This window comes from Monodon monoceros, unplaced genomic scaffold (assembly GCF_005190385.1).
Source record: "Monodon monoceros isolate NGI ecotype Baffin Bay Population unplaced genomic scaffold, NGI_Narwhal_1 Super_Scaffold_22, whole genome shotgun sequence".
Taxonomy (NCBI): domain Eukaryota; kingdom Metazoa; phylum Chordata; class Mammalia; order Artiodactyla; family Monodontidae; genus Monodon; species Monodon monoceros.
The window spans coordinates 48,012,085-48,078,389 of NW_021703779.1; the positions used below are offsets into that span (position 1 = coordinate 48,012,085).

At 37.5% G+C, this 66,305-nt stretch overlaps 1 protein-coding gene across 5 annotated transcripts; it reads left to right on the top strand.

Moving 5' to 3' along the window:
• Positions 1-7,883: 7,883 nt before the first annotated feature.
• On the top strand, positions 7,884-58,708 carry RRAGB (Ras related GTP binding B). 5 transcript variants are annotated; one of them, XR_003796401.1, is made up of 12 exons: positions 8,100-8,540; positions 9,364-9,397; positions 12,135-12,234; positions 16,590-16,673; positions 18,592-18,658; positions 44,122-44,344; positions 47,271-47,366; positions 49,528-49,650; positions 49,987-50,065; positions 56,000-56,091; positions 57,151-57,266; positions 58,172-58,279. XR_003796401.1 is itself a non-coding variant. In XM_029240883.1 (11 exons), the coding sequence occupies exons 1-11, from the start codon at positions 8,449-8,451 to the stop codon at positions 58,267-58,269; spliced, it is 1,125 nt and encodes a 374-aa protein (XP_029096716.1). In that variant the 5' UTR covers positions 7,884-8,448; the 3' UTR covers positions 58,270-58,708. The 5 variants fall into 5 exon arrangements, 4 of the variants coding, with proteins under 4 accessions (XP_029096716.1, XP_029096718.1, XP_029096719.1 ...); XM_029240883.1 differs by lacking the exon at positions 49,987-50,065 and having other exon boundaries at positions 7,884-8,540; positions 58,172-58,708; XM_029240885.1 differs by lacking the exons at positions 8,100-8,540; positions 49,987-50,065 and adding an exon at positions 7,900-8,057 and having other exon boundaries at positions 58,172-58,694.
• The last annotated feature ends 7,597 nt before the right edge of the window (positions 58,709-66,305 follow it).

The following is a 66,305-nucleotide window of genomic DNA, read 5'->3' on the forward strand; positions in this document are numbered from 1 at the left end:
GCCTCCAGCAAATTGTCAATTACAATTCAGGTTTATCTACCCTGGTGGCAATTCCCACAGAGGTCTCTGTGTGTTTCTGCTCTGGAGAGTTATCATTCTCTGTATCCATCCATCTCTCTCTACAATTTTAATGGAAGCAGTTTGCCCTGTGACTTCATTGTCTCTGATGAATCCAAGAAGTCTTGTTGGTTTTTCAGTTTGCTCAACTTTTTACTTGTTGCTAGTATTGTGTAGCAACTCATAAGCTCCTTACATGCTGGGCAGGAAACCAGAAGTCCCTCCATTAGACTTTCATTCATCAAATACTTAAGTCTAGTTAACTGAAAGATTATTTCCTGATATTTCAAGCAAAGGAGTGGGAATGCAGAAGAAAGAGCTGCTCACAGGATGTAGGAATAAGCTCATGGGACTCTGGGCAGTAACAGCGAGCTATGGGAACAGAAGAAGAAGGGAAGGGTGGAGGAGAAGAAAGGCTGGGATGTTATGAGGGACACTCTGGAATTGGAGACCCATGGGTATGGTTGAGGATAAGGTGACTAGAATGAATTTAGGGAATAAAAGGAAACACATCTTATTAGATCTTAGGGGCTCTATATTACTTTTTCTTGCTGAGATGGATGGTTAAAAAAATATGGGGTGGTATCTGGACAGATGGAATACTGATATGTTTGTGTATCAGTGTGTATGAGTATAGTGAAGTTGAGGTGTTAGATATAAGCATCTGACAGGCAGTGGTACCTGAGATAAAGGGATGTTTGTATCTCTAGTGTCTAACACAGTTCCTGGCACTGTTCAATAAATATTTGTTACACAAATGCATGAATAAGTCCACAGAGCTTAATCAACACCTTTGGAAAAGAACCTATAATAAAAAGTTTAAAAATGAACTTGACATAAATAAAAAGTAACCTTCATCTCCTATCTATGTAAGACTCTTTAATGAAAATGTAAAAATAAGCACCAATGATACTTGGGTGAAAACCAGAATCTTAACTTCTAGACCATATAGGAGTGCATTGTATCAACAGTCTTATTTATTCTCTGGAATCAACTCTTAATTTGCTTTAGTTCCTCAATCTTTTTCAAATCCCTTTCTTCCACTCCCATCCTCTTACCTCCATTCCTCCTCTTTCCTCTTCTCCTTTCTTCTCTCTTCCTTCCCTTTTGCCATCTCCCGACTTCTTCCCCTTTTCTTCTTCATCCCTTCTCCATTTCTTCACCTTTTACACATGGAACTTGAGGGAGGTAGTGAGAATGGGCAAAAGTGTGATGGTTTAGAGAAGGAAATGGAGACTAGCAACAGGGAGACAGTGACTTTCTATAAAAGAGTGGTTTAAGGGAGCAATGTGGCTGGTGAACCCTGGTGTTAGTAGGGGTTGAAGGATATATTGAAAGCTGCCTTTACATAACAAGCACATATTATTACATTGAATGCTATTTGAAGGGTGAGATGACTGATGAAGATTATTCCACCCACTCCAAACTCCTTTGAAACTGCTAATGTAGGAAAATCACTTATGAGGCTATTGCAATTATCCAGGGCAGATATTATAACAGCTGTAACAAAAACAGCAACAGTAAGTATAGGGAGGAGCATAGAGATTGTAGAAAATGGACTGATGAGAACTGCAGAAGTCTCAGCACATAACTCTGTCCAAACCCCTGCACCAAGAGACTTGCCAAGCCCCTAGGATGACCCCCAATTCCCCATTGACCCAACCCCTACCCCATTAAAAAGCCTGCTTGAGAAATCTCAGCACTGAAGGAGAATTTACTGTTTGGTCCAGCCTGATGACAGGACCCTGACATACTTTTTTCAGAGCATTTACTCAAAAGAGCTTACAACTGTGAATATGTATCCGCTACAACTCAGAAGTGTCTTTCTCAAGGATCTGAGAGCCACTCCTTTGAAACGTAATCATCAGGAAGGATAGGTGAGGGAGATTAAGAGGTACAAACTTCCAGTTGCCAGCAAATGAGTCATGGGTATGAAATGTACAGTGTGGAGAATATAGTCAATAACTATGTAAAATCTTTGTATGGTGACATACAAAGATTTGTATGGACTTCCCATGGAGATCATTTAAAAATGCATAGAAATAACAAATCGCTATGTTGTTTAACAGAAAATAACATAGTGTTGTAGGTCAATTATACTTAAAAAACAGCAACCTAAATGTCCATTAATAGATGGATGGATAAAGAAGATGTGGTATATACATACAATGGAATATTACTCAGCCATTAAAAGGAATGAAATTGGGTCATTTGTAGAGACGTAGATGGACCTGGAGGCTGTCTTACAGAGTGAAGTAAGTCAAAAAGAGAAAAACAAATATCGTATATTAACGCATGTATGTGGAATCTAGAAAAATGGCACAGATGAACTTATTTGCAAAGCAGAAATAGAGACACAGACGTAGAGAACAAACATATGGACGCCAAGGGGGGAAAGGCAGGGCGGGATGAATTGGGAGATCAGGATTGACATATATACACTGCTATGTATAAAATTGATAACTAATGAGAACCTGCTTTATAGCACAGGGAACTCTACTCATTGTTCTGTGGTGATCTAGATGGGAAGGAAATCCAAAAAAGAGGGGATATATGTATACGTATAGCTGATTCACTTCGCTGTACAGCAGAAACTAACACAACATTGTAAAGCAACTATACCCCAACAAATAAATAAATAAAGTAAGTCAACTGATTAGGAATGGTAATTACATCTGCAAAACTCCCTTCAGAGCAACAACTGAAGATTCGTTTGACTGGGAGAAGCTGTGTGTGTGTGCGCGTGTGTGTACACGGCTACTGTCATTCTTCAAACCATTGCAAAAGAATATTTTTTGAACTGTCCTTTATTCCCCATCCAGGCACATACTAGAAAGAATTCTTGGGAACATAGTTAAGCCTAGAGAAATTGACACACTGCAAAGTTATTATTGACCCTCAATTTGCGATGTGTCTCTCCTATCTATCCTGCATCTATCAATCTCCCTTCAGCTTCTGTTCTGAAGAGGATATACAGCCTCTTACTACCAAGTATATTTTGCTTCTTCCAGAGTACCAGCGATAGCAGGAATGTCATGAATTTGAAGGATAACAAGTGGTCAGAGATGGCATGGAGCATATTGTGCATAGTTCTCAGTAATAAACAAAACAGAAAATTTAGCATTTCATTTTGAGTGGGATCTTATATCTTACCTCTCTAAATTTATTCCCTGCCATGCTTGTTGCTTACTGTCTTGATGCCAAACTGAAAGCACTTGTCTGTTTTCCACCTGTGGGGAGGCCTTTGCCCATTCTATTCCCCTGGCCTGGCATGCTAGCTACAGAATTTCACAGGACTTTCTCCATTGGTTCATTCAGGTCTGATCTATGATCACATCCTTGTTGGTCACTCTTTATGCCTTCATACTACTTCACTGTTATTTATTTCTAGAACTAATTACTACTTTAAATTTCATTATATGTTGGCTTACTTCATTATTTTCTGCTCTCCCTACTTCATTATTTTCTGCTCTCCCTACTTCATTATTTTCTGCTCTCCATCTACAATTAAAGCTCCTTGAAAGTGGGAGATGTCTCTCTTTAGTTCAACATTGTATGTCTAGCAGTCAGAACTTTACTTAGCACTGTCAGTAGAATGTGCTTCATTCTGAGGTTTAGCTTAAATGAATGAGTGATTGAATGTTCTCAAACATTAATGGAAGAATCCCTAGGCATTTGTATATCTTAATATGGAATAGATAACTTAAAATTTTTCAATGAATATTATTTCACTAATGCTAATAAGACAAAGGCAGTTTTTTTTAATATTAAAAAAGATAAGTTTCACAGCTAATTATATTTTGAAAAGTTTTTTGAATATAGAATGATTATTTACTTATTAATGGGAATTTTTAGTATCCTAAATAGTAACTCTGAGTTGGAAAAATTCAGAGAGACCCAAGTTGGATCATAGTTCCATCACTTCTCAACTATGTGACTGTGAGCCTCAGGTTTTATTGTCTTTCAAGTGGAGATAATATTGGACACATATATTTTAATGAGGATTACATGAGGTCCATATACAGTAAATTCTCAATGAATGCTATCTATTCATTTCTTATCCATTGTAATATAGATAGATTTTCACAAAGAAGTTACATATAATCTTATTTAATAATTAGTATTTAGAACAGGCTGTCTGTAAAATACGGATAACAGCATCCTTTCATTGCATTGAATATTTAATTTTAAATGATATGCCTAATTTTATTTTTTATTAAAACGTTTTGCATGGCACAACCACGAGAATGGCTAAATTATAAGAAAGGTCAGAAAAAAACAAGTGTCACTGCCAAATATCAAGAATATGAAGCTAACTAGATATTCACCCAGAGGCCGTATGTCCCATCTTGCTGTGATACTCTAGGGTGACACCTGTTGTTATTGTATAAGTAATGGCATCTCCTTTCATTCTCAAAAGTATATTGGTTCGGCTTGTGAATTTTATTGTTGACTTAATTGAAATAAACAACATGAAGGTTGGGAAGAGAGACCTAACTATAGATATTTCAGAGATTAAAAAAAGATTAAAAGGATATTACGGACAATTGCATACTTGTGTATTAGAGAACTTAGATGAAATAGATTTATTCATTTTAAAGCAATATGTTAAAATTGACAACTGTATATATAAAACTTTATAAATGTAAAACCTATAACTATATATATATAATGTATATTATATATACACATATGTAATATATATAGTATATATATAAAATTTGAATAGTCTTAAAAATCATTAGAGAAGTTGAATGTGTTAAACATCTTCTGACAAAGAAAATACCTGAGACGGTAATATCCAAGAATAAATAATCCAATTTTAATATAATCCTCACAGAGAGAGAAAAAGAATCTCTCAATCTTCATGAGGCAAACATAACTTTAATAATAACATTAGATAAGGATAATCTAAAACAACAAAAAAAGAGAAAGTAAGAAAGCATCCTTACTTGAGAACATAGGTACACAATCCTAAACAAAATATTGGCAAAGCAAATATAAATATTTTTCTTCATAAGAAATCCAAAGGGGTGATCTAATGGACATATATAACATATAACTCCCCCCAAATAGAAGAATACACATTTTTGTCAATAACAAATTGCTTATCTCCAGTCTAAGTCTTTCCTCTTAGATAAAATCCACAAATTAAACTCTTCATTAGAGTGATCTGATTGGATAAAACTGTAAGCCCATCAAATTCAAAATTTCCATAACTGCATTTATCTGACGATAATTAATAAATCTTTCCCACATCCTCTTTTTTCCTACTTCAACCACTTCACCAAGCAAGAACTCTTGAAGTCATCATAAAATACTTCTATCCCTAGGCTGGAGACTTCCAACTGGTTACTGAGTCCTGCCAGTTCTATTGTTGACATGGCTCCATCTCCAGTGGTAATACCTCAGTAGGACCCTTGTTATTACCATGTAGACCAGTGTTCCCCAACCTTTTTGGCACCAGGGGTTGGGGACCCCTGATGTAGACCACTGCAGCTACCTTTGATGTCATCATCCTTTTTACCCATTTTACCCAGTCTTGAAACTCCTGCAGATTTATCTCTTTAATATGTGAATCTGATCATTGCTGTCTACTTAAAACCTTTTTGTGTTTTTCTATCCCCTTCAGTATTAAAATCTAATGTCAACAATATTTAGTGGGTTTCTGGCCCCTGACTTCTAGATATGTTACCATATTCCTATACACTATGCTCTACTAATACTAAATTACTTGCAACACCTAAAAAATAGCATATTAATTTATGTTTCTTTGCTTTTACAAATACTCCTTCTGCTTGTAATATTCTTTTTTCTTTCTTAAATGGTTGATCCATATTTTCTTCAAAGAAGCCAATCCCAGGAATCATCTATTTTCGAGATTCTTCCCAACTATTTTTTACGTTTCTCATGAAACCTCCTTTCCCCCTTTTCCATTCCTACAGTACTTATCACACTATAGTTTAATTTTCTTTTTATTTATTTTTTCCTATCTAGACTGAAAGCTCCTTGAAAGAAGGGATCATTGCTTGATCCCTGTGTTCACAGTGCCTAGCATATGCACTCAATGAAGATTTGTTGAATAAGTGACAAATGAATATAAAGTAGAATATGAAAGCATATGTACTAGTATATATATATACACTCAAAATTTTGAAAGTGATTCTGTTTTGACTAAATATGAGATAATTTTTCCTTTTAGTACCCTCCTTAGTTTGTATTTCGAGAAATAATGTGTACATATGCAGTTCTTAAGGTAGAAAAATCATTAATATAAAAATTCACTGTTGAATGAGTTAAACAAACAAACTCAGCAAAAGAGATCAGATTTGTGGTTACAGAGGCCAGGCGAGGCAGGAAGTGGGGGTAGGAGGAATTGGATGAAGGCTGTCAAAATCTACAAACTTCCAGTTATAAGACAAGTAAGTACTAAGGATGTAATGTACAACATGATAAATATAATTGACACTGCTGTCATGCTTGAAAGTTGTTAAGAGAGTAAATTTTAAGAGTTCTCATCAAAAGAAAAAATTTTTTTTCTATTTCTTTAATTTGGTATCTATATGAGATGAAGGATGTTCACTAAACTTATTGTGATAATCATTTCACGGTGTATGTAAGTCAAATCATTATGCTGTACACCTTAAACTTATACAGTGCTGTGTGCCAATTACATCTCAATAAAACGGGAAGAAAAAAATAATAATAAAATGACTTCCTGGTTTGGGACTCAGGGTCTTTCACCACACAGGAAAAATTAGAACAGGAGCTGGTTTGGGGTCGGGTGGTAGAGAGGAGGAAGAAGATTTAGCAAGTGATAGGGCTAAGGTATCATGGTCAGAATACAATGAATTTTTCTTGAGGCATATCAGTTGTGGTAAGAAAGGATCATATAGGAGGGTAAATGGGGACGTCTGGGGGCAAGACAGCACCCCATTTTTGTCCAGTTTCCCTTTCCTTCCTTCTTTCCTTCCTTCTCTCCCTCCAGTCCTTCTTTCCTTTCTTTTCAAGGAATATGTACATGTGGTTTAAATACATAAATATATAAATATATATATGTGGTTTAAATATATATATATATCACAAAAGAGAATAAGATGAAAAGCAACAGTCCCCTCACTTCCTATCTCCTCCCCCTCTCCAGAAGCAACCCCTTTAAACTACTTCAGCCGTTTTTTCTTGTAGTCTCTGTATCTAAATACAGTATGTATATGCCTACCAGTAGTCCTTCAATCATCAACTCTAGATTTTGTCTATTGACTTTTACTATGGTGTATGATAATTCATTTCCCTTTCAGTTTTAAAGTGGGGAGATAAGTAAGTCCTAAATTTCCTGATGAATCCCTGATTCCAGCAATAATTACCTTTATTGAGCACTACGTGAAAGACACAGTTGTAATCACTTTGGATATATTAACTCATTTAATTACAAGCTCAGTTACAAGGACGGGGCTAATAACAAAACCAGGAAAACAAAGATTTAAAAAACAGAGAGAAAAAAAGACAATGCTAGGCCTTCCCCACTGAAAAACGTTAAGGGTGAATGAAATAGCAGTTAGAAAAAAAAAAAAAGTACAGCTTTGAGGCACTAAAATTGCAACCGGCTCCTTTAATTCCCCGCGGCAGGCGGGGCGTGGCGCCAGGTGGCCTACAATGAAGGCCCCTTCAAGCTGGCAGCGCCCTACCAAGCCTGTGGCTTTGTAAGAGCCCGGGCCACGTGACGGAGACAGGCGGCGCTCTTTCTCCGCGCAATCTCTATGGTATTCTTCTCAGCCCACCCGCCCCTAGGGAAGCGGCAGTCACGTGACAAGCTCCGGGTTTACGGCAGGTGTCCACGTGACCCTGGCCTGCAGTAGGGTGGCTGCGGTGAGGTACCTGCGCTCGTGAAGGGTGGGTGGTTAGGTCGTAGCCACCGCAACCTCCGGCGGACTCTCCCGAGCGGCGAGGCTCGGGAAAAACGAGTCGACTGAGGCATTCATCGCTTAGTGCCTACGGCACGGGTCTGTTCTTTATGCCACCTCCGCCTTCCTCGTCCCCACCTCTTTTCGGGTGAAGTCCCCTTTGGGTTTCGAGACCTTGGGGCCTGAGGCCCAAACTCGAAACGAACCCCCCACCCATCCCTCTTTCCTTCTCATCCTCCATCTCTCCCTTTGCATCACCGAATCACTTAGCCGTTGAGCTGGCCAGCTCGGCGGTGCCTTGAGGCCAAGTTCGAGGCGGTAAAGGTAACGGTGGGGAAAGCAGCCCCCCAGTGGACAAAGGTGGAGGCAAGACTAGAGCAGGCCTAAGGGCCGCAGGCAAGGAGAATAGGCGGCTGAGGGGGTGAACAGGAAAAAAAAAAGAGAGAGAGTACTGCGGATTTAGAAGGGACTGGAAAGGACTTGTTGCACAATGGAAGAATTTGACTCTGAGCAAAAGATGGAGAAAGAGAATCTGGGGACGAGAATGGATCCTCCCATAGGGGAACCGGAAGGATCGCTTGGGTGGGTGAAGGGTATTAAGTCAATCCTGGAAGGGAGGGGGCAGGGGGGACGTTCTAACTGAAGAGAGTATTGTGAATTAGAATACCCCACCTATGATAAATTCTTTCGATTTACCAGTAAGGTTGCATTTGGTGATTGGATAAACTAGTAAGAGGTCTGGTTGCTAACTGGGGAGAAACAATCCTTAGGACAGGCCTGATATCACTCCGGGGAGGGGCAAGTGTTCTAATTGAGGAGGCAGTTCTGAATTGCTTTGAATTGTCAATAAAGGAGATTTTATGTCATCATGTTGACGATAAGAAGACTAGGAAGAGGGTTGGCTTTTCCTGAGCAGAGATCAGTGACTGGAGAGTGCTTTCTGTGCCAGTTTATACCTGAATTTGAGAATTTATATACTTTGTGCCTGTGATGAGTGAAATATGACTTGGAAGGACAGCTGAAGGACTTAAGATTTTTAGAAATATGCTGACTTTGAAAAACAGGATATTCAAATATGACAATATTGTTTGATTTATTAAAGCATTTGTAAATATTGCTTTGATAAATTTTTTAAGGTGATAAAAAATTGAATCTTGAATTTTAATGGCTCATTTATATTCCTAAATAAATCTTCCTAGGAGCTATTTCCTGAGCACATAATCAGGGGAGAGGGAGCATAAACCCAGTTTTATAATTTAGGAAAATGAGGGCCTCTACCTAACTGAGGTCCCCCACACAGCTGTACTCAGCTGTTGTACTAAATGCTCTTTTGCACCTCTACGTTAATTCCAATTTCTAAGGCAACTGGATCATGGAAACTCTGTCTTTTGGTTTATATCTGCAGGTGGGTGCTACCAAATACAGCCATGAAGAAAAAGGTAAGACATGTTAGGTACATCAAAACCATGAAGGTAAAGGTAAGAAGTTACTGTTCAGGAAGCATATTTGTGGTCATATCTGCCATCTTTCCTTGACTGTTGTAGGAACCTTCTACATGTTCTTCCTGACTCTTGTCCCCTTCTTTGCTATCAGATTTAATTTTTCTAATATAGAAATCTAAGTAAGTCATTCACATACTTAAGAACTTTTTGTAACTTCCTGAAGCCCATAGAATACAATCCAAAAGATTTCATCTCATAGAATGCCCTTTAAAAATCTATTCCTGACTAAACCATCAGCCATACCTTTGCACCCTATCATAGCCATGCAGAATCTGTTTTTCTCCAAGTTTACAAATTAATTTGCATTTTGTGCAAGCCATACATACACACTACACAGGCCTCTGCTTGCACATTTATGTTGAACCCAACTCAAATGTTATCGCTATTAGGTTTCATGTGAGTTCTCCAAATGGAATTGAACACTCCTTCCCTTGTGCTCTTATGGTACTGTGCCTCACCTTGGGGTTTAAGAAGAATCGATAAGGGCACAGTTCTAGAGTAAGTTTCTGAATCTTTTGGGCTTTCAGTTTCTCCATTTATAAAATGGTGATAATAAGGTTACCTGTCTCATAGAATTATTATGAAGTTTTTAAACAAGCAAATGCAGGTAGAGCACTTAGATTAGTACTTAATACAGTTAGCCTTGATAAGTCTTTCATAAGCTATTAAAGTAAGATTTCTTAAACAACAAAAGCTCATAAAAAAGAATGAAATATTGCCATTTGCAGCAATATGCATGGACCTAGAGAATGTTATGCTTGGTCAAGTCAGAGAAAGACAAATGCTATATGATATCACTTATATATGGAATCTAAAAAATAATACACATGAATCTATATACACAATAGAAACAGACTCACAGACATAGAAAACAAACTAGTGGTTACAAAGGGGAGAGAGACAAATTAGAGGTATGAGAGTAACAGACACAAACTACTATACACAAAATACATAAGCAACAAACATTTACTGTATAGCACAGGCAATTATATCCAATATCTTGTAATAACCTATAATGGAATATAATCTGCAAAAAGAATGAATCACTGTGCTGTATACCTGAAACTAACACAATGTTGTAAATCAACTATACTTCAATTAACAAAAAAAAGAAATACACTGTATTTAGCCTTAACTTTATCTAATAAGTCAGTTATATAACTTCAGTTTGCTAAGGAAATGTTCTTGATGAGCCGGTCTAAAGTTGCTATCAACAAGGATGCCTAAAAATACCAGAAATTTGTAAATGATAAAGAATAAAAGCAAAACGTTTCTCTAACAGCTTTAGACTATATCCTCAGTAATGTTTCCTTAGTGAGATAAAGTTATCTAGCTAAATAGATTAAGCCTGAGTGCAGTACCCTTTTATTAATACTCCCTATATTTGTAATTAGAAATTTTTATAAAATATCTTGGAATTGAAGATAGAACATGTATCCTCTCATTTGAAAATCAAGGTAATTGGAATTATATTTCATAAATTTTGAGTTAGAAAAGACTCTTAAAAGTTACCTCACCAAAAAAAAAAAAAAAAGTTACCTCACCCAATTTCCCCCCTAGTGCAAGAATCTACAGCATCTTTGATAGGTGTTTTTCTGTCTTCGTTAAATGCTATCATTGACAAGAAGGTGTTTACCTTCACCCTTTCCATTGTTAAAAAATTGCTTGTTTTATATCTTTGTTTTGATAGCTTGCTCATTCTTTTGATGAACATATTTTGAGCATCTGTTATATGTTAGGCACTGAAAACTCAAAGGGGATTTTCCCTGCCATTCAGGCGCTCAGAGTCTTGTGAGAGACCAAAAAAACAAATTGGAAAACTGCAGTGCATTATGGTCTTAGCAGTGTCATAAGAGTGTCATGGGAAGACAGAGGTGAAATACATCTAAGCCAGCCTAGGGCATTGGGATCGGAGAAGTTCTTGAGATGATTACTGAACCAAGACTTGAAGGGTAAGTGGAGCTTAGCTGAAGGAAGAAAAGGGAGTGGAAAGTTACTGGCAGAGAGTTCAGCATGAAAAAAAGACCTGGAGCAATCAAAGGGACTACAAGCAGTTCAGTTCAGTATGGCTGGACTCGACAAGTTCCAGGCTAGGAGCGTCAGAAGATGAGGGCAGAGGAGTAGATAAGCCAGATCAAGGAGGGTCTTATATGTAGTTTAAAGACTTGATCCTGTAGGCAATGGGACGCTCTTGAAAAGAAAAGAGTAATTAATGGAACAAAATCATGAAGGTAAGTAAAAGGGATGAAATTAAGGGCAGAGGTGGTCAGGTTGATCCTGAGGAGGAGAAAGAACTTTCAGTTATACTGAAATACCCTGCCAGATAGTTCAGTGCATAAAACATTACATTATGAGAGTTCCTCTCAAGTTGATATTTTGCTAACATAGTACTGAATGCATGATAGTATATATTAATAGCATAATAAATTCACTTTGATTCTATCACCAAGAGAATGTGTGACTCATGACAGGCAAGTGGCTGGGCTCTGGAATTCTCGGTACCTCTGCATTCACCACTGGTCAGAGAACTAGTCAGTTACAAGTATCCACTCTATGTTATTAGTACTGTCACTTCAGTGAAACATCAAGTGCAAGAGAGAAATAGATCCCTTTAGACTTGATTTGCTCTTGATCGCTGACTTCTTTCCTTTCTTTTTTCCCATTTTGTCCTTAGGTGCTGTTGATGGGTAAAAGTGGGTCTGGTAAGACCAGCATGAGGTCTATTATCTTTGCAAATTATATTGCAAGAGACACACGTCGCCTTGGTGCAACAAGTAAGATGTTTTATCTTATTGTAAAGTCAGGTGATCTTAATAATTCGCATAACACAATTGGTTGCAGTAACTTGGGGATGCAGAGATTGACAGATTTGTTTTTGAGCATGTTTCCTTTTTTTTCATTCCTTCTCAGAAGGATGTAACCTAATTCTGGTTACTACTGCTTGCTCTCTTGGGGAGGTTCTTTCCTTTCTAGGTTGGTTACCAAATGGGATAACCTTGTCCAACTTCATTTTTATCCTGCTCTTTCTCAACAAGCATAGGGGTCCTTTTGTTTGTTCACTTTTTAGGAGGGGGAGGGTGTTTGTTTTTAATAGTTATTATATAAACAGAAATTAATTTATAGGCATTAACAAGCATAACATTAAAATCTAAGATTTTATAAAGCAGTAGTCCTAGTCTTCATTAAAAGGTAAATTGTTGGGTTTGGGAGGCTGTCAGAGGGAGGTTACCCAGATCTGTACTCTGCTACTTCTCTTCCTGGATACATATAGATGTTTTCTTTGGAGTTACAGCTTTGACTTGAGAAATGTTTCCTTGCCCTTTATGGTTTGAATGTTAAATCTGGTTTCTTAGTATAGGCTAGTTGGGCTGCCATGGCTGCCAGTTCAGTGGATCTATGCTCCTGGGAGACCCTTTCAGTATTTAGGCTATAACGCCTTTTCATTTTGTAGCACCTAAGGGTTTCTGGATTCTTCCTTGGTCCTTGGCCTCTAGGTGACGAAACCACTGCTGTACCTGGCTTTCAAATTTTCCTGATCTGGGTTGCTAGCATCTTGGACACTTTTAGGGACAAGCCACCCACTACTTCATAAGGTATCTCTGGTTTCAAGAACAACAAACATTTTTAAAACACCCTATGTTCCAGAACCTAGGATACAAAAGAGAAGGGAACCTCATTTCTGTTCTTAACATGCTTGGAGTGTAGAATAGACTCATAATTAGGGAAACTTTAATGATTAGAAAGTTATTTCTTAGAGCCCTGAATCTATTTCCATTTATTTTTGTTAGCTGGTACCCTTTCTGTTCTCTTGAGCCTATGCAAATATTTTAGTATGATTAATGTCTCAATCTATCCTAGCCATTCCTTGCCTCCCAAATCTTATCTTCCTTAAGTTAAATATCTCCAGCTCCTTCATCTATTCCTCGTTTGACATCATTTTGAAGCATTTTTAAGGACTTGTTAGAATATGTCTATATTTTTTAGTGATGAGACTTAAATGAAGATGTGGTCTGATCAGAGCAGAGTAGGACTGTTACATCTCTTGTTCTATAGGCATCACACTACTGTTAGCACAGTCTAGCCCCTACTCTCCTGTGGAGCAGCCTTCATCATACTGAGTCATACTAAAAAAAAGAAAATTCCTTTTCACATATATTTTTATTAAAACAACATATCCTCCTTCTGATTCTTGTGAAGTTAATATTTTGAACCTAAGAATAAATGCTTATCTCTATTAAATTATTCAGTTTTGATTGTTTTAGCCCATGAAAGGTTAACTTAATTCCAGAACAAGTTACTATCTCACTGGGCCTCAGTTTCCTTATCCATAGAAAAGGGGTTGGATCCTATTTTCATTTTAGCTACTTATTCTCTCATTTGATATGTTAGCAATCCTTCCTAGCTTTGTGCAGTTTGTACACTTGATAAGCATCTCATCTAGTTTTCATCTAAGTCATTTATCAAAAATTTTGGTCAGGACAGGGTCCTATGGCCTGTTGTGCCTCAAGAGACTTCCTTCTAGAAAGTACCTGTCCAAACTTCTCCCTGTTTTGTATTTTAATTTTTTTCTATTTTTCCAAGTTTAATATCTAGACCTAATAATCACATGGTTTCAGTAGATCAGAGGAAGCTAATGTTTATTGTATGGTGTTTTATTTACTTTAGTTCTCATATTAACTTCATTTTAATAGGTGAAGAAAGTATGACTTAGAAGTTAAGGTCACGCAACTCATAAGTGTTAGAGCTAGAATGTCAATCTATGCTCCTGCTTTATTCATTGTTCTACAGCCACAATTCCTGGCAGACTTCTTTCTGTTTATGTTTTAAATTCTGCACATTTCATTGATGTACTTTTTTCTAGTCCAATTAATATTTTTGTTTTTAGCTAATCAGCAGAGTGGATTGACTACCTAAGTCTGGTGAATAGTCTTAAAACCCAAATTTCAGAGCTAGTCAAGCTATTTAATAGTTTTGAAATAATCTAGCAGATTTGTTAAAAAGTTATGAACAGAATGTTGCAAATTATATGAACCCTGTACATGAAGCAGGCCATTTGTTTTAACAAGTGTTTTTCTGGAGCCTCCTGTGGATGGGACAAGGCTCTTGACCTTAAGAATATCTCAAGTGGATCTTTATCAATAATACTTTGTTAGCAAGTGCTGTATTTCTTAAAGGTGATAAAAGTATACTTCAAAATATTATGTTGGCCTGATGCCTTAGTGTATCACTAGCTAGTTTGTCATTGCTGAAGAAAGGTTTTGGTTCTACTTGCTAAACTTATAGACTAATTAAAAATACATATAGTGTATTGATTTTTACTTAACTATTTTTGTGAAGTTGCTGATTTTCTTTAAAAGTAGTGAAAGAGTACTTATTCTAAAATATTATATCACCTTGAAGGTTTTAGTGTTTCTCTAGTTTGTCATTGCTGAAAAAAGTCCAGGTTCATTTTGTTAAACTTAGAGTGTACTTTGTTTTGAAATTTGAAGTAAGGATACAGAATGGTGGTATTCATTTATCAGGGGGCTGTTAAAATGTGTTTGTTGGAATAGTAAACTTGTCGATAAAAATGTGATTATGAAGTATTTTAGTCTCAAACACTGTTGACGGCTCCAAGATTTCCTGCCTTCTCAAAATTCTCTGATCCCTTGGCTTTTATTTAATGCTTTGTTACCCTGGTTTTATTCCTTTATCTTTAACCATCCCTTCCTTTTAAAAAAATGAATATTTTCTTCTTTCTGCCCCATAAGTGTATGTGATTTCCCAAAGCTCTGTTCTTGGTTCTTTTCAGTTGCTGTTGTGATAGCGGGACAGGAAGATTAGGAGAGCCAGAGGGCCCTATAGGAGACCTGAGACTAAAGAGGGAGGCAGAAATTGGGGGTTAGATCATAAAATGCCCTGTAAGCCAAGTCAGGTTGTTTAAACTGAGGGTAGAAGGCAACCCTTAGAGAGTTTCAAACAGAAAAGTAATATGGTCAGATTTCAATATTTTTAATTTTCAATTTTAATTAGAAAAGTAATACTTGTGAAAGATTCAAACACTGCAGAAGTGTAGAAAGTCTACTCTGTTCCTCATTCTCAGGCCTACTTCCTAGGGACAACCACCATTAGTAATTTGAGGTTATCCTTTTGGCCTTATGTTTTCTGGGTATATACAGTAATATATAGACAGAGACATGTTATTTTTTTTTCTTTTTAAAGAAGAATGAAATAAAATCTGCACTGTGGAGAGATCATTATACCTGTAATATAGAGGATAGTTTGGAGGGAGGCAAGGGAAGAAACAGATTGACAGATTAGGGGACTGTTTTTAGTAGACCAGGTAAGAGATTATAGGGGCTTAACTTGGGTTAGGGTGGTAATAGTGGATGTGGTGAAAAGTAAATGGATTTGGGATATTTAAAAGGTAGAGTCAATATGACTTGCTGGTAGGTTTGGGGGGAATGATGGGGGAAAGACTGGACTCAAGGATGAAACTTAGTGTTTGGCTTAGGCATCTGGTTAAATTCACTGAGTTAAGGAGGACTGAAAGAGGAATAGATTTTGTGGGAAGAATGGGCAGATGATGAGTTATATTTGGATACATTGAGTTTGGGATACTTGTGGTTTATGCAAGTAAAGATGTCCAGTATATGATTCAGAAAGGGAAGAGAGAAATCTGTATTATAGATACATGTTTATGGATTATCAGTATCCAAATGGTAAATAAGATGATATGAATTGATTAGCTTGCTTGGCGGAAAGAATACATAGAGAGAAGAGTAGGTGGCCAAAGATGGAATCCTGAATAACTCCAGCATTTAAGGGACAGAAAGAAGAATAGGAGCCTGTGAAAGAGGACCTGCCAGAGAGGTTATAGGTAATGCTCTCAGAGGCCAGGAGAAGAGAATTTTTTGAGAAGAGAGTAGTCAACAGTGTCATGCTGCAGATAGTAAGACAAGGACTAAAAAGTCCATTGGATTTGGTAATGGGGCCATTGGTCACTTGATGAGAGCAATTTCTATGATATGGGAGTAGAAACCAGATTTCTATCCCATGTGCTCCATATCTAAACAGTCGCTGAATCCTGTCACTTCTTTTATTATTGTCTTTCCCTTTCTCAGTAGCACTTCTTTCCATTTTTTTTTAGTACTAGACCGTTTACATAGTCTTCAAATTAATAGCAGTTTGAGCACCTACTCTCTCGTAGACTCTGTTGGAAATACAAAGACATGTAAGATATGATTCCTTTTCCAAGGAGGGGGAAGTAAAGGGGAGAAGGGAAGTAGTTTGAGCACCTACTACGTGCCAGGCACTTGATGTATAATAATTCCTGTAATCCTCACAGTAATGTGAGGTCAATAGTATGCCTCCCACCTTTTTTTTAACAGAAGAGGAAACTAATACTCAGAGGTTAAGTGACTTACCCAAGGTCACACAGAGAGGTAGAGCTGATATTTGAAATAAGAACTGTTTGACTCCAATGTCCATGTTTTTTTTAAGTAATGCTTTGCTGCTTATGATCTAGTTTATGAGAAGATAAAATTGCACAAAAGTTAGATAGCAGTCAATTTAAGCAACAGCTGCAAGGTAGTCGTAGAAGAAACACCACTGTGTGATGTTTAACTGTTACATAAATTGTAAAGATGATAATTGCTAGACTTTGAGAAATTTCCAGGATAAGAATTTTCATTATTGTTCCTTGTGATTTTTAGTGCCTGGCAGAGAGTAGATGCTTACTAAATGTTTAAATGAATTCAGAGGGAGTGATGATGGTAAGTGGGGGTGGCCAGGTAGGGCTTTTAGAGGAGGTGGGATTTAAGCTGGGTCGTAGAAGATGAATCTAACTTTGGAAGAAAGGTGGGGAGGACTTTCTAGGCAGATGGACACAGTAAGCAAAGGGTGGGGAGGGAGGTGTAAGGCAGAGGTCGCAAACAGGCAGCCCGTATGCTGGATAAGGCCTGTAGATGTGTTTTGTTTGGCCTATGTAATGTTTTAGAAAAATTGGAATTAGTTATCAATATGTAAAAGTTTCCATAAAAAATCTGGATTTCCTACTACTATTGAAAAATTTAAAGATCTGGTAATCCTGAGCCCACGTTCCTGCATGGCAAATGAGCTAGAGCTGTGTAACTGCTACCCACTCCATCGTCCCCTTGGGTGGATATTTACTCTCCATACGTGATCAACTTCACTCTTGTACGTTTACCGGCCTGGCTCCTATTAGCAAGTTTGCGACCCCTGATGTAAGGTATGTTGGAGGTTGGGGTGGTAGAGGGGTTTGGGAGGACTATGAATAAACCAAATTGGACTGGAGCGAAAGGCTTTGTTAATATGAATCATTGGGGAACATAAAGGTATATTGGAAGCCAAATTCTGAAGGACCTTGAATGCCCCACGTGTAGGTATGGAGGAGCCATTGAAAGTTTTTTGAATGGGGAGTGACATGTTCAAAGTAGTGTTAAGAAGATGAATCTTGCAGTAGCCTATAGGATGAAGTAAAGTGAGTAAGGCTTCCTGGTGGGAGGTAATTATGGAGCTACTGTAGTTGTATAGGCTTGCGAAGGTAAGGGCCTTCCTTAATGTTAGTAGCAGGTTGTAAAACAAAGAGTGGAATTGAGAGAGATTGCAAAGGAATAGCAATGAATTGAATGTGGACAGAGGAGTCAAAAATGACCCCCTCAAAATGGGAAAATGGTAGGGTCATTAACCAAAATAGGAAATCAATAGAGGGAGCAAGTTTGGTTATGTTTTATGTTTGTTTTGTATTTGGTTTTTGTTGTCTTTTTTTAATTTTTAAATTTTTTGTGGAGGGTGTTTATGGGTCAGAAAAGAGCTATTAAATGGTATATGTCTCTGTCTTACATGTTGAAATTTTAACAGTATTATAATTGGAGATTGTTTCTGCTCTAAGCACTAAAACAACTAAAAAGTAAAACGACTTACGTGAGAGCCAGTTCTGTAGCTCAGGGTAGTTTAGGTGCCCACCTTGCCACTAAACCACACCACTAAGCTGAAAATCACCTTCTTGTTGTAGCTTTGAGCATTTCACTCCACTTTGGTCCTTCTAAATTCCATGGGTTAGCACGTTGCTTATTTTGAGTTTCATCTCGCATGCTACAATTACTAGATTTGTCATGTTTGTCTTCCAGTTGATGTAGAACATTCTCATGTTCGATTTCTGGGAAACCTGGTATTGAACCTGTGGGACTGTGGTGGGTAAGTACCATCTGCTTAATTCTTCATGAGGCAAATGTCAATAATCATGGCATGTAGTATAACAGCACAGAGAATACATTAAAGTAACTATCATTTGTAATAGCTACATTAGATAGAAATTACTTCAGAATTGGCACTTGATTAAATAAAGATCTCTGACTTTCATGTCATTGTGAAAATGCCCTCTGTATGTGACATGTTTAAGCAGCACTCACACAAGCTGTATCTAGGTATCTGTAGTATGGGATCGAACATTCTTCTCTTTTTCTGGTGAAGAAATTAGGTTTCTATCTCAGGTGGCCTAACATCAGTCCTGAGCTCTTAGCCATCACGCCATACCGCCTCATTCTTTGTTATTTCAATAATTATCTCCAGGCAGTCTAAGCACTGTTGATTGGACCTCAGTTCTCCAGCTGAGTTTCCCACTGTTGGAGGAATAGGAGACAGTTTTTCCTCTCATGTCCAGGACACTTCCAGAATATCCTATCATAAATACACATTCACTGTGCATATGGTGCTCCCTTGCATCTCTGTACTGAAGCAGCAATATGTAGTGCACAGTGGTTAGGAGCCTAAGCTATGGAGTTAGATTGGGGTTTGTATCTCAGCTCTGTTAGCTGTGTTATCTTGGATAGATCATTTAAACTCTCTGAGCTACAGTTTCTTCATCTGTACAATAGGAATAATGATAGTACCAACTCGTATGGTTGTTTTGATGATTAAGATTATATATATGTATATATATGTGTGTGTATATAATATATACATTATATATATATATATATATATATATATATATATATATATATATAATCTCAAGAGCACCTACAAAATAAATGAATGTTATAATTAGCTCAGTGTCTCCCAGCTCCTCGTATAGAGCCAGCCATGGAGTAGGTGCTCAATGAATATTTGTTGAAAGAATAACAAATAAGAAAATGACTTCCTTATTGCTAGCAGATGGATAACACCCTTTGCTAGCAGATGGATAACACCCTAGTAGCTTTCTCCATGTAAATCCTTCCTCAGTATCATTGCTTCCAATTCTGTAATCTGTGTCAAGAGATTAGTTCAAGTCCTTTGCTTTTAGGCACTAACGTTATTGTCATTTTTACAGATAAGGCACAGCTACTTAATACCAAAGTATAGGACTAGAAGCTAGGTTCATGATTTTTTTTAAAGGAACTGCTGTTTATTGAGAGCATGCTATATGCCAGGTTTCATGCTAGATTCTTTCCTGTAGGAAAGAAAATCTATAGATTTTCAGGATAGCCTTCAGAAATGTAGAAAACTAAATTCACCAGAAACCCCCACCCCAGTTCACTGATTATTCTGGTTTTCTAGAAATCTATTCAACATTCATTCAGCAAACATCTATTGATCACCTACCATGTACCACACAGTGAGCAAAGCATTGAAAGTTACACCATAGTAGATTAACATACACAGTATTTGGTGGCTATGACAAAAACCTTCAAAGTAAATATAATCTTTTTTCTTTCCTTTATTTATTTAGTTGTTTTATTTTTGTCTAGTTTTTAAGATTTAATTTTTGTTGAGGTAACATTGGTTTATAACATAAGTTTCATGTGTACAACATTATACTTCTACTTCTGTATATTTTACAACATGCTCACAACCAAAAATTTAGTTTCTATCCATTCATCAGCATACAGTTGACCACCTTTACCCTTTCTTCCCTCCCCGCTTACCCTTTCCCTCTGGTAACCACTACTCTGTTCTCTGTATCTATGGGTTTGTTTTGTTTTATTTTATTTATTGTTTGTTTGTTTTTTTATATCATGGGTGAGATCACATGGTATTTGTCTTTGTCCATCTGACTTATTTCACTTAGCATAATACCCTCAAGATCCATCCATGTTGTTGCAAATGGCAAGTTTTCATTGTTTTTATGGCTGAGTAGTAGTACATTGTATATAGATACCACATCTTTTTTTTTTCCTAGTACAGTACTTTACTTCTTTAGAGCAGTTTTGGATTCACAACAAAATTGAAAAAAAAGTATAGATATTTCCCATTACCCCCTGTCTCCACACGTGCATAGCCTCTCCCATTATTAACATTCCCCATCAGAGTGATACATTTGTTACAAGTGATGAGCCTACATTGACACATGATTATTACCCAAAGTCTATAGTTTACATTAGGGTTCATTCTTGGTATTGCACATTCTATGTGTTTGGACAAATATGTAATGACATGAATCCACCATCATAGTATCATACACAGTAGTTTCACTGGCCTAAAAATCATATGTGCTCTGCCTATGCATCCCTCCCTCCACCCTAACTCCTGGCAACCATTAATCTTCTTAAAATCTCCATAGTTTTAACTTTTTCAGAAGGTCATAAAGTTGGAATCACACAGTGTGTAGCCTTTTCCTATTGGCGTCTTTTTTTTTTTTTCCTTATTTTCTTTTTGGCTGCACCACGCAGCATGTGGGATCTTAGTTCTCTGACCAGGGATTGAACCCATGTCCGCTGCATTAGAAGCATGGAGTCTTAACCACTGGAGCACAGGGAAATCCCCATATTGGCTTCTTTCACTTACTAATGTACATTTTTTAATATCTTTATTGGAATATAATTGCTTTACAATGATGTGTCAGTTTCTGCTTTATAACACAGTGAATCAGTTATACATATACATATGTCCCCATATCTCTTCCCTCTTGCGTCCCTCCCTCCCACTCTCCCTATCCCACCCCTCTTGGTGGTCACAAAGACTGAGCTGATCTCCCTGTGCTATGCGGCTGCTTCCCACTAGCTATCTGATTTATATTTGGTAGTGTATATATGTCCATGCCACTCTTTCACTTTGTCCCAGCTTGCCCTTTCTCCTCCCCATATCCTCAAGTCCATTCTCTGGTAGGTCTGTGTCTCTATTCCTGTCTTGCCCCTAGGTGCTTCATGACCATTTTTTCCCCTTAGATTCCATATATATGTGTTAGTATACAGTATTTGTTTTTCTCTTTCTGACTTACTTACTCTGTATGACAGAATCTAGGTCAATCCACCTCACTACAAATAACTCAATTTCGTTTCTTTTTATGGCTGAGTAATATTCCATTGTATATATGTGCCACATCTTCTTTATCCATTCATCTGTCGATGGACACTTAGGTTGCTTCCATGTCCTGGCTATTGTAAATAGAACTGCAGTGAACATTTTGTTACATGACTCTTTTGGAATTATGGTTTTCTCAGGGTATATGCCCAGTAGTGAGATCGCTGGGTCATATGGTAGTTCTATTTTTAGTTTTTTAAGTAACCTCCATACTGTTCTCCATATTGGCTGTACCAATTTACATTCCCACCAACAGTACAAGAGGGTTCCCTTTTCTCCACACCCTCTCCAGCATTTATTGTTTGTAGATTTTTTGATGATAGCCATTCTGACTGGTGTGAGATGATATCTCATTGTAGTTTTGATTTGCATTTCTCTAATGATTAATTATGTTGAGCATTCTTTCATGTGTTTGTTGTCAATCTGTATATCTTCTTTGGAGAAATGTCTGTTTAGGTCTTCTGTCCATTTCTGGATTGGGTTGTTTGATTTTTGATATTGAGGTGTATGAGCTGCTTGCAAATTTTGGAGATTAATCCTTTTTCAGTTGCTTCATTTGCAAAAATTTTCTCGCATTCTGAGGGTTGTCTTTTCGTCTTGTTTATGGTTTCCTTTGCTGTGCAAAAGCTTTTAAGTTTCATTAGGTCCCATTTGTTTATTTTTTTTTAATTTCCATTTCGCTAGGAGGTGGGTCAAAAGCATCTTGATGTGATTTATATCATAGATTGTTCTGCCTATGTTTTCCTCTAAGAGTTTTATAGCATCTGGCCTTATATTTAGGTCTTTAATCCATTTTGAGTTTATTTTTGTGTATAGTGTTAGGGAGTGTTCTAATTTCATTCTTTTACATGTAGCTGTCCAGTTTGCCCAGCACCACTTATTGAAGAGACTGTATTTTCTCCACTGTATATTCTTGCCTCCTTTATCAAAGATATGGTGACCATATGAGTGTGGGTTTTTCTCTGGGCTTTCTATCCTGTTCCACTGAACTATATTTCTGTATTTGTGCCAGTACCATACTGTTTTGATTACTGTAGCTTTGTAGTATAGTCTGAAGGCCAGGAGCCTGATTCCTCCAGCTCCATTTTTCTTTCCCAAGATTGCTTTGGGTATTTGGGGTCTTTTGTGTTTCCATATAAACTGTGAAATTCTTTGTTGTAGTTCAGTGAAAAATGCCACTAGTAGTTTGATAGGGATTGCATGGAATCTGTAGATTGCTTTGGGTAGTAGAGTCATTTTCACAATGTTGGTTCTTCCAATCCAGGAACATGGTATATCTCTCCATCTATTTGTATCACCTTTAATTTCTTTCATCAGTGTCTTATAATTTTCTGCATACAGGTCTTTTGTCTCTTTAGGTAGGTTTATTCCTAGATATTTTATTCTTTTTGTTGCAGTGGTAAATGGGAGTGTTTTCTTAATTTCACTTTCAGATTTTTCATCATTAGTGTATAGGAATGGAAGAGATTTCTGTGCATTAATTTTGTATCCTGCTACTTTACCAAATTCATTGATTAGCTCCAGTAGTTTTCTGGTAGCCTTTAGGATTCTCTATGTATAGTATCATGTCATCTGCAAACAGTGACAGTTTTACTTCTTCTTTTCCAATTTGGATTCTTTTATTTCTTTTTCTTCTCTGATTGCTGTGGCTAAAACTTCCAAAACTATGTTGAATAAGAGTGGTGAGAGTGGGCAACCGTGTCTTGTTCCTGATCTTAGTGGAAATGCTTTCAGTTTTTCACCATTGAGGACGCTGTTGGCTGTGGGTTTGTCATATATGGCCCTTATTATGTTGAGGAAAGTTACCTCTATGCCTACTTTCTACTGGGTTTTTATCATAAATGAGTGTTGAATTTTGTCAAAAGCTTTCTCTGCCCCTGTTGGATGATCATATGGTTTTTCTCCTTCAATTTGTTAATATGGTTTATCACATTTATTGATTTGCATATATTGAAGAATCCTTGCATTCCTGGGATAAACCCCACTTGATCATGGTGTATGATCCTTTTAATGTGCTGTTCGATTCTAATTGCCAGTATGTTGTTGAGGATTTTTGCATGTATGTTCATCAGTGATATTGGCCTGTAGTTTTCCTTTTTTGTGACATCTTTGTCTGGTTTTGGTATCAGAGTGATGGTGGCCTCGTACAGTGAATTTGGGAGTGTTCCTCCCTCTGCTGTATTTTGGAAGCGTTTGAGAAGGGTAGGTTTTAGCTCTTCTCTAAATATTTGATAGAATTCACCTGTGAAGCCATCTGGTCCTGGGCTTTTGTTTGTTGGAAGATTTTTAATCACAGTTTCAATTTCAGTGCTTGTGATTGGTCTGTTCATATTTTCTATTTCTTCCTGGTTCAGTCTCGGAAGGTTGTACATTTCTAAGAATTTGTCCATTTTTTCCAGGTAGTCCATTTTATTGGCATTTAGTTGCTTGCAGTAATCTCTCATGATCCTTTGTATTTCTGCATTGTCAGTTGTTACTTCTCCTTTTTCTTTTCTAATTCTGTTGATTTGAGTCTTCTCCCATTTTTTCCTTGATAATCTGGCTAATGGTTTATCAATTTTGTTTATCTTCTCAAAGAACCAGCTTTTAGTTTTATTGATCTTTGCTATCATTTCCTTCATTTCTTTTTCATTTATTTGTGATCGGATCTTTATGATTTCTTTCCTTCTGCTAAGTTTGGGGTTTTTTGTTCTTCTTTCTCTAATTGCTTTAGGTGTAAGGTTACATTGTTTATTTGAGCTGTTTCTTCTTTCTTGAGGTAGGAATATATTTCTATAAACTTACTTCTTAGAACTACTGCTGCATCCCATAGGTTTTGGGTCATCACGTTTTCATTGTCGCTTGTTTCTAGGTAGTTTTTGACTTCCTCTTTGATTTCTTCAGTGATCTATTGGTTATTTAGTAGTGTATTGTTTAGTCTCCATGTATTTGTATTTTTTACAGATTTTTTCCTGTAATTGATATGTACTCTCATAGTGTTGTGGTTGGAAAAGATATTTGCTATGATTTCAATTTTCTTAAATTTACCAAGGCTTGATTTGTGACACAAGATATGATCTATCCTGGAGAATGTTCCATGAGCACTTGAGAAGAATGTGAATTCTGTTGTTTTTGGATGGAATGTCCTATAAATGTCATTTAAGGCCATCTTGTTTAATGTATCATTTAAAGCTTGTGTTTCCTTAGTTACTTTCATTTTGGATGATCTGTCTATTGGTGAAATGGGGTGTTGAATTCACCTACTAAGATTGTGTTACTGTCAGTTTCCCCTTTTATAGCTTTTCATAGTTGCCTTATGTATTTAGGTGATCCTATGTTGGGTGCATAAATATTTACAATTGTTATATCTTCTTGGATCAATCCCTTGATCATTATGTAGTGTCCTTCTTTGTCTCTTGTAATAGTCTTTGTTTTAAAGTCTTTTTTGTCTGATATGGGAATTGCTACTCCAGCTTTCTGTTGATGTCCACTTGCATGGAATATCATTTTCCATCCCCCGACTTTCAGTCTGTATGTGTCCCTATGCCTGACATGGGTCTCTTGTAGACAGCATGTATACGGGTCTTGTTTTTGTATCCATTCAGCCAGTCTGTGTCTTTTGGTTGGAGCATTTAATCCATTTATATTTTAGGTAATTATTGATATGTATGTTCCTAATACCATTTTCTTAATTGTTTTGGTTTTGTTATTGTAGGTCTTTTCCTTCTCTTGTGTTTCCTGCCTAGAGAAGTTCCTTTAGCATTTGTTGTAAAGCTGGTTTGGTGGTTCAGAATTCTCTTGGCTTTTGCTTATCTGTAAAGATTTTAATTTCTCAATCAAATCTGAATGAGATCCTTGCTGGGTAGAGTAATCTTGGTTGTAGCTTTTTTCTCCTTCATCACTTTAAATATGTCCTGCCACTCCCTTCTGGCTTGGATAGTTTCTGCTGAAAGATCAGCTGTTAACCTTATGGGTATTCCTTTGTGTGTTACTTGTTGCTTTTCCCTTGCTGCTTTTATGGTGTTAGGGTCTAATTTCATTCTTTTCCATGTAACTGTCCAACTTTCCTAGCACCACTTATTGAAGAGACTGTATTTCTCCATTGTGTATCCATGCCTCCTTTGTCATAGATTAGTTGACCACAGGTGCATGGGTTTATCTATGGGCATTCCATCTTGTTCCTTTTATCTATGTTTCCGTTTTTGTGCCAGTACCATATTGTCTTGATTACTTGTAGCTTTGTAGTATAGTCTGAAGTCAGGGACTCTGATTCTTCCAGCTCTGTTTTTTTCCCCACAAGACTGCTTTGGCTATTCGGGGTCTTTTCAGTCTGCATACAAATTTTAAGATTTTTTGTTCTGTTTCTAAGAAAAATGCCATTGGTAATTTGATAGGGATTGCATTGAACCTGTAGATTGCTATGGGTAGTATAGTCACTTTCACAGGATTGATTCTTCCAATCCAAGAACGTGATATGTCTCTCTATCTGTTGGTATCATCTTTAATTTCTCTCATCAGTGTCTTATACTTTTCTGCATACAGGTCTTTTGTCTCCCTAGGTAGGTTTATTCCTAGGTATTTTATTCTTTTTGCAGCAGTGGTAAATGGGAGTGTTTTCTTACTTTCACTTTCAGACTTTTCATCATTAGTGGATAGGAATGCAAGAGATTTCTGTGTATTAATTTTGTATCCTGCAACTTTCCCAAATTTATTGATTAGCTCTAGTAGTTTTCTGGTGGCATCTTTAGGATTCTCTATGTATACTATCATGTCATCGGCAAACAGTGACAGTTTTACTTCTTCTTTTCCAATTTGGATTCCTTTTATTTCTTTTTCTTCTCTAATTGCTGTGGCTAGGACTTCGAAAACTATGTTGAATAATAGTGGTGAGAGTGGACATGCTTGTCTTGTTCCTGATCTTAGAGGATACGCTTTCAGTTTTTCACCATTCAGAATGATATTCGCTGTAGGTTTGTTGTATATGGCCTTTGTTATGTTGAGGTAGGTTCCCTCTATGTCCAGTTTCTGGAGAGTTTTTATCATAAATGGGTGTTGAATTTTGTCAAAAGCTTTTTCTGCATCTATTGAGATGACTATATGGTTTTTCCTTCTTCAATTTGTTAATATGTTGTATCACAGTGATTGATTTGCATATATTGAAGGACCCTTGCTCCCTGGGATAAATCCCAGTTGATCATGGTGTATGATCCTTTTAACATTTTGTTTGATTCTGTTTGCTAGTATTTCATTAAGGATTTTTGCATCTATATTCATCAGTGGTATTGGTCTGTAATTTTCTTTTTTTTGTAGTATCTTTGTTTGGTTTTGGTATCATGGTGATGGTTGCCTCATAGAATGAGTTTGGGAGTGTTCCTTCCTCCATAATTTTTTGGAAGTGTTTGAGAAGGATGTGTGTTATGTCATTTCTAAATGTTTGATAGAATTCACCTGTGAAGCCATCTGGTCCTGAAGTTTTGTTTTTTGGAAGATTTTTAATCAGTTTCAATTTCATTACTTGTGATTGGTCTGTTCATATTTTCTGTTTTTTCCTGGTTCAGTCTTGGAAGGTTATACCTTTCTAAGAATTTGTCCATTTCTTCCAGGTTGTCCATTTTATTTGCAAAGGGTTGCTTTTAGTAGTCTAAGGATGCTTTGTATTTCTGTGGTGTCTGTTGTAACTTGTCCTTTTACTTTTCTAATTTTATTGATTTGTGTCCTCTCCCTCATTCTCTTGATACATCTGGCTAATGGTTTATCAATTTTGTTTATCTTCTCAAGGAACCAGCTTTTAGTTTTATTGATTCTTGCTATTGTTTTCTTTGTTTCTATTTCATTTATTTCTGCGCTGATCTTTATGATTTCTTTCCCTCTGCTAACTTTGGGTTTTGTTTGTTCTTCTTTGTCTGGTTCCTTTAGGTGTAAGGTTAGATTGTTTATTTGAGATTTTTCTTATTTTTTGAGGTAGCCTTGTATAGATATAAACTTCATTCTTAGAACTGCTTTTGCTACATCCCATAGGTTTTGGACCATCGTGTTTTCATTGTCATATGTCTCTAGGTATTTTTAATTGCTCCTTTGATGTCTTCAGTGATTTCTTGTTTATTTAGTAACGTATTGTTTAGCCTCCATGTGTTTGTGTTTTTTATGTTTTTTCCCCTGTAATTCATTTCTAATCTCATAGCATTGTGGTCAGAAAAGATGCTTGCTATGCTTTCAGTTTTATTAAATTTACTGTGGCTTGATTTGTAACCCAAGTTGTGATCTGTCCTGGAGAATGTTTCGTGTGCACTTGAGAAGAAATTGTAATCTGCTGCTTCTGGATGGAATGTTCTATAACTATCAATTAAATCTATCTTGTCTGTTGTGTCATTTAAAGGTGTTGTTTCCTTATTTATTTTCATTTTGGATGATCTGTCCATTGGTGTAAGTGAGGTGTTAAAGTCCCCCACTATTATTGTGTTACTGTCGATTTCCTCTTTTATAGCTGTTAGCAGTTGCCTTATGTATTGTTGTGCTCCTATGTTGGGTGCATATATATTTATAATTATTATCTCTTCATGTTGGATTGATACCTTGATTATTATGTAGTGTCCTTCCTTGTCTGTTGTAACATCCTTTATTTTAAAGTCTATTTTATCTGATATGAGTATTGCTACTCCAGCTTTCCTTTGATTTCCATTTGCATGGAATAACTTTTTTCCATCCCCTCACTTTCAGTCTGTATGTGTCCCTAAGTCTGAAGTGGTTCTCTTGTAGACAGCATATATACGGGTCTTGTTTTTGTATCAATTCAGCCAGTCTGTGTCTTTTGGTTGGAGCATTTAATCCATTTACATTTAAGGTACTTATCGATATGTATGTTCCTATTACCATTTTCTTAATTGTTTTGGGTTTTTTATTTTAGGTCTTTTCCTTCTCTTGTGTTTCTTGCCTAGAGAAGTTCCTTTAGCATTTGTTGTAAAGCTGGTTTGGTGGTGCTGAACTCTCTCAGCTTTTGCTCGTCTGTAAAGGTTTTAATTTCTCCATCAAATCTGAATGAGATCCTTGCTGGGTAGAGTAATCTTGTTTGCAGGTTTTTCTCCTTCATCACTTTAAATATGTCCTGCCAGTCCCTTCTGTCTTGCAGAGTTTCTGCTGAAAGATCAGCTGTGAACCTTTTGGGGATTCCCTTGTATGTTATTTGTTGTTTTTCCCTTGCTGCTTTTAATATGTTTTCTTTGGATTTAATTTTTGATAGTTTGATTAATATGTGTCTTGGCATGCTTCTCCTTCGATTTATCCTGTATGGGACTCTCTGTGTTTCCTGGACTTGATTAACTCTTTTCTTTCCCATATTAGGGAAGTTTTCAACTATAATCTCTTCAAATATTTCCTCAGTCCCTTTCTTTTTCTCTTCTTCTTCTGGGACCCCTATAATTCGAATGTTGGTACATTTAGTGGTATTCCAGAGGTCTCTGAGACTGTCCTCAATTGTTTTCATTGTTTATTCTGCTCTGCTGTAGTTATTTCCCCTATTTTTTCTTCTAGGTCACTTATCTGTCCTTCTGCCTCAGTTATTATGCTGTTGATTCCTTCTAGAGAAATTTTAATTTCATTTATTGTGTTGTTAATCACTGTTTGTTTGCTCTTTAGTTCTGGGTCCTTGTTACACATTTCTTTTATTTTCTCCTTTCCATTTCCAAGATTTTGGACCATCTTTACTATCATTACTCTGAATTCTTTTTCAGGTAGACTGTCTATTTCCTCTTCATTTGTTAAGTCTGGTGGGTTTTTGCCTTGCTCTTTCATCTGCTGTGTGTTTCTCTGTCTTCTCATTTTGCTTAAGTTACTTTGTTTGGGGTCTCCTTTTCACAGGCTGCAGGTTCGTATTTCCCGTTGTTTTTGGTGTCTGTCCCCAGTGGCTAAGGTTGGTTCAGTAGGTTGTGTAGGCTTCCTGGTCTAGGGGACTAGTGCCTGTGTTCTGGTGGATGAGGCTGGATCTTTTCTTTCTGGTGAACAGGTCTACATCTGGTGGTGTGTTTTGGGGTGTCTATGTCCTTATTATGATTTTAGGCAGCCTCTGTGCTAATAGATGGGGTTGTGTTCCTGTCTTTCTAGTTTTTTGGCATAGGGTGTCCAGCACTGTAGCTTGCTAGTCATTGAGTGGAGCTGGGTCTTGGCATTGAGATGGAGATCTCTGGAGATTTTTGCCGTTTGATATTACGTGGAGCTGGGAGGTCTCTTGTGTACCAGTGTCCTGAACTTGGCTCTCCCACCTCTGAGGTACAGCACTGACTCCTGGCTGGAGCACCAAGAGCCTTTCATCCACACGGCTCAGAAGAAAAGGGAGAAAAAACGGAAAGAAAAAAAGAAAGAGGATAAGGTAAAATAAAGTAAAGTAAAATAAAATAAAGTTATTAAAATAAAAAATAATTATTAAGGAAACAATTTTTTAAAGTAAAAAAAACGGACGGACAGACACCTAGGACAATATCACATACAGAAGCATACAGATACACGCTCACAAAAAGTGAAAAAGGGAAAAAAATATATACATCGTTGATCCCAACATCCACCTCCTCAATTTGGGATGATTCGTTGTGTGTTCGGGTGTTCCACAGATGCAGGGTACATCACGTTGATTGTGCAGATTTAATCTGCTGCTCCTGAAGCTGCTGGGAGAAATTTCCCTTTCTCTTCTTTGTTCGCACAGCTCCCAGGGTTCAGCTTTGTATTTGGACCTGCTTCTGCCTGTAGGTCACCTGAGGGCCTCTGTTCTTCGCTGAGACAGGATGGTGTTAAAGGAGCAGCTGATTCGGGGTCTCTGACTCACTGAGGCATGGGAGAGGGAGGGGAACGGAGTGCTGGTTGAGCCTGCGGCGGCAGAGGCCAGCATGACGTTGCACCAACCTAAGGCGCGCCATGTGTTCTCCCGGGGTAGTTGTCCCTGCATCACGGGACCCTGGCTATGGCAGGCTGCACAGGCTCCCAGGACGGGAGGTGAGGATAGTGACCTGTGCTTTCATGCAGGCTTCTTGGTGGCTGCAGCAGCAGCCTTAGCATCCCATATCTGTCTCTGGGGTCCACGCTGTTAGCTGCGGCTCGCACACATCTCTGGAGTTCCTTTAAACAGCACTCTTAATCCCCTCTCCTCATGCACCAGGAAACAAAGAGGCAAGAAAAAGTCTCTTCCCTCTTTGGCAGCTCCAGACTTTTTCCTGGACTCCCTCCCGGCTAGTTGTGGTGCACTAGCCCCTTCAGGCTCTGTTCATGCAGCCAACCTGAGTCCTCTCCCTGGGTCCTGAGCTCTGAAGCCCAAGCCTCAGCTCCCAGCCCTCACCCGCTGGGGCGGGTGAGCAGGCAAGCCTCTCGGGCTGGTGAGTGCTCGTTAGCACTGATCCCCTGTGTGGGATCTCTCCACTTTGCCCTTCGCACCCCTGTTTCTGCGCTGTCCTCTGTGGCTCCAAAGCTTCCTCCCTCTGCTCCCCGCAGTCTCCGCCCACGAAGGGGCTTCCTAGTGTGTGGAAACCTTTCCTCCTTCACAGCTCCCTCCCGTTGGTGCAGGTCCCATCTTTATTCTTTTGTCTGTTGTTTCTTTTTTTTTTTTTTTTTGCCCTACCCAGTTACATGGGGAGTTTCTTGCCTTTGGGGAGGTCTGAGGTCTTCTGCCAGCGTTCAGTAGGTGTTCTGTAGGAGTTGTTCCACATGTAGATGTATTTCTGATGTATTTGTGGGAAGGAAGGTGATCTCCGCATCTCACTCTTCTGCCATCTTGAAGCTCCTCCTCCGATACCATATCTTTTTCATCCGTTCATCTCTTAATGGGCACTTAGGTGGTTTCCATATCTTGGCTATTATAAATAATGCCGCAGTGAACATAGGGGTGCATGTATCTTTTCAAATTAGTGTTTTCATATTCTTTGGATAAATACCTGGAAGTGGGATAGCTGGATCATATGGTAGTTCTATTCTTGATGTATTTTTACATTTTATTTATTTATGTATTTTTTTTCGGCTTTGTTGCTGCACACGGGCTTTCTCTAGTTGCATCAAGTGGGGGCTGCTCTTCTTTGTGATCCATAGGCTTCTCGTTCCTGTAGCTTCTCTTGTTGCGGAACATGGGCTCTAGGCATGAGGGCTTCAGTAGTTGTGGCTCACAGGCTCTAGAGTGCAGGCTCAGTAGTTGTGGCACATGAGCTTAGTTGCTCCATGACATGTGGGATCTTCCTGTACCAGGGATCAAACCTGTGTCCCCTCCATTAGCAGGCAGATTCCTCACCACTGCACCACCAGGGAAGTCCATATTTTTTATTTTTGAGGACTCTCCATATTTCTTCCATAGTCGCTGCACCAATTTACATTCCCACAAACAACATATGAAGGTTCCCCTTTCTACACTTGTTATTTCTACACTTGTTATTTCTTGCCTTTTTGATAATAGGCAATCTAAGGGGCGTAAGTCAGTATATTATTGTGGTTTAGATTTACATTTCCATACTAATCAGTGACATTTAACATCTTTTCATGTGCCTGTTGGCCATCTGTATATCTTTGGGAAAATTTCTATTTAGCTGCTCTTCCCTTTTTTTTTTTTTTTTTGGTACGTGGGCCTCTCACTGTTGTGGCCTCTCCCGTTGTGGAGCACAGGCTTCGGATGCGCAGGCTCAGCGGCCATGGCTCATGTGCCTAGCCGCTCCGCGGCATGTGGGATCTTCCCGGACCGGGGCACAAACCCATGTCCCCTGCATCGGCAGGCGGACTCGCAACCACTGCGCCACCAGGGAAGCCCTGCTCTTCCCATTTTTTAATCAGGTTGCTTGTTTTGTTGTTGATGAGTTTGTATGAATTCTTTATGTATTTTGGATATTGACTGCTTATCAGATATATGATTTTCAAATATCTTTTTCCATTCAGTAGGTTGCCTTTTTGTTCTATTGATGGTTTCTTTTGCTATGCATAAGCTTTTTATTTTGATGTAGTGCCATTTGTTTATTTTTGCTTTTGTTTCCTTTGTCTGAGGAGACATATCTAGAAAGACATTGCTAAGACTGATATCAAAGAGCATACTGCCTATGTTTTCTCCTAGGAGTTTTATGGTTTCAAATCTTGTGTTGAAGTTCTTAAACCATTTTCAGTTATTTTTTTCTGTATGGTGTGATATTGGTCTAGTTTCACGTTTTTGCATGTCACTCTTCATTTTTTCCAACACCATTTATTGAAGAGACTATTCTTTCTCCACAGTGTGTTCTTGCTCCTTTGTTGTAAATTAATTATCCATATATGCATGGTTTATTTCTAGGCTCTCAATTCTGCTCCTTGCTCTGTGTGTGTTTTTCTGCCAATACCATTCAGTTTTGATTACTGTGGCTTTGTAGTATATTTTGAAATCAGGGAGTGATGTACCTCCAGCTTTGTTCTTTTTTTCAGGATTGCTTTGTCTATTTGGGATCTTCTATGTTTCCATAAAAATTTCAAATTTTAGGATTATTTGATGTATTTCTGTGAAAAATGTTGTTAGAATTTTGATAGGGATTGCATTCAGTTTTTATGTTGCTTTGGGTAATAGAGACATTTTAACGATACTAATTCTTCTAATCCAAGAGCAGAGAATATCTTCCCATTTATTTGTTTCTTCAATTCCTTTCATCATTGATTTATAGATTTCAGTGTACAGTTCTTTTTTACTTCCTTGGTTAAATTTATTCCTAGGTATTTTATTCTTTTTGTCACAATTATAAATGGTATTGTTTACTTAATCTCTCTTTCTACTAGCTCATTATTGGTGTATAGAAATACAACAGATTTTTGTATATTGATTTCATATCCTGCAAAGTTAATGTCTTTGTTTCTTATTTCTAATAGTTTTTTTTGGTGGAGACTTCAGGATTTTCTATGTATAAAATCATGTCATCTACAAATAGTAACAGTTTTACTTCTTTCTTTCCAATTTGGATGTCTTTTATTTCCTTTTCTTGCCTAATTGCTCTTGCTAGGACTTCCAATACTATGTTGAATAAAAGTGGCTAGGGTGGGCATTCTTGTCTTGTTCCTGATTTTAGAGGAATAGCTTTCAGTTTTTCACCATTGAGTATGATGTTAGCTCTGGGTTTTTCATATATGGCCTTTATTATGTTGAGGTACATTCTTTTTATATCTACTTTATTGAGAGTTTTATCATAAAAGTGTGTTGAATCTTGTCAAATGATTTTTCTGCAGTTACTCAGATAATCATATGATTTTTATACTTTATTTTGTTAATGTGGTATATCACATGGCTTGATTTGCAGGTGTTGAACCATCCTTGTATAACTGGAATAAATCCCACCAGATCATGGTGCATGATGCTTTTAATGCATTGTATTTGGTTTGCTATTATTTTATTGAGGATTTTTGCATCTATGTGCATCAGAGATATTGGCTTGTAATTTTCTTTTTGTGTGTGTTGGCTTTGTCTGGTTTTGGTATCATGGTAATGTAGGCCTCATAAAATTAGTTAGGAAGTGTTCCCTTCTCTTCAGTTTTTTGGAGTAGTTTGGGAAGGATAGATATTAAATCTTCCTTGAATGTTTGGTAGAATTCATCTGTGAAACCGTGTGGTCCTGGACTTTTGTTTTTTGGTAGCATTTCGATTACTGTTTTAATCTCTTTACTAGTGATCAGTCTGTTCAAACTATTTCTTCATGTTTCTGTCATAGAAGGTTGTATGATTCTAAGAATTTGTCCATTTCTTCTAGGTTGTCCAATTTGTTGGAATATAGCTGTTCATAGTATTCTCTTATAATCCTTTGTATTTCTGTGGTATCTTTTGTTACTCTTCTCTTTTGTTTCTGATTTTTTAATCAGGATTTTCTCTCTTTTCTTCTTTGTGAGTCTAGCTAATGGTTTGTCAGGTTTTTTTATTCTTCAAAAGAACCCACTGTTAATTTCATTGACCTTTTCTCTAGTCCTTTTAGTCTCTATTTCATTTATATCTGCTCTGATCTTTGTTATTTACTTTCTTTTACTGATCTTGGGCTTTGTTCTTCTTTTTCTAGTTCCTTTAGGTATAAAGTTATTTATTTGAGATTTTTCTTGTTTCTTGAGGTAGACCTGTATTACTATAAACTTCCTTATTTGTGCCACTTTGCTGGATCACATAGATTTTGATATGTCATATTTTCATTTGTCTTCAGGTAGTTTTTGATTTCTCCTTTGATTTCTTCATTAACCCAATATTGTTCAGTAACATGTTGTTCAGTCTCCACATATTTGTTATTTTTCCAGCTTTATTCTTGTGGTTGATTTGTTTCATACCATTGTCAGAAAAGATGCTTGATATGATTTCAGTCTTCTTAAATTTATTGAGCCTTGTTTTGTGTTACAACATATGGCCTATCTCTCAGAAAGTTCCATGTGCAGAAAAATTTGTGTTCTGCTGCATTTGGATGGAATGTTCTGTACAAATCTATCAAATCCATCTGGTTTGATATTTCATTTAAGGCCAGCATTTCCTTCATTTAAGGCCATCTGTCTGGATGATCTATCCATTGATGTAAGTGGGGTATTGGTGTTAAAGTTCCCTGCTATTATCACATTGCTGTCAATTTGTTTTCTTCTGTTAATAATTGCTTTATATGTTTTGGTGCTCCCATATTAATCACTGTTATATCATTTTTATCTCTTACTACCCTTTTTCGGCTTGAAGTCCATTTTGTGTGATATGAGTATGGCTACACCCACTTTCTTTTCACTGACATTTGCTTAGACAGTCACCTTCTGTCTGTTTACTTTTAGCCTATAGAGCTGAGGTGAATCTCATGGAGGCAACACAGAGTTGAGTATTGTTTTATAACCTCTCCAGCTATTCTGTGTCTTTTGATTGGTGAATTCAGTTCATTTACATTTTGGGTGATTATTGATGGATGAGTACTTAGTACTGCCATTTTATCTTCTGATTTCTGCTTGCTCTATATTATCATTGTTTCCTTTTTCTAACATCTTTATTGGAGTATAATTGCTTTACAATGTTGTGTTAATTTCTGCTGTACAAGATTTGATAGTGTATATATGTCAGTGCTACTCGCTCACTTCGTTGCAGCTTACCCATCACCCTCTCCATGTCCTCAAGTCCATTCTCTATGTCTGCGGCTTTATTCCTGTCCTGCCCCTAGGTTCATCAGAACCATTTTTTTAAGATCCCATATATATGTGTTAGTGTATGGTATTTGTTTTTCTCTTTCTGACTTCACTCTGTATGACAGACTAGGTCCATCCAGCTCACTAAAAATAACTCAGTTTCGTTTCTTTTTATGGCTGAGTAATATTCCATTGTATATATATGCCACATCTACTCTATCCGTTAATCTGTTGATGGACACTTAGGTTGCTTCCATGTCCTGACTATTGTAAATAGTGCTGCAGTAAACATTGTGGTACATGTCTCTTTTTGAATTATGGTTTTCTCCGTATATGCCCAGTAGTGGTATTGCTGGGTCATATGGTAGTTCTATTTTTAGCTTTTTAAGGAACCTCCATACTGTTCACCATAGTGGCTGTGTTAATTTACATTCCCACCACAAGTGCAAGAGGATTCCCTTTTCTCCAAACCCTCTCCAGCGTTTACTGTTTGTAGATTTTTTGATGTTGGCCATTCTGATGCATATGACATGATACCTCATTGTGGTTTTGATTTGCATTTCTCTAATGATTAGTGATTTAGAGCATCCTTCCATGTGTTTTTTGAAAATCTGTATATCTTCTTTGCAGAAATGTCTATTTAGGTCTTCTGCCCATTTTTGCATTCAGTTGTGTGTTTTTTCGATGTTGAGCTGCATGCACTACTTCTGTATTTTGGAGGTTAAACCTTTGTCAGCTGCTTTGTTTGCAAATATTTTCTCCCATTTGGAGTATTGTCTTTTCGTCTTCTTTATGGTTTCATTTGATGTGCAAAAGCTTTTAAGTTTCATTAGGTATCATTTGTTTATTTTTGTTTTTACTTCCACTTCTCTAGGAGGTGGGTCAAAAAGGATCTTGCTGTGTTTTATGCCATAGAGTATTCTGCCTATGTTTTCCTCTAAGAGTTTTATAGTGTCTGGCCTTACATTTAGGTCTTTAGTCCATTTTGAGTCTACTTTTGTGTTTGGTGTTAGGGAGTGTTCTAATTTCATTCTTTTACATGTACCTGTCCAGTTTTCCCAGCACCACGTATTGAAGAGACTGTGTTTTCTCCACTGTATATTCGTGACTCCCTTATCAAAGATAAGGTGACCATATGTGTGTGGGTTTATCTCTGGGCTTTCTTTCCTGTTCCATTGATCAGTATTTCTCTTCTTGTGCCAGTACCATACTGTCTTGATTACTGTAGCTTTGTAGTATAGTCTGAAGTTAGGGAGCCTGATTCCTCCAGCTCCGGTTTTCTTTCTTCAGGGTCTTTTGTGTTTCCATACAAATTGTGAAATTTTTTGTTCTAGTTCTGTGAAAAATGCCAGTGGTAGTTTGATAGAGATTGCATTGAATCTGTAGATTGCTTTGGGTAGTAAACTCATTTTCACAGTGTTGATTCTTCCAATCCAAGAACATGGTATATCTCTCCATCTCTTTGTATCATCTTTAATTTCTTTCATCAGTGTCTTATAGTTTTTTGCATACAGGTCTTTTGTCTCCTTAGATAGGTTTATTCCTAGGTATTTTATTCTTCTTGTTGCAGTGGTAAATGGGAGTATTTTTGTAATTTCTCATTAAGATTTTTCGTCCTTAGTGTATAGGAATGCCAGAGATTTCAGTGCATTAATTTTGCATCCTGCAACTTGGCCAAATTCATTGATGAGGTCCAGCAGTTTTCTGGTAGCATCTTTAGGATTCTCTATGTATAGTATCATGCCATCTGCAAACAGTGGCAGTTTTATTTATTCTTTTCTGATTTGGATTCCTTTTATTTCCTTTTCTTCTCTGATTGCCGTGGCTAAAACTTCCAAAACAATGTTGAATAGTAGTGGTGCAGGTGGGCAGCCTTGTCTTGCTGCTGACCTTAGAGGAAATGGTTTCAGTTGTTCACCATTGAGAACAATGTTGGCTGTGGGTTTGTCATATATGGCCTTTATTATGTTGAGGTAAGTCCCCTCTATGCCTGCTTTCTGGAGAGCTTTTATAATATATGGGTATTGAATTTTGTTGAAAGCTTTTTCTGCATCTTTTGAGATTATCATATGGTTTTTCTCCTTCAATTTGTTAATATGGTGTATCACGTTGATTGATTTGCGTATATTGAAGAATCCTTGCATTCCTGGGATAAACCCCACTTGATTATGGTGTATGGTCCTTTTAATGTGCTGTTGGATTCTGTTTGTTAGTATTTTGTTGGGAATTTTTGCATTTATGTTCATCAGTGATATTGGCCTGTAGTTTTCTTTTTTTGTGACATCTTTGTCTGGTTTTGGTATCAGGGTGATGGTGGCCTTGTAGAATGAGTTTGGGAGTATTCCTTCCTCTGCTATATTTTGGAAGCATTTGAGAAGGTTAGGTGTTAGCTCTTCTCTAAATGTTTGGTAGAATTCACCTGTGAAGCCATCTGGTCCTGGACTTTTGTTTGTTGGAAGATTTTTAATCACAGTTTCAATTTCAGTGCTTGGTCTGTTTATATTTTCTATTTCTTCCTGGTTCCATCTTGAAAGGTTGTGCATTTCTAAGAATTTGTCCATTTCTTCCAGGTTGTCCATTTTATTGGCATATAGTTGCTTGTAGTAATCAATCATGATCCTTTGTCTTTCTGCAGTGTCAGATGTTACTTCTTTTTCATTTCTAATCTTGTTGATTTGTGTCTTCTCCCTTTTTTCCGTGATGAGTCTGGCTAACGGTTTATCAATTTTGTTTATCTTCTCAAAGAACCAGCCTTTAGTTTTATTGATCTTTGCTATCGTTTCCTTCATTTCTTTTTCATTTATTTCTGAGCTGATCTTTATGATTTCTTTCCTTCTGCTCACTTTGGGGTTTTTGTGTTCTTCTTTCTCTAATTGCTTTAGGTGTAACATTAGGTTCTTTATTTGAGATGTTTCTTGTTTCTTGAGGTAGGGTTGTATTGCTATAATCTTCCCTCTTAAAACTGCTTTTGCTGCATCCCATAGGTTTTGAGTCATTATGTTTTCATTGTCATTTGTTTCTAGGTATTTTTTGATTTCCTCTTTGATTTTTTTCAGTGATTTCTTGGTTATGAAGTAGTGTATTGTTTAGCCTCCATGTGTTTGTATCTTTTAGTTTTTTTTTTTTTTTTTACTGTAATTGATACCTAGTCTCATAGCATTGTGGTTGGAAAAGATACTTGACACGGTTTCAATTTTTTTATATTTACCAATGCTTGATTTTTCTGAAGATATGAATCTATCCTGGAGAATGTTCCATGAGCACTTGAGAACAAAATGTATTCTGTTGTTTTTCGATGGAATGTCCTATAAATATCAATTAAGTCCATCTTATCTAATGTGTCATTTAAGGCTTGTGTTTCCTAATTTATTTTCATTTTGGATGATCTGTTCATTGGTGAAAGTGTGGTGTTAAAGTCCCCTACTATTGTTGTGTTACTGTCGATTTCCCCTTCTGTGCCTGTTAGTATTTGCCTTTTGTATTGAGGTGCTCTTATGTTGGGTACATAAATATTTACAGTTGTTTTCTCTTCTTCTTGGATTGATCCCTTGATCATCATGTAGTGTCCTTCTTTGTCTCTTGTCTGTATTTTAAAGTCTATTTTGTCTGACATGAGAATTCCTCCTCCAGCTTTCTTTTGATTTCCATTTGCGTGGAATATCTTTTTCCACCCTTTCAGTTTCAGTCTTTATGTGTCCCTTGGTCTGAAGTGGGTCTCTTGTAGGTAGCATATATACGGGTCTTGTTTTTGAATCCCTTCTGCCAGTCTGTGTGTTTTGGTTGGAGCATTGAATCCATTTACATTTAAGGTAGCTATTGATATGTATGTTCCTATTACCATTTTCTTAATTGTTTTGGGTTTGTTACTGTAGGGCTTTTCCTTCTCTTGTGTTTCCTGCCTAGAGAAGTTCCTTTAGCATGTGTTGTAAAGCTGTTTTGGTGGTACTGAATTCCCTTAGCTTTTGCTTATCAGTAAAGATTTTAATTTCTCCATTGAATCTGAATGAGTTCCTTACTGTGTAGAGTAATCTTGGTTGTAGGTTTTTCCCTTTCATCACTTTAAATATGTCCTACCACTCCCTTCTGGCTTGCAGAGTTTCTGCTGAAAGATCAGCTATTAACCTTATGGGTATTCCATTGTATGTTATTTGTGGCTTTACCCTTGCTGCTTTTAGCATTTTTTCTTTGTATTTAATTTTTGATAGTTTGATTAATATGTTTCTTTGCATGTTTCTCCTTGGATTTATCCTATATGGGATTCTCTGTGCTTCCTGTACTTGAGTGACTATTTCTTTTCCCATGTTAGAGAAGTTTTCAACTATAATCCCTTCAAATATTTTCTTAGACCCTTACTTTTGCTCTTCTTCTTCTGGGACTCCTATAATTCGAATGTTCATGTGTTTAATGTTGTCTCAGAGGTCTGTGAGCCTGTCCTCAATTCTTTTCATTTTTTTTTCTTTATTCTGCTCTGTGGCAGTTATTTCCACTATTTTATCTTCCAGGTCACTTATCCATTCTTCTGCCTCAGTTATTCTGCTGTTTATTCCTTCTAAAGAATTTTTAATTTCATTCATTGTGTTGTTCATCATTGTTTGTTTGCTCTTTAATTCTTCTAGGTCCTTGTGAAAGGTTTTTTGTATTTTCTCCCTTCTGTTTCCAAGGTTTTGGATCATCTTTACTCTCATTACTTTGAATTGTTTTTCATGTAGACTGCTTATTTCCTCTTCATTTGTTTGGTCTGGTTTGTTTTTACATTGCTCCTTCATCTCATGCATTTTTCTCTGTCTTTTCATTTTTTTTTTAACTTACTGTGTTTGGGGTCTCCTTTTTGCAGGTTGCCTGTTCGTAGTTCCCGTTGTTTTTGGTGTCTGCCCCCAGTGGGTGAGGTTGGTTCAGTGGCTTCTGTAGGCTTCCTGGTGGGGGGGACTGGTACCTGTGTTCTCGTGGGTGGGACTGGATCTTGTCTTTCTGCTGGGCAGGGCCATGCTCAGTGGTGTGGTTTGGGTTGTCTGTGAACTTTGTATGATTTTAGGCAGCCTCTCTGCTAATGGCTGTGTTTGTTTTCCTGACTTGCTAGTTGTTTAGCATAGGGTGTCCAGCACTGTATTTTGCTGGTTGTTCAGTGGAGCTGGGTCTTTGCGTTGAGATGGAGATCTCTGTGAGAGCTTTCACCGTTTGATATTAAATCGGGCTGGGAAGTCTCTGGTGGTCCAATGTCCTAGACTTGGCTCTCCCACCTCTGAGTCTCAGGCCTAACACCCAGGTGGAACACCAAGACCCTGTCAGCCACATGGTCGTTTCTGTGCTGCTTCCCTGCCAGGAGTGTCCCAATGTGGTGACCAACTCAGTCTCCAACTTCCCTTTCATCAGGACGGGCTCATTGTTTCTTTTTCCTTGCGTTTTTGTCTTCCATTTTTGTTTGGTGGTTTTCTATGATATTTTTCTCAGTTTCCTCATTTTGTTTTGTGTCTCTGTTCTAGATTTATGTTTTGTAATTAACATGAAGTTTGTATCAAATGTCACATAGATAAATAGTTTTTCTGCTGATAGCGTCTTATCTTCATTTAACTGTATGGTTTTCCTCTTCCCCTTTTGTGTTTTTGTTGTCTCAAACTTTCCCTTTTTACATTGTAAGTTTGTTACCAAACTGAAATAGCTATAGTTATTTTTTCTGCATTTTCTCCCTTTTTTAATCTTTATACTGTAATAAAGTGTTTAAGAACCTTTTCTGATAAATAGTTGCAATTTTCTGATTCTTTCTGTCTATCACCTTACTCCAAGTTTTGTGTACTTTTGTCTTTGTTTCTGGTATACAACCTCTGTTCAGCATCTCTTGTAAGGCAGGTCTAGTGTTGATGAACTCCCTCAGTTTTTGTTTGTCTGTGAAAGTCTTTACTTCTCCTTCATATCTGAATGATAACTTTGGTGGATACAGTATTCTTGGGTGACAACTTTTATCTTTTAGTATTTTGATAATGTCATTCCATTCCCACCTGACCTATAGAGTTTCTACTTAGAAATCTGCTGATAGCCTAATTTAGGTTCCTTTGTAGTTTACCATTTTTTTCTCCCTGGCTGCCTACAAAATTCTTTGTCATAGACTTTTGGCAGTTTTAATATGTGTCTTGGAGAAGGTCTTTTTGCGTTTAGGTAATTACGTGTTCTCTTAGCTTCATGGAGTTGTCTATCCAGTTCCTTCCACAGTTTAGGAAATTCTCAGCTATTATTTGTTTAAATAAACTCTCTGCTCCCTTCTCCCTCTTTTCTCTTTCGGTGATGTCCATTATCCTAATGTTGCCCTACTTAAGAGTCAGATAGCTCTTGTAGAATTTCCTCATTTTTTTGCATCTTATTTTTCTTTCCTCTTCTACTTGTATCTTTTCTAGATTTCTATCTTCACACTCACTGATTCTTCCATATGGTCTGCCTTATTTCCAGTGCTTTTTAATGCATTCTTTATCTCATTTATTGAGTTTTTCAGCTCCAGAATTTTAGTTCTTTTTTTTAGTTTCAACCTTTTTGGTAAAGCATTCCTGTTTATTAATTTTATTCCTGAGCTAATTGATGTGCCTTTCTGAGTTTTCATGTAGCTTGTTGAATTTCTTCATGACAGCTATTTTAAATTCTCTATCAGATCACACTATTATGTGACTTTAACTTTGGTTTCTGGAGAATTGTCATTTTCTTTTTGTGGTGTGGTGTTACTGTGCTTCTTCATGGTACTTCCTTCTGCCAGAGCATGTGAAGTGAGACAAGTTAGAAATTAGGGGTCTTTTCTTTTTCCATAGGTGGTACTATAGCACAAGTTTTTGGTTTCTCTTACCTGAGCTGCCTCTGTCAGAGGTGTGCCCCCTGTCCCAACTCTCATTATCACTTCTGGTGTTTTCTTGGTCATTGGCACCTTGCTTCTGCCTTTGTCACTGGCAGAAGCTGCCTGGTTCACCTGGATGATGGGTTCTTCTCTTGCTTTCAGGATCCTCTGAGTCACAGGCTCACAGGCTCAGGCACCACAGGGGGAAGGGGTTGGGGAAGCCAGGGTCATACCAGTGCCTCTTCCTTATCTGGTTTTCTAAGGTTCTTAGGCTCTGCCACTGCTGGTGGGAGAGCAGAGGGACTGGAGACTTGGGCACCTCAGTGGCTGGAGGGACAGGGCCACAGGCCCCATTCCCACGGATGTACAGTTAGATGTGGCCATGGGTGCCACTGCAGCCAGGAGGCTGGTGTTGTGTGTGCTGTCTGCTCTGCTGCTACCAGGTTCTCTGGGGCTGCAGGCTTAGCTGCCATGGCCAGAGGGCCAGGATTATAGGCACTACCTCTACTGTTCCTTCAGTTCTGCCTCCTCTATCTGTTCCAGTCCATCCATCTTTAGATGTACAGGTGTGTGGAATTCTCTAGCATCCTGCTGTGTTGGACAAAAGTACCTTTGTTGAGTTGTGAATGTTTTACTGGTTGTAGATTGAAGGGGAGTGACAGAGGTAGCTTTTCATTCCACCATGTTGTTGATGCCACCCCTTGATTTTTTTGTTTAAGACAGAACACTACTGTATTCATCTATCTAGCTGGCAATTGAGAATTTCTTGGGAAGCAGCACACAGCCTAAGGAGCAAAGAGCAACATTCTGCTAAAATGTTAACTTGGGGCCATTTTCATATAGTTTAGAGTGTTTGACTAGTTTTTTATTCAGTAAATATTCATTGAGCAACTATTCTGTGGCAAGCTCTGTGCTAAAAGCTGGGAAACAATGTCAAACTGTAGCAGACATGGTCCTTACCTTCATGGAGCTTGCCATCTAGGGGATCGAATGCCATTAATTAAAAACTCACACAAATATGTATAATATCACACTTGTGGTGAGTGTTAAAAATAAAACCAATGTGTTAATATAATTGCCTATGGTGACTAGATTTGCCCAAGTCAGTGAGGTCAGGGATAGTTTCTGTGAGGAAGTATGAATTGAACTGAAATCCAGTGGAACAAGTAGGAGTTAATTATGTATAAAAGTAAGGGGATAGCATGTGAGACAGAGTGAAAAGCATGTGTAAAGGCCCCTCGGTGGATAGACCATGGGCCACTAGAACTGAGGGAAGGTCAAAGTATATTTGGAACACAAGGAGAGGAGCAAAAGGTGGCACTAGATGTGCTTAAGAAGTAAGAAGGTGAGGCCATCCTAATTTGCTATCATTTTCCCTTTAATTTGAAGCTTTAGGATTATCTTTCACACTGATTAAGCCAACAAAAATAGATCGTAAATAGGAGTGATTAAGTGATGACTTGCTTATTACCTAGATCTTTTTTCCTACTAGACAGGACACCTTCATGGAAAATTATTTCACCAGCCAACGAGACAACATCTTCCGTAATGTGGAGGTTCTGATTTATGTCTTTGATGTGGAAAGCCGCGAACTGGAAAAGGACATGCACTATTACCAGTCATGCCTGGAGGCCATTCTGCAGAATTCTCCAGATGCCAAAATCTTTTGCTTGGTGCATAAAATGGATCTGGTACAGGAGGATCAACGAGACCTGGTAAGAAATAGAATGGGTGGTGCACCAAATAATTAACATACTTTGTAGACTTCTGTAGAGATATAGGTACATTTGTACCATTCTTTTTTAGGAAAAAAAAATCTCAGCATAAGCTTTCAAAATAAAGTTGACATTTGTTTTTAAAAACACTTATAAACAGGGCTTCCCTGGTGGCGCAGTGGTTGAGAGTCCACCTGCCGATGCAGGGGACACGGGATCGTGCCCCGGTCCGGGAAGATCTCACATGCCACAGAGCGGCTAGGCCCATGAGCCATGGCCGCTGAGCCTGTGCATCCAGAGCCTGTGCTCTGCAACGGGAGAGGCCACAACAGTGAGAGGCCCACATACCGCAAAAAAAAAAAAAAAAAAAAAAAAAAGCTTTGGGGCTTCCCTGGTGGCGCAGTGACTGGGAGTCCGCCTGCCGATGCAGGGGACGCGGGTTTGTGCCCCGGTCCGGGAGGATCCCACATTCCGTGGAGCGGCTGGGCCGGTGAGCCATGGCCGCTGAGCCTGCGCGTCCGGAGCCTTTGCTCTGCAGCGGGAGAGGCCACAGCAGTGAGAGGCCCGCGTACCGCAAAAAAAACAAAAACAAAAACAAACAAAAAAACACATAAACAAATGTTCCATGGTAAGGGAAATATAATGTTCATTTAGCAAATAATTTTCAAATTTAGGAAAGGATCCTGACTGTGTGTTATCACTAAGCAGCTTTATGTACTTTTAAAATATATTTGATACCACTGTTTTACTGTCCTTCAGAGCAGGCAGTTATTGTCAAGGCTAGAAGACCCACCAGGGGTGAGATAAAGAAAGGTCATAGCTGTCACTAGGTTGACCTAGGAAACTGGTATGCACCAATTCAAATGCCAACTATACTGTGTTAGGCACAATGCCAAGGCCCTCATAATTGCACTGATATGGTATATTTATCTTCTTTTCTGGCATGGGAGTTAGTACACATAAATTTAAACAAGAAAAGACACAGTAGAAAGGGCAAACCCCTAGCTAGCTATGAGACCCCAGGACTGGCAAGTCACAAATAGAGTCTAGCTTTAGTTTGCTCCATATAAAATAAGAGGATTGGATTTTAAAGTCTAAGCTGAAAGAGAAGATCCTCTATTTCCAAGGGTAAAGTTGAGGAAAGCAGTTTTAGAATATACTGGTGATGTAGAAGAATACAGTTCCTCTTTGGGTTGGAACCTAGGCGTCTAAGGATCCCCTATAACTTAAGAATTTTTTGGTAATAACTTAAGAAGTTTTTGGTAATAACTGTGGTCAGGAATACTTTTTTTTCCCCGTAATTAGTAACAGGATTGCCTTCAGTGTTCCAGTATTTGAGTATGTTTTGGTGTTTCTAGGTTAGCTTACAGGCTTTCAGAAACCACTTGACAGGGTTCTGTATTTGACTCTGGAAAGGACTTTTGAGTATTCTTTTTAATTCCTTCTCCCTCTCACTAAATATCAATTCTGTTTTAATTCAGCAGAAAATTCTTTATGTAGCTTGATCTTGAGCTTGTGAGGGGTTTGTTATTATTACTGTTTTCTGTTTTGTTTCCCTGGCCCAATTTGCAACAGAAAAACTTAGAGCATTCCAATAAATGACCTCCTTATGGATTTTTAAATTGCTTGTAATTTTTAGTGATCGACATATTGTTTTCTAAATGCTTATGTAAATATCCCCAAAGATACATTAATGTTCTTTGTGGGATTTTAAGCTTAATTAAGAAAAGTATACTCTATTTCATTAAACTTTCAGACTTGGAGGTTTTGGAATAAAATGGCTAGGGTGCTTCCCTGAATATCAGTTTCAAGCAAGATAGGTGTTTCCTTCTATGTGTGTGTATTAGTCAGGGTTCCTCAGAGAAACAGAACCAATAAGAAGTGTGTTTGTGTGTGTGTGTGTGTGTGTGTGTGTGTGTGTGTGTAGAGAGAGAGAGAGAGAGAGAGTGAGAATAAGAGAGAGACTGATTAATTTTAAGGAATTGACTCATATGATTGTGGAGGCTGGCAAGTCCGAAATCTGCAGGGCAGACTGATAGGCTAGATACCCTTGTTGCAGCTTGAGTCAGAAGGCAGTCTGGAAGGCAGAATTCCCTCTTCCTGGGGAATGGCAGTCTTTTTCTCTTAAGGCCTTCAACTGGTTATATAAAGCTTACCCATATTATGGAGGGGGATCTGCTTTACTAAAAATCCACTGATTTAAATATTAATCTCATCTAAAAAATACCTTCATAGCAACATCTAAATTGGGTATTGTGGCCTAACCTAGCGGTTGCATAAAATTATCCATCACAGTGTGAACAGTGTACTCACTATAAGCCCACCCAGTCCTGGAAAATATCTGTGTATGTGTTTATATTTGTATAAATAGATATTTTTCCATGTATATATGGGCACATATATAGATAGATACATAGCCAAGAAGAATAGATATTTGTGTGTAAGGGGTTGTTATATCTATGTAGCCAAATAAATACAGTCCATACAGAAATAATATATGTGTATGCGTGTGTGTATGAGAGTAAGATATCTACAAAAAGTTGAAGTATTTTGATTTATAAAATCTTGATATTGGTATGCATATCTTAAAAATGACCCAGATTGGATTATTTGGAATGTTAGGTATATTTTATTAAGATTCCTCTGTATAGTAAATTTTATTTTCCAGCATAGTATTCTCAGTGAGTACTCAAAACAAGCAGCACAGTCCTGAAGAATTCTAGTAGCCATTGTACTTTGTAGACCTGACTTGAAATCATTTCTGTCATCCTAGTATGTAAAGTAACGTACACATTTAAAAATTCCTCTGAGGAAAAATGAAATGCCCCTCTTTAAAATATGCTAAAATATTACACCTCAGATCTTGCAGTGAGAGAGGAGAGCTGTTAGTTATATGCTGATCAGTATGTTGGTCTATTTACTTCAGATTTTTAAAGAGCGAGAAGAAGATCTGAGGCGTTTGTCTCGCCCATTGGAATGTTCTTGCTTCCGAACATCTATCTGGGATGAAACTCTCTATAAGGTGTGTATGTTTCCCTGAGTTCTCTCATTTAAAGAGCATGAAAAAAAAGCTAGAAGGGTATTATCAAAACTAAAAGATTTTAAACTCTTTCATAGCCATCTAGATGTGTTGAACCAAAAGAAGAAATAATCTACAATAAATTGTTTGAAAAATACCCAATTTAACCTTAAGAAATTTTGGTTTTGATCTTAGATTGGGTCGACATACCTACCAGATCACACTGAATTAACCCAGTTTGGTCCTGATTAATTTGATACAGATCTTCATGATAGTAGAGGTTTCACTGACCATCATCCATTTTGACCTGTTGTGGTCTCAGTGCTGACTGGAATTGTATCTAATATTCAGGTACCTCTACAGGATATAAGCTAGTCTGCCTAAGTTTGGATGGCAATAGAAGAACAATATTTAGGGGAGAGATTGGAGAAGGGAGTCTTAGAATGGGATATGTTATTTCTAGAGTATGATAGCTTCAACTTTCATGCCAAATTAGAGACTAGCATTCTTTCAACCAGAGAGATTGTTCCCATTGGTGGAATGGATGCCACACTGCTTGTAGTAGTTGTAGAGGTTACAAACAATAGCTGTGTTATGGATGAAGCTGAAATTACCTTATTGGCACATAGGCTCCTTATCCTGCTTCCTCCCTTTCTCCCACTGATTTAGTTGAAAGACTGGCTCCTTTTGGGTCCTCCTGTGGTCAGACTGCTTCTGGTATCCATTGACAAGTCTGGGTAGGAAAGCATCCTTCTCTGTGACTTGTAGCTACAGCCTCAGTATCAACTCCATCTGACAAGTATCTACAACCAAAAGCACAGAAACCTGATTTGCCAAGGAGAAAAACAATAGGACTTTAAACATAGCCACTGATTTATTTTTTTAACTAATTCATTTTTTCCCCAATATGTTGACCCAGCCTCACTCTAATAACAGATCATTTTGAGATACCTATCTAGGAAATACTGTTCTAGATTAATTTGGGCCGAATTTCTCTCAAAGCCTTATTCCCATAGAACAGGTAACCGTGAATAAGGATGGACATGACGCACTGATAAGAACCAACTGCGGTGTGAAGGATGGCAATACATAACACGACCAAAGACAATTGGCTAATCACAACACTGCTGTGAGTGACAATGTCTCTGCTGTGGTTAGCTTTGGTGCCTTCTCCAAGGTAAATTCAGCAGTGACATTAACACCGACCTGGGAACTTGGAACCTGAACCCCCATGCCTAAGTAATAAAACTAATTGGAACAGAGACATGGCTCTACTCTCTCTTACATCAATATTGCATAGAGCTGACATAAATTTTTATATTAAGTTTTATTCTAAAAGCACTCATTGCAATCTGCTTGATGCTGTTGGACGCACAGATGGCTAAGACCAGGTTCCTGCCCTCTAGTAGGGGAGAGAAGAACATTGTACACCTTACCAGACAAATTGGAGCAAAATTGAAAGAAATATTATAATGAAAATTCAAATAAAAGAGCCTTAAGAGAATAGAGGGAGGGTGTGGTTAATTTCAACTCCTTATTTTAGTCATACTCCTCTGGATGAAGTTAGTTTTAGGCAAACACACAGTGGACTGTTTTTAATTCAATTGGATCAATAATTTATAAAGCTGACAATAAGCCTTTTGGAATGATAATGCCACTAATTTCTCTTGTAATTTCTATTGTATGTTATCCCATTGAGGGGAGGGGCCATTTTTCTATGTGGCTCTGATATTTTCATAAAATTGATTCTTAGATGTATGTTAAATATAGCATTATTAGGTTCTGATCTTTAGAGCAATCTACACTATTGGACTTACATATCTGTTTGAATGGCTGGATTAGAAGTTCTTTAGCCCAGTATATCAGAGTTTTCAACTTCCCTAAGGTAATATGATAGAATTAAATATTTGTTTATTTTTAATTATCAATGGAAAGAAGTATTTTACAAAAGTGTTTGAAACTTTAAAAATCCAACTGAAGGATAAAAATCAAATATTATCTTCATTTTCTCACTTCGTTTGTGTTATACTTGTTGCCAGAATTTGTTTGGGACTCAGTTATCACCATATTTTGCTGTCTGTATGTTATAGTATACTTACTCATTTGCAAAGATCTGGGACTGGCTACCTGTTAGTAATATTACACTGTGCTTCTGTTCTGTTAGGCTTGGTCCAGCATTGTTTATCAGCTGATTCCCAATGTTCAGCAGCTGGAAATGAACCTAAGGAATTTTGCTGAAATTATTGAGGCTGATGAAGTGCTTCTATTTGAGAGAGCCACTTTTCTGGTGAGAACTTTCTGCTCTGCAGATGTACTTCACACTCACCTTCTTCTATTCAGCAATGGAGAATATGTTGCCACTTTCAGAAAGAACCTTTTTCCCTCTTGTCATTACTTCACCATGCATAGCCTTATTTGTAAAGTAGTATTGTCAGCAAGTAACTTGAAAGAAGTTCGTTGGTGCATGGATCTTTAGTAATTAGTAAAACTTAGATGTTTGCAGGTAAGCCTTACTATAGAGTTTAGATTATTTTTGTGAATAATTGTTCATTTGTGTTAAAGAATTCCTATTTCCTATTGACTTTTATTATGAAATGATGGGTATTTTTCTTTGAGTTTAAAGCTTTTAACATGGAAGAGATGTAATGGTCAACTCAGTGACGTAGCTAAGAGTTCAGATGGGGAGGTGAAAGGGCAAAGAGGTATGTTGGTATTTTTATTTTTCTTATAAATTCGGCTTAACGATGATATTAGCACCTACTGTGTATTTGGCCATGAGGGGGTATGCAAAACCCAATATTATATTTATAAGTAAAATTTTTAAATAACTAATAGAAATTGGCTTGAGCTGTCACAAAGCACCGCTTAAGTAATTGCTGATCAGCTTAATAAATATAGCTCTAAGAGCAGCTCACAGTAAGTAATTGGTTTCTGAGCTCTACCAGTGCTTCATGATTTTAGACACATTTATTGCTTTTTTTGTTTTTTACATACACATGTATCCTTTTTCAAATTCTTTTCTCATTTAGGTTATTACAAAATATTGAACAGAGTTCCCCATGCCGTACAGTAGGTCCCTGTTGGCCATCTATTCTAAATATAGAAGTGTGTACATCTCAATCCCAAACTCCCAATCTATCCCTACCCCCACCCTTCGCCCCTGGCAACCACAAGTTCCTTCTCTAAGTCTGTGAGTCTGTTTCTGTCTTGTAAACAAGTTCATTTGTATCATTTCTCTTGGATTCCACATATAAGCAATATCATATATTTGTCTTTCTTTGTCTGACTTACTTCACTTAGTATGATAATCCCCAGGTCCATCCATGTTGCTGCAAATGGCATTATTTCATTCTTTTTAATGGCTGAGTAATATTCCATTGTATATATGTACCACATCTTCTTTATCCATTCATCTGTTGATGGACGTTTAGGTTGCTTCCATGTCTTGGCTATTGTAAACGGGGCTGAAATGAACATTGGGGTGCATGTATCCTTTCAAGCCATGTTTTTCTCTGGATATATGCCCAGGAGTGGGATTCCTGGATCATATGGTAGCTCTAATTTTAGTTTTTTAAGGCACCTTCATACTGTTCTCCACAGTGGCTGTACCAATTTACATTCCCACCAACAGTGCAAGAGGGTTCCCTTTTCTCCACACCCTCTCCAGAATTTATTGTTTGTAGACTTTTTGATGATGGCCGTTCTGACTGGTGTGAGGTAGTACCTCATTGTAGTTTTGATTTGCATTTCTATAATAATTACTAATGTTGAGCATCTTTTCACATGCCTCCTGGCCATCTGTATGTCTTCTTTCGAGAAATGTCTATTTAGGTCTTCTGCCCATTTTTTTATTGGGTTGTTTGTTTTTTTTTCATACTGAGCCACATGAGTTGTTTGTAAATTTTGGAGATTAATCCCTTGTCTGCTACATCATTTGCAAATATTTTCTCCAATTTTATGGGTTGTCTTTGCACTTTCTTTATGGTTTCCTTTGCTGTGCAAAAGGTTTTGAGTTTAATTAAGTCCCATTTGTTTTTTGTTTTTTTGTTTTTTAATTTCCATTACTCTAGATGTGGATTGAAAAAGATTGTGCTGCAATTTATGTCAGAGTGTTCTGCCTATGTTTTCCTCTAAGAGTTTAGAGTATCCAGTCTTACATTTAGGTCTTTAATCCATTTTGAGTTTACTTTTGTGTATGGTATTAAAGAATGTTCATATTTTTTACATGTAGCTGTCCAGTTTTCCCAGCACTATTTATTGAAGAGACTGTCTTTTCTCCATCATATAGTCTTGCCTTCATTGTCATAGGTTAATTGACCATGGTGCGTGGGTTTATTTCTGGGCTTTCTATCCTATTCCGTTGATCTATATTTCTGTTTTTGTGCCAGTTCCATACTGTTTTGATGACTTTAGCTTTGTAGTATAGTCTGAAGTCATGGAACCTGATTCCTCCAGTTCCGTTTTTCTTTCTCAAAATTGCTTTGGCTATTCAGGGTCTTTGTGTCTCCATACAAATTTTAAGATTTTTTGTTCTAGTTCTGTGAAAAATGCCCTTGGTAATTTGATAGGGATTGCATTGAATATGTAGATTGTCTTGGGTAGTATAGTCATTTTGACAATATTGATTCTTCTAATCCAAAAACATGGTATTTCTTTCTGTCTGTTTCTGTCATCTTTGATTTCTTTCATCAGCATCTTATAGTTTTTTGAAGTACAGGTCTTTTGCCTCCTTAGGTAGGTTTATTTCTAGGTATTTTATTCTTTTTGCTGCACTGGTAAATGGGATTGTTTCTTTAATTTCTCTTTCTGATCTTTCATTGTTAGTGTATAGAAACGCAAGAGATTTCTGTGTATTAATTTTGCATCCTACAACTTTACCAAATTCATTGATGAGTTCTAGTAGTTTTCTGGTAGCATCTTTAGGATTTTCTGCGTATAGTAGTATCATGTCATCTGCAGACAGAGACTGTTTTACTTCTTTTCCAATTTGGATTCCTTTTATTTCTTTTTCTTTTCTGATTGCCATGGCTAGGACTTCCAAAACTATGTTCAGTAAAAGTGGTGAGAGTGGATATCCTTGTCTTGTTCCTGATCTTAGAGGAAATGCTTTCAGCTTTTCACCATTGAGTATGATGTTAGGTGTAGGTTTGTCATATATGGCCTTTATTATGTTGAGGTAAATTTTCTCTGTGCCCACTTTCTGGAGAGCTTTTATCATACATGGGTGTTGAATTTTTTTAAGAGCTTTTTCTGCATCTATTGAGGTGATCATATGGTTTTTATTCTTCAGTTTGTTGCTGTGGTGTATCACACCGATTGATTTGGGGATATTGAAAAGTCCTTTCATCCCTGGGATAAATCCCACTTGATCATTTGGTCTGATCCTTTTAATGTATTGTTGGATTCGGTTTGCTAGTGTTTTGTTGAGGGCTATTTTTGCATCTATGTTCACCAGTGACATTGGCATGTAATTTTCTTTTTTGGTGGTATCTTTGTCTGGTTTTGGTTATCAGGGTGATGGTGACCGCATAGAATGAGTTTGCAAGTGTTCCTTCCTCTGCAATTTTTTGGAATAGTTTCAGAAGGATAGGTGTTATCTAAATGTTTGATAGAATTCATGTGTGAAGCCATCAGGTCCTGGACTTTGGTTTGTTGGGAGTTTTTTAATCCCAGTTTCAATTTCATTCTTGTAATTGATCTGTTCATATTTTTTGTTTCTTTCTGGTTCAGTCTTGGGAGATTGTACCTTTCTAAGAATTTGTCCATTTCTTCTAGGTTGTCCATTTTATTGGCATATAGTTGCTTGTAGTAATCTCTCATGATCCTTTGTATTTCTGTGGTGTCTGTTGTAGCATCTCCTTTTTCATTCCTAATTGTATTGATTTGAGTCCTCTCCCTTTTTTCCTTGATGAGTCTGTCTAAAGGTTTATCCATTTTGTTTATCTTTTCAAAGGATCAGCTTTTAGTTTCATTCATCATTTCTGTTGTTTTCTTTCTCTCTATTTCATTTATTTCTGCTCAGATCTTTATGGTTTCTTTCCTTCTATTAACTTTGTGTTTTGTTTGTTCTTCTTTTTTTAGTTGCTTTAGGTGTAAGTTTAGGTTGTTTATTTGAGATTTTTCTTGTTTCCTGAGGCAAGATTGTGTTGCTGTAAATTTCCCTCCTAGAACTGCTTTTGGGGTACCGCATAGGTTTTGGATCCTCATGCTTTCATTTTCATTTGTCTCTATGTACTTTCTGATTTCTTTGATTTCTTCAGTGATCCATTGGTTGTTAAGTAGCATATTGTTTAGCCTCCATATGTTTGTGTATTTTACAGCTTTTTCCTTGTAGTTGATTTCTAATCTCATAGCGTTGTGTTTGGGAAAGATGCTTGATATGATTTCAGTTTTCTTAAATTTACTGAGGCTTGCTATGTGGCCCAGCATGTGATCAATTCTGGAGAATGTTCCATGTGTACTTGAGAAGAATGTGTATTCTGCTGCTCTTGGATGGAATGCTCTAAATATCAATTAAGTCCATCTAGCCTAATGTGTCATTTAAGGCCTGTGTTTCCTTACTGATTTTCTGTCTGAATGATCTTTCCATTGATGAACATTGGGTGTTAAAGTCCCCCAGTATGATTGTGTTACTGTCGACTTTTCTTTCTATGTCTGTTAGTATTTGCCTTATATATTGTGGTGCTCCTATGTTGGGTTCATATATATTTACAATTGTTATGTCTTCTTCTTGGACTGATCCCTTGATTATTATGTAGTGTCCTTCTTTGTCTCTTGTAACATTCTTTAAACTATTTTGTCTAATATGAGTATTGCTACTCTAGCTTTCTTTTGATTTCTGTTTGCATGGAATGCATTTTTCCATCCTCTTACTTTCAGTCTGTATGTAGCCCTAGATCTGAAGTTGGTCTCTTGTAGACAGCATATATATGGTAGACACATATCTTAATCTCTCTGAGTTTGGTTCCCCTTTTATAAAATGGAGATAATAATATCTATATCATAGGTTTATTGTGTGGATTAAAATGGGACAAGGTAACATTAAGCCCTAGCACAAAGTTTAGCATACAGTTGGCAAACTGTTTAACGTTGATTTCTTTTGCTATTGCAGCCAACAGAGGGCAGAGAATTCAAAGTGCAATTTTTTTCTCCTTCCTTTGTGGAAACATTATTTTTAATGGTAGCATATTTGGGAGCCATCCTTCCTGCTAACTGGTACAGCTGAGGCAAGGAGTCCTAACTAGAGTGTCTTTCTGCCTCAGCCCATAGGCAGGGATCACTTGCTTGGAAGTTCACTACCCTGAGCCCTGTCTTTCCTGCTAGTGGTAATAGCAACAAGCAGGTGAGCTCTTCTGTCTATCTTGAGACATGTGGCATGGTAGAATCCTGCTTCAGCAGTATTCTCCTGCCACATCTACCACACATGATCATAGAGGTTAACCTAATATAAACTCTGTTTTTCACTGGCAGTAACAAGTAGCTTTTGCTTTCTCTTGAGGACTAAGTTTCGTTGTGATTGACCATTTTCACTATAGCTCTTGAAGTCAATCAACAGGAACCTATTCCACCATTGGTCTAGGAATTATGTTTTGAAATTTTCACATGGTTTCAGGGAATTGTCCTGTGAATTTTCTTCTGGCAAATGACTCAGTTTTGCTTCCTACTAGAAACTTTACATCAGCCTATGGGAAATACTAGTGTGGTTTTATTAATCTGAAAGTGTGAGGGGAAGTATTTTCAGCTGGCATTGGTGTCCATCATGAATAGGTTCATTTATAAATAGTAAATCCTCAGAGGTCAGAATCGTTCAGTTAAGATTTTTAAATATGATACCAAAAACCACTTGGTTATAGACTTCATTAAAATTAAATACATTAAGTACACCTCAGCAACAGCTAAGAGGGACTTCCCTGGTGGTCCAGTGGTAAAGAATCCACCTTCCAGTGCAGGGGATGCAGGTTCAGTCCCTGGTCGGGGAACTAAGATCCCACGTGCCACGGGACAACTAAGCCTGTGCACCACAACTACTGATCTTGCACACCTCAACTAGAGAGCCCGCATGCTGCAAACTACAGAGCCCACACACCCTGGAGCCCACGTGCCACAAACAGAGAGAAGCCTGAGTGCCGCAACGAAGAGCCTGCATGCCACAGCGAAAAGATCCCACATGCCTTAACGAAGATCCTGTGTGCCTGCAATTAAGACCCGACACAACCAAAATAAATAAACAAATAAATAAATAAAATATTTTTAAAAAAACAGCTAAGAATTTTTATTTTTCCTTTTTGATTTGTACTTTTTTTGAATTAAAGACCATCATACTGAAATAAGATGAATATTTAATGATTAAAGTAAGTGAGAAAGGACAGCAATGAACCAAAATAGATAATACAATACTTAAATGATCTAATAAAATTATAACCAAACAGTACTGGGTGGGTCATCCGTAGGGATGTTGAAATTATGCAGATGTTAACAGGATATGGGACAGAGGAATAGAGGCAGTAAAGCCAGGTGCCAAGTCTACCCTGAAAATCCGGGTGACCAAGAGACTGACAAATGTATTGCCTTGAAGAGTAGTAGAGGGTGATATGACAACACTGCATGAATTTAAAGGGCATTGCTCTTTTTCATAGGTGATTTCTCACTATCAATGTAAAGAACAGCGTGATGTCCACAGATTTGAGAAAATCAGCAACATTATTAAGCAATTTAAGCTGAGCTGCAGGTAAGAGATCTTATGTGATGTATTTATCTCTGGAACAAATTGTCATTTTTTGAGAGGTTCAAATAACTATAGTAGACTGCACTTCTATATTCTTCTTTATATTAAAAATAAAGCTAAACTCTAAGGGAGCCTACAGTTGACAGAAGTGAAAGACATCTTTAATGCAAAGTCAACTGATGCAGAAGAAGCATATGAAAAATATCTAAGCAGAGTACCCCTTCAAGATGTTTGATACTATTTGGGAAAAAAATAAACAGAAAATGTCCAAGAGAGTTTTGAAAAACAAGAAAGGAGAATTTACCCTACCAAATACCAAGATTTACTATAAAACTACGGTAATTAAAATAGTGAGGGACTGATTCAAGAATGTACAAAGTAGAGAGTCTAGAAATATCTGATCATATTGTCTCAGCTTTGTTTAAATACAATTTGAATCTTAGCATTGTGAATATAGGAAGAAGGAATGGCTGAACATCATAATCTAGTAAAGATTTAATAATCAAAATTCTTATCCTGGTAAAACTTTGATGCCCAGACAATAGAATAAGTGTAATTGTTTCCCTTTTATGTCATAGCACACTTTGAGACTTTCTGGCATGTTTATTCTAATATTTTTAAGAAGAAATAGCAAATGGCATATAAATATCATTACCCTTTTTGTTTTCAAAGAAATGGGATCATTTCTAGAATTTCAGCATAACTAACATTCAAAAGATACAGTTATTAATCTCAATGATAGGGAAATTTCAACTGACTAAACTTCTTAAATATTAGATAAATCTTTGGTAACATGATTTTTAATATGAATCTAGGTCTAAGCCCACTTTTCATTTCACAGTCAGTATCGAGTCCTAATCCACTTTCTAAGTCACTTTCCAGCACGTGTTAAATTTGTCATTAGAGTTTCCTTGGAAAGCAAAGTGGGATTAGTGATTAACTGTCTTAATGAGGTGGTGGATTGAGATATAATGCTATGAAAATATTTAACGTGAAAAATAAGAATGTCTTATGTTGCTATTATTTTATGTTCTTTATTCACTTTTCTCCTTTCTCCTATAGCAAGCTGGCTGCCTCTTTCCGGAGCATGGAAGTCAGGAACTCTAACTTTGCTGCTTTCATTGACATCTTTACATCCAACACTTATGTGATGGTCGTGATGTCTGATCCATCCATTCGTAAGTTTAAACTTAGCCGACATAGGTTCAAAGCCACGTATTTTTTAAACTAATTTCCCTAAAGGTAGTACATTATTAAAGATACTGAAAAGCTATTTAGTAGTGCACAACACTGTGAATGTACTTAATGCCACTGACCTATACATTTGAAAATGGTTAAAATGGTAAATTTCATTTTATGTGCATTTTACCACAATGAAAAAAAAAATTTAGTACTAGTGGTAAATACTTTTTATTTAATAGACATATTTTGAAACTTAAAGATAATTTAGACTCTAGGGTATTATATCTTCTTCATGGGAACTTTAAAAATTACTTATGTATAGTTACAACATCTAAGGATTTTAAAGAAAAAGAACCCAAATGTATGACTTATGCTCCATGTGGGGTAGATTTTTAAAAGACTAGTCAATCTAAGCTCTGAACTATTAAATGTTGAACCATTTTATATGTCATTGTATATTCCTAAGTACCATACTCCCATATTTCTGTTATGAGCATAAAGAGAGATATTTGGTGCTTCCATGCCATAATAGCCATATCCATCACAACCATTGAAATAAAGGTTCTAGCAGTATTTCCAGGATGCTCCCAGAAGTTTAAATTATCTCTTAAGTTATCTATCTTAGGTTAATATTAGAATACAACATAAGATAATATTCTTTTTTACTATTAGCTCCAAACCAAAAGAGTTTGAAAATTTATTTTGAAAATACTATGTTTAGAATATAAACAAATCTTTTATTTATTCAGAAAAATTAAACTCTGGTTAACTTGGGACTTATGTTCTCTGTGACATACATTGAGGGATTTGGCTCTCTTTTGTTTATTTGTTTTTACTAGTCAATTATTCCTTTGGCTGCTTGTACTTAGTCTGTTGGTTATCTTCCCTACCCCACCCTCAGCTTCTGCAGCTACTCTGATCAATATCCGCAATGCCAGGAAACACTTTGAAAAGCTGGAAAGAGTGGATGGACCAAAGCAGTGTCTTCTTATGCGCTAAAACATTGCCAAATGCTGTTTCAGAAAAAAATTGGAATACTGTTTCTTAATCTTAATGTTGTATTAGTATATATAGGCTCTGAAATGTTGTGATGCTTATCACTTCTGTATTTCTTCCCTACTCCCCAGTCTTAATGTTTAACCTTGAATGCTATTTACTCAAATAGCCAGTGAGGAGTTAGAAGATGAGCTGTTTATGAAGTTGGTGTGACATATAAATAGGTGATATATAAGTGTTCTGATAACAACGTTCTAATAGTGCAGGTGTTCTGTTAACCTGGTTCCAGTTGTTGTGTATGCCAAAGCCTTTCCCAGCGTCATCTTGTATTCCTTACCAGAGAGTAACCTATACGTTTGGAATATTACTGTTTTCTCAGCATGCATTAAAAATATTCCTTAACTACAATTGTAAATAAACTTTTGCTGTTAGGGATTTCAGTGTCTGTTTTTCTTTTCCTTGTTTCTTCAACTTTTCCCTAAGAAAGAGCAAATGAATTTCAGTTATCCTAGGGGAAGGGGACCTGCTATTTGGGAAATAGTACAAAATAAAGTTGGATAGGAAGGATGAGCCAAATGATAGCCTTAAAGCTAGGCAGAAGAGTTTTGGTACAATGTGATAGGAAACGACAAAGGAATGTTGAAAGAAAGTTAACCTATAGGCTGACTGATGGCAGTCGGAGAAGCTGTGGTAGTAATCCAGGCCTGAGGTGTATTGAAAGCCTATTTCAGGATGCAACTGGAGAAGGAATGAATAAAAAGTTGAGGGAAAATAGTGTTTATGAGATGTAAGTCTTCTTTCTGTGAGGTCCAGAAATGGTTAATTTTATATATTCCGTAACACCTGGTGGGATGTGCCTTCATTATACTAGTTAAGTAGTATTAAAACCTCTTTCAGGGCTTCCCTGGCGGCCCAGTGGTTGAGAGTCCGCCTGCCGATGCAGGGGACACAGGTTCGTGCCCCGGTCCGGGAAGATCCCACATGCCGCGGAGCAGCTAGGCCCGTGAGCCATGGCCGCTGAGCCTGCGCGTCCGGAGCCTGTGCTCCAAACGGGAGAGGCCACAACAATGAGAGGCCCGCGTACCGCCAAAAACAAAAAAAAACAAACAACAAACAAAAACCTCTTTCAGGCTGGGAGTTTATTTGACTTCATCCCCTAAGGAAAAGATGAGGCATTGTGAACTGGGAGGAATGGAGCTTGACAACACTGACTAGAACTACTCAAAGCCCTTTTTCAGTTTCCATAGAACTGAAACAGCACAAAAGCATTTAGGGAATCTACAGCAGAGTAGACTCATCTCAATTTTCTTGTCTCTATGTCATAAAGAAACTTCTTCCAGACTGCCAGAACCTCACCTTTCCCCATCTTATTGTCCCCAATTGAGATAGAGTTTTTACTGAGCAACAAAGAACATGTTGTTTTTTAGGCAGTTTATCATTATGTAGATTAAAAATATCAATTCTTAAAAGAATCTCATTGGACTAATTTTATCAACAGTTGTATTAATCTTCTACAGAAGGAGAGTTTTTTAAGTAGGTGTTCCAGATTCTTTATCCTAGTAACATCTAGGAAAATGAAAAGAGCAAATGAACCGCGGAAGATCCCACATGAACCGCGGAGCAGCTGGGCCCGTGAGCCATGGCCGCTGAGCCTGTGCGTCCAGAGCCTGTGCTCCGCAACAGGAGAGGCCACAACAGTGAGAGGCCTGCGTACTGCAAAAAAAAAAAAAAATAGTAATAATAACACACACTGCTGTCCCACCCGCTACCACTGAGAGTTTCAGATTCAGTAGGTCTCGGGTGGGGTCCATGAATCTACATTTCTAACAAGTTCCCTACATTTCTAACAAGTTTCTAACAAGGTGTTGCTGATACTGATCCTGCTGGTCCACAGACTATATTTTGGGAACCACTGCTTTAAGGAAAAGAAGACGAAATGTAGACCTGGAAGCAGGAGTGGGAAAACATGTGCTCACCAGGTTTGTAAGGATAAGTTGAAGGCATTATACCAAATAAGATATATGTAGTTTATACCAAATGTAAAATAGATAGCTGGTGGGAAGCAGCCACATAGCACAGGGAGATCAGTTCATGCTTTGTGACCACCTAGAGGGTGGGATAGGGAGGGTGAGAGGAAGACACAAGAGGGAGGAGATATGGGGATATATGTATACATATAGCTGATTCACTTTGTTATAAAGCAGAAACTAACACACCATTATAAAGCAATTATACTCCAATAAAGATGTTAAAAAAATAAACACGTTAAGAGGTTAAAAAAAGATACATATAAAAAAAGAGGTAAAAAAAGATATATATAAATCAGACCACTGATTCTCAAAGTAATCTAAAAGTTTGTAAAACACTGTCTTAGATAAAAGCAATGACTAGGTAGCTCCTATTTCATAAGTAATGTGTTGCAAATGGAAACCATTGCTAGCATAGAGTATGGGTAGTGATTTGTGTAGGGACCTAACTTTTTCCAGTTTCAACCAGCTTCATTTGCTAACTTAATAGTATATCATGAAAATGTAGGTGGGTTGCAAATGAAAACAGTGCTACCTTTTGTTCAGTATTTACTAAGTGTCATGTTGTAAATGCTTTATAAGGATTGTCTCATTAGTCTTTACAAGAACCCCATGAAGTAAGTACTATCACTATCCCACTTTTTAGATGGGGGAATTGGGCCCAGAGAAGTAAGAAACTTGCCCACATTGAAACAGTAGTGGTAGAGCTGGGATTTGAATTCAGGTATTCTAACTCCAGAGCTTGTGCACTTAAACTTAACCTTGAAATTGTATGGCCTTCCTGAATTTAAGGGCCTTCTCAGGATGGAGAGTTTGAGGTGCATCCAGGTACGGTACCTAGCTGTGAGACTACCACTGTGTTGGCTACTATGGAAATAGTAAGCCAAATGCTTGTGAACCTGTATTACTCTTGTTTTCATTGGGGCTTTGCCACATGGAATAAGAAGCTTTACCACAGTTGGCAGTGAAAAGCAGAGTCGAATAGGAGGGGGAAGAAAACAAATCTCTAGCTTGAAGGATTTAGGTCAAATCTAAGTAGTTTTTCAGTATTTGTGGGTTTCCCCCAAGAATTGGACTACTGTGAGCAGTTAGTTATAGCCTCTACTTCTCTGAGGCCTTTTAAAAATAGGAGGGAAAAAGTTTGTAACTCTTTTGGATCTCCCACAGCAATATTTTGCAAAGGCCAGCTTATGATTTCCCACTTAAATTCCTGACTTCCTTATAAAGCAGGAAATCAGTCAGGGTCTTCCTGCAGTCTTCACTAACAAAATTTCCAGCCTCATTGCATGTAAATGTCCCCACTGCATGTGATTTAGTGGAACATAATCAGCATTTTTTTCCAGCTTTATTGAGGTATGATTGACAAATAAAAATTGTATATGTGTAGGTTGTACAATGTGATGTTTTTTTAAGGTGTACAACATTATGATTTAATATACAAATACATTGTGAAACGATTACCACAATCAAGTTAATTAACACATCCATCACCCTACACAGTTACCTTTTATTTTTCTGTTAAAGAACACTTAAGATCTACTCTCTTAGCAAGTTTTAAGTATACAATACAGTATTCTTAACTATAGCCACCATGCTGTAATTAGATCCCGAGAACTTATTCATCTTATCACTGGAAATTTGTTCTATTTGACTAAAATCTCCCCATTTCCCACACCCCTCAGCCCCTGGCATCCAACATGCTATTCTGCTTCTATGAGTTCGACATTTTTAGATTCCACATATAAGTGAGATGATACAGAATTTGTCTTTCTCTAACATCTTGCATAGCATTATGTCCTCAAGGTCAGTCTGTGTTGTCACAAGTGGTTACATTGGAGTGAAGGAGGCAGAAACCATACTCACTGGGCCTGAAGAGTATGTGGATGGTGATGAAGCAAAGCAGTGACAACTGCTTCAAGAAGTATAGTTATGTAGGGAAGAAAAGAGGATGGCAGCAATGTCCAGGGAAGTATTTTTTCATAACTCCTGAAGAATTTCTTCCTTAGGCTGGTCTCATCCCAAAAGAAATTTCTCAAAGTCTGACCAGCAGCTTCTGAGTGAAAGATTGCCTCATTTATAATCTATTTTCAACACCACATATATGCTCCTCTTGAGCACTTCTTGAAACTGGAAAGACCAAACTCAGTGTAGAAGAGAAAGTAGCCAAATTCTCACCCCATAAAAAACAGGAAACTGAATTTCTTTGGAGTAGCTCAATTGAAAACAACTAACTTTTGGTAGCTCCCTTCATTGTAGCTCCAGAACAACAATTATGATTTCCAACATTTATTGATTGCTTACCATATATTATGCACTCTTCTAAATATTTATATTAATTATTTAATCAATTATTTAAGTATATTAATTATTTGTTAATATATATTAATTCATTTTGTCCTTAAAATTCCACTAATTCGGTACTGTTATATATGATAAAACTGAGACACAGAGAGGTTAGGTTACTGGCCTACAACTCACATGGTTTGTGAGTGACAGAGCCTGGACTTGAATCTAGGCATCTAGTGTGTGCCACTAACCTCTTCTGCTGTACTGCCTGAGTAGCAGAACAGATTTTAGAGAAGGGGATGTCTGCACCTTGTATTACTCAGGAACTTCAGAATAAGGTAGATAGAACTGGACAGACACACTATCTCTAGATGAGATTTAATCTAAATAGCCCCATAGGGTATCAATTCCAATTTCCCTTCATATGCTAGTAAGCATTGACTGAGAAGCCCTGTATATTCAGCTGTTTTAGACGTGGTTAAGAAGACAGTCTGCTCGCAAAAACAGGTTTTCCCACAATACTGGAAACTCCTTGAGGGCATAAACGTGTCTATTTTCCCTCCACACTGACTCCACAATATAGGACAATTCCTGACATGTCATAAGCATTCGATAAATAGTTGATGAATGAATGAATAAAGCTTCCATTCTAGACAGCCCCTAGAGAGGGAGCAAGCAATGCTGGCTGGATTAATTGAGGTCAAGAATAAATCTAACTCTAGTAACTAGCTTTTAGATTGTTGTATAGTCAGACTTTTTTTTTAGGTTTTCCTTTGGAGGCAGGGTTCAAATTCCTGAGCAAGCTGCTTGGTGTTTTTCTGAGCCAGACTGCTAAAATACATCCTGAAACTTTGGGCAACATAAAGGCATTCTGCTGCTGTGGACCTTTGAGAATAAGATCAGTTCTTTTCACACTTTGTGACATAATCTGAGGTAAGGAGACATCGTCTTACTTTGAGGCTATTCTCATTGGTATCTACGAGGTAAAGGATGACCAAGATCATGCATACTTTATACTTTTCCACTCCAGACACTTTCTCTGCCTCCAGCCATGCTTTCTTAGGTAGAACTCTCAGGGACTGGGGTCTGAAAACCCGAAGAGCAGATGTCTTGTCTTCCTTCTTCCACCTACTCAAGGGGATAGGTGGGGTGCAATTTTCAGTGGCTCAGGTTGCCAAGAACTACCTAGATGTCCGAATATGAAAGACAGTGACTTTTCTCTAAGGTATCCTGGTGTAGAAGTAAACAATTGGGCATTAAATTCAGACCAGGTGTTTACTTCCTAGGTGGATTATTTTGGATAGTCTCTTAGCCTCTCCCAGCCTCAATTTCCTCATCAATAAAATGGTAGTAACAACATCAGCTTCACAAGGCCGTATGTAGAATGAGAGGAGATGAGATAATGTACCTAAAGCTCCCTAACAATGCCTGGTGTATATTTGGTACTCAACAATGGTAAATAATAATAATAACAGCAATAATAAAAGTTCATTCAGTTGGTAAATCCATAGTGAGATGAAGCTGGAATACCTGACTCAGGAGGATGTTAAGGGGGAGATGACTTGATTAACTCCCCATAAACTGGAGCTCTGTACCACTGAAATGTCATGAGGCATTGGATTCCCTACAAATCTCTGGCAATATTGAGCCTGGACAGGGCCACTAGCCTTCTTAAGGCTTCACATGAGCAGAGATACTACTTGTGGTAGTGAGAGAGCTTAGCTCAGAGGTGTGCCTGACTCTCTGTGGCTCTCTACAGACCTGGCTCTGATTTGATAGCCATGCTGGCAATAGCTCCTTTACCTTATCCATATCCATCCTTATTCTACCATACCTTGCTCCTGGCTGGCTTTCCCCCCCAATCTGATCCTCAGTTCTGTCTTCACTCTTCTTGGTCATTCTGGTCTCAATCTCATTCAAGATTGCAACTTCATCAGCATCCTGCCAGAGTAATAGTGATAATAACTGCTATTTTGAGAGCACCTACTATGTAATGGGCTCTTTACTTATATGATTTTGTTTCAACCCCAAAGTAATCTTCCTTACTTAACACTCCCCTGTATAAAACTTCCAGATGGTCCTTACCTTTCAGACATAAATGCCAAATGATAATAAGTGTGAAATTTGCTTCAAAATTATCTGAAGTTGTGTGGGGAGTAGGTAGGTGTATAGATAAAACAAGAGAAGCCATGACTTGATGACTTGATAATTATTAAAGCTGGGTGATGAGTGTAAGGGGTTCATTATATTATTCTCTCTACTTTTGTATATATTTGAAACTTTCCATAATAAATATATTTTAATTAAAGAGAAAAGTAAAACAGACACACATATGCAAAACAAAAATAAACAAAAATTCTCTCAGATGGCCTGTCATCACACAGTACAAATACTGCTTAATAAGACTTACAGGGACTTACATGACATGTTTTGATCTCATTTCGTACCACTCTCCCCTTGGCCTGCTGAATTCCATCCATACTGTTCTCCTTGCTGTTCTTTGAATATGCTAAGCCTGCCTATGTATCAGGGCTTTGCACTTGTTCCCTCTGCCTGGACCACTCCTTTTTCAAATATTCTCTTACCTTCCTCCTTCTTTTCATTCAGGTCTCTGCTCAAATGTCACTTCCTCAGAGAAATCTTTTCTGACTTTGAAAGATAGCTCCACTCCCACTTGTTACTCTCTAGCCTTTAACCGTGTTTTTCAGCTTTTAAAAAGTACGTATCACTATCTGAAATGGTAATAAACATTTTTTGTTTACTTGTTTATGTTTTGTCTATCCCACTAAATTGTGACTTTTCTGAGGACAGGGACTTTGTCTTGTTCCCTGTTATACCCTAAAACACCTAAAGCAGTCCATGGGGAATGATAGTTCTCAAATGTTCATTAAGAGAACTTAATTGAAGTATAAGTAATTGTCATGGCTCTTAAATGAAGTCCCAGGAAATGTTACTGCCATACTTAAGTCAGACACGTGTGTAACACAGGCAAGGTAATTACTTAGTTCCCCACCAAAGCCAATAGTCTTCAAACACTAATTCAGCATTTTTGAAATTATAATCAGTTTTTCTACTAATATACTTTACATCTCTTTATTTCAAAATAGAGGATTTGGTATGTATTCATTACATATAATGTTCTAAAATCAGACAACTTCTTGGAATACATTTTTTTTTAAACATCTTTATTGGGGTATAATTGCTTTACAATGGTGTGTTAGTTTCTGCTTTATAACAAAGTGAATCAGTTATACATATACATATGTTCCCATATGTCTTCCCTCTGGCGTCTCCCTCCCTCCCACTCTCCCTATCCCACCCCTCCAGGCTGTCACAAAGCACCGAGCTAATATCCCTGTGCCTTGCGGCTGCTTCCCCCTAGCTATCTACCTTACTACATTTGTTAGTGTGTATATGTCCATGACTCTCTCTCGCCCTGTCAAAGCTCACCCTTCCCCCTCCCCATATCCTCAAGTCCGTTCTCCAGTAGGTCTGCGTCTTTATTCCTGTCTTACCCCTAGGTTCTTCATGACATTTTTTTTCCCCTTAAATTCCATATATATGTGTTAGCATACGGTATTTGTCTTTTTCTTTCTGACTTACTTCACTCTGTATGACAGACTCTAGGTCTATCCATCTCATTACAAATAGCTCAATTTCATTTCTTTTTAAGGCTGAGTAATATTCCATTGTATATATGTGCCACATCTTCTTTATCCATTCATC

Coding starts and splice junctions, on each gene's coding strand:
- RRAGB (XM_029240883.1), top strand. CDS start 8,449: ATGGAAGAATTTGACTCTGAGCAAAAGATGGAGAAAGAGAATCTGGGG. Junction 18,659..44,121: donor AACCTGTGGGACTGTGGTGG/GTAAGTACCATC, acceptor TTTTCCTACTAG/ACAGGACACCTTCATGGAAA. Junction 57,267..58,171: donor GATGTCTGATCCATCCATTC/GTAAGTTTAAAC, acceptor CCCCACCCTCAG/CTTCTGCAGCTACTCTGATC.